The 71071-nt window shown below is 45.9% G+C and overlaps 1 protein-coding gene across 8 annotated transcripts; it reads left to right on the forward strand.

Annotated features, from left to right (window-relative positions):
- Window positions 1-8494: 8494 nt before the first annotated feature.
- On the forward strand, window positions 8495-42986 carry BCAS1 (brain enriched myelin associated protein 1). 8 transcript variants are annotated; one of them, XM_058814747.1, is made up of 13 exons: window positions 8515-8602; window positions 9083-9226; window positions 11341-11414; window positions 11504-11585; window positions 17334-17842; window positions 22582-22728; window positions 23229-23273; window positions 25961-26101; window positions 28439-28474; window positions 29107-29307; window positions 33147-33314; window positions 39424-39672; window positions 41921-42986. In XM_058814747.1, the coding sequence occupies exons 3-13, from the start codon at window positions 11346-11348 to the stop codon at window positions 41993-41995; spliced, it is 1722 nt and encodes a 573-aa protein (XP_058670730.1). In that variant the 5' UTR covers window positions 8515-8602; window positions 9083-9226; window positions 11341-11345; the 3' UTR covers window positions 41996-42986. The 8 variants fall into 8 exon arrangements, with proteins under 8 accessions (XP_058670733.1, XP_058670738.1, XP_058670737.1 ...); XM_058814753.1 differs by having other exon boundaries at window positions 17337-17842; XM_058814751.1 differs by having other exon boundaries at window positions 8527-8602; window positions 9198-9226.
- The last annotated feature ends 28085 nt before the right edge of the window (window positions 42987-71071 follow it).

Raw genomic sequence — 71071 nt, forward strand, 5'->3', positions numbered from 1 at the left:
ATGGATGGATGGATGGATGGATGATGGATGATGGATGAATGGATGGAAGGATGGATGATGGATGGATGGATGGATGGATGGATGGATGATGGATGGATGGATGATGGATGGATGATGGATGGATGGATGATGGATGGATGGATGGATGGATGGATGGATGGATGGATGGATGATGGATGGATGATGGATGGATGATGGATGGATGGATGATGGATGGATGATGGATGATGGATGGATGATGGATGATGGATGGATGGATGGATGGATGATGGATGGATGGATGGATGGATGGATGGATGATGGATGGATGATGGATGATGGATGGATGATGGATGATGGATGGATGATGGATGGATGATGGATGGATGGATGGATGGATGGATGATGGATGGATGGATGGATGGATGATGGATGGATGGATGGATGGATGGATGATGGATGGATGATGGATGGATGATGGATGGATGGATGGATGGATGGATGGATGGATGATGGATGGATGATGGATGGATGGATGGATGGATGGATGGATGGATGATGGATGGATGATGGACGGATGGATGGATGGATGGATGATGGATGGATGGATGAGGGATGGATGATGGATGGATGATGGATGGATGGATGGATGGATGGATGGATGGATGGATGGATGATGGATGGATGGATGGATGGATGGATGGATGATGGATGGATGGATGGATGGATGATAGATGGATGATGGATGGAGGGATGGATGGATGGATGATGGATGGATGATGGATGAGCTCCAATGTCCCTGCCAGCTCTGTGACTTTGCACAGCACTCTCATTAATCTCTGAGCACATTACAGGTGGTTCCCAGAGCTGACTGGATGGGTGGGTTCCTTCCCCAGGGTTTGGATGTGCTCAGGTGGGACCTGCAATGGTTCTGCTCCTGCACTCAGGCGCCCCAGCAGTGCCACACGTGCAGAGCTGTCCTGTCCTGTCCCTCAGGTGTCCCCTCTGCACTCACATGCCAGTGCAAGAATATTAACCACGGTGTCCTCTGTAAACCCAGCCCTGCAGCACCTGCTGCTCTCTGGGACTGTGGGCTGTCCCTGATAAGGGCTATCAATCTCCTCACAGAGCTACACACAGATAGTGGGAACACCAAAAAAACCCTGCTGAAATATCTGTTATTCCTCTTTCTTTTAGTATTCCGTGAGCACACATCATCCCAGCACAGTGATAAAAACCTTCCTGAGTCACTGCTGGGTTTGTTGTGAGGCCTCAGTGAGTGAGCCCTGACATATGAGTCACCTTAAATCATTAACCACGCCTGAAAACACCAGCACGGACTCCCTGACCCCAGGGAACAAATTTAACAACACAAAAACTTGATCTGAGACAAAAAAAAAATAAAGATAACTTTAGAATGAGCCTGGTTCAGAGCAAACAGTGGCAGCTGTGTGGTTTGAGTCATGTGCTGGCATTTACCCCCCTCCACCTCTGCCTGCACCAGAGGCATCTCCAGAAGGTTTCTCATGCCTAAATTGGGCTTTTTGTTCAGAATGGGAACAAAGGGATGAAGCTGGAGGAGGAGTCAGTCATAACAGCTGATTCATTAATGCCAGTGAAAGAAACTTGATCGTTAAAGGAATGTTTAAGTTACTCTGAATCACCCAAATATCAATGTTCAAATCAACTTCTCTTGGTTGTATTTTTTTATTTAAAAGACAATCACCACAAGAACCTAATTTTTTTAAGGATGTATGAGTATGTCCCTGACCTGTTGACACCCACATATTATTTTCACAGCTGGGACTTGGGATTTTACTCAAGATGCTAAAAACAAACCTGCCCATGAGTCTGTCATGACCAGAGCAGTTCTTGTGCAGCCAAACTCTCCCCTCAGTCACAACAGTCTATTTTATTTGTCCATTTTAACAGCACAGGACAGCAGTTGGTGTTGTAGCAGCATGGAGGAAACCCAGAGGGCTTGGAAAGATTATTTTTTTTCCAGAGTAGGCAATTAAAGAGTAGAAATCTCACTTCCAGTTCGAGCTGCACAAACGAGCACAGACAGGTGCAGTTCATCAGCCAGGATTGTCCTTGGCTGAAGGCAGCAGAGAACAGACAGAAAATTCCTTTGCAGGAGGAAGAAATGGCTGGAAGTACCTGGGAAAGGTTGGAAGGCACAAGGCTGCTTGAGAGTACCTCATTTTGAGTCCCAAATGCTCAGAGACTTAGAACTGAGGTTGATTATCTGGTGGCATCCTCTACCAGTGAGGAAAAGCATCAGGAACTCAGAACCGAGGTTGATTATCTTGTGGCACCTTCTCCCAGGGAGGAAAAGGGTCAGAAATTCAGAATTGAGGTTGATTATCTGGTGGCACCCTCTCCCAGGGAGGAAAAGGCAAGGCAGGGAGAGTTTTCCAGCCCTGAAGTTGCAGGACACAGATGCCAGAAGTTGCGTAAATAATGCCAGGAGTTGTGTAAATAATGCCAGAAGTTGGGTAAATAATGCCAGGAGTTGTGCCCAGATCCTCAGCCCCTGCTGAGCCTGGGATTTGAGGACAGGTGACGCAAAATCAGCTTCAGACTCCCCTGCAGCAGCTGCCGAGAGACTCGGGATCCTAAGGCAAGGAATGGAGCCCCAGAGGGATTTTGGACAGGCCAAAGCTGTGTTTCCAATAATCCCAAATGTGATGTTGCAGTTGGCCTTTGGTGTGGGACAGCACATGGGGGTTTCTGCTGGGGAAATGATGCAAATCCCACTTCCAGAGAAATCTGCTGGGTTTAACCAGACTTCCCTGGAGCTCCCTCTAATCCCAAATTAATAAACAGGACACAGAGCAATTGCACAAAGATAAACACAGGGACAGCTCTGAGCCAGGGGAAAGGAAAGGAAAGGAAAGGAAAGGAAAGGAAAGGAAAGGAAAGGAAAGGAAAGGAAAGGAAAGGAAAGGAAAGGAAAGGAAAGGAAAGGAAAGGAAAGGAAAGGAAAGGAAAGGAAAGGAAAGGAAAGGAAAGGAAAGGAAAGGAAAGGAAAGGAAAGGAAAGGAAAGGAAAGGAAAGGAAAGGAAAGGAAAGGGGAAAAGGAAAGAGGAAAAGGAAAGAGGAAAAGGAGAAGGAAAAGGAGAAGGAGAAGGAGTTTTGGGGTGAAACGCTGGGCTCAGCTGAGCACACTGAGCATCTCCTGCGGTTTAACGCTGCCACCTGCTGACGGGCTGCCGGGCATCCTGGAACTGCCTTGGGTATCCCTGAGCTTCCCGGAACTTCTGTGAGCATCCCGAAACTTCCCTGAGCATCCCGGAACTTCCTGAGCATCCCTGAATCTCCCTCCTGGCCATCTCTGCCAGCCGATGCTGAGAATGTGGTCTGATTTCAAGCTCCAATTGATTTTTACAAGTGGGTAAATTAAAGGGGACATGAGATGTTATGTGGGAAGTGTGACTGCCAAGCCTTGGCCGTGGGGCCAGGTCAGGTCCTGCTCAGGAGTGTCACTGCTCGCCAGGGAGCTGTGCTGGAGCACAGCGATGCTCTGGGAATTGTGGAGTGAAGCTCTGGCTCTCTGCAGTGCTGAGTGATCCGGTGGGTCATGGAGCTCACACGGGCTCAGAAAGGGGAAAGGGAAAAGGGAAAGGGAAAAGGGAAAGGGGAAAGGGAGAGCCCAGGGGCTGGCACAGCTCCTGCCTGATATCCCAGCAGCAGCAATAAAATAATATCAAATTCTTCTCCCTCACTAAGGTTAGTGTTTCCTCCCGTAACTTTAAAGATTTATCCTTTCAGTGGACTGCATCAGGGATATCCATCCTTGCAGTTCCACTCAGCAGAAGTTTAACAAATCATATTTTTCCAGGGAGAAAAATTGGCCGGAGCTGCCCTAATCCTGCAGTGACCTGAGGGGACCCTCCTGAGCTGAAGAGGAACTTTAACATCGAGGTCCAAGGCAGCTGCAGAATTCACAGCTGGGATTGCAGGGAGAGCTCTCCCAGGTGATCCTGGTGAGCAGGAAGCACCAGGACAAGGTGCCCGAGGCCATTGATGCCTTTTCTTGAGAGAAGTTCAAAGAAAACAGAAGGAAATTTGGACTTTTCCCTCAGCCAAACCCACCAGGGTGGGGAAACAAAGGTTTCCCATCAGCACCTGACAGAGGGGCAGGAGTGTGGCCATGGCCTCACCCGTGTCCAGCCGCAGCAGGAACTGGCCAGGACACAGCTGGCTGTGGCACTCTGCCATTGCCAGCTCTGCACATCCCACCAGAGCAGGCTCAGCCTCGTGCCAGCACAGGAGAACATCCCAGAACTGACCCACGTGGGCCAAACCCCCCCAAAATCCATCACTTCTCTGCCCCTGCTGCTTTCCTCATTAAAGGAAAAAATTAAATACAGGGTTTACAAGAAGAGTTTTTTTACTTCTTTTTCTTTTTTAGTAGCTTCAGCTCCTCAAATTGTCCATATTTCAGGCTTGGCAAGGGGAAGCACTGACAGGAAAGCAGAGCTAGGGTTCAAAGCAGAGCCTGCTGTGGAGGCCCAGGCTGTGCAGAAGGAAGTGAATATTTGACATAGTATTGTTATCATCACTGCATGTTTGATAGAGACCTCAAGTGCTCCTACAGGAGGGTAATTGTGGCTCAAATGCCTGTTCCACCCACTGAGGCACCACAGCTACAATAACTCTCTGTCTCAGCCCTGACACAGGAACATTTATCTGCTCTAGAAGCTCCCACGTGGAGAAATAGCTGGAGTAGAGTCTGTAATCCTCCTTCTTTAAAACCAGAACAGTGGCAGCAGGAACCTGGGGGATTTCTGTCATGGGGGAAGCAGAGACAATCAGATCAGCAGCTCCCTTCCTACACCAGCCTGTGACTCACAGTCTGCAGGAACTCCTGGCTGAAACATCATTGAAAACACTGCTCAGGCATCTCCGGGAGCAGAATGAGGAATGTTTCCCATTTCCCAGCTGGAGTGTGGGAGCAGAGTGGGGATCTGCAGGGGTTCCTCTGGGCTTGGGGCAGCTGCTGCAGAGCCAGAGCACAGGAGGGGCTGCAGCCTCACCCAGGGCATGCTGAGAGGAACAGGGAGCAGGGCAATAACTGGGGATGGTGCTGCTTCCCAGGGCTCCTGCACTGGACAAACCATCCTCTCCTTTTCACTGCCCACTCAGAGCACGGTGGGGAAACACAGACAGACCTGAGCATTAATGGAACTCTGTGAGAGACAGCAGGGAAGCACAACGGGCTGAAAACACCACTGGGACAACCCAGGAACCACCAGCTGTACAGGAACCAGGTCCAATCCAGGCTGGAACTCCAGCAGAAGCAGTTTTCCCTGGAGCTCTGAGCCAGGCTTTGCAGGAACACCAGTTCAGGTGTGTGGGATCTCAGCACCTCAGGACAGAGGTGCAGAGTGGCCGAGACCACCCTTGGGGGGCTTGGGAGTCCTGGAATGTTGCCAGAAGTGTCTGGTGGCTGCACTTTGATCCTGCATGGGAGACGAGACCTGTATGAGGATGGGAGGATTCCACTGGGTGAATGGTGAAGGGATGGGTTAATTAGAGTGTAAAACACAGGGTTTAGGATTTTGGTACAGGGGGGTCTAAAGAAGTAAGATGGAGGAATTGGGGCGTGTCCTGTCCTTCTTCTTCTTCTTCTTGGCCTCCATCTTCTGTGGTGATGGTGGCACTTTGGGATTGGTTATTACTAGAAGTGCACCGGTTAATAAGGGTAGAAGGTATTGGGGAGAAATGATAAATATTGTACACGTAACTTCGGGTATAAAGATAAGTGACCGCCCCGGGGGCTTGCAGAGTGTGCCCATGGCTGACTTGCTGTGCAGACCTCTGTCGGGCTGAAAGAAAATCTTTTAGATAAACAATTAATAAACACCGAGACCGAGACAAGATCAGAAGTCTCTCCTCGTCCTTTGAAGCGTCGGCTCTTCAAGGCCATCCCTGGGCCTTTCCAGGCCACCTAAACAGCCAAGAAAGCGATACAGGTGTGCTTTCCTTTTGCAGTTCAAATCTCTGCTCCCCCAGAGAGGAGGATGTGTGTGGTGATGGGCATGGGATGTCTGGGTGATGACATTCCACCTCATGTCTGTCCCCAGGATTATGGATTTTGTAATGGACATCAGGGATTTCAGAGTGCCAGCACCCTGTTTTGGGGTCTGTCAGGTGTGGAAGCCCCAGCTGGGTGACATCAGTCACTGCACTGCCTCAGGTTTTTGGAAACCTCCTCTAAGAAGGTTGAACTGACAGTGTGAGGTTCAGAGGGTCACAGAATGCAGGAATGCAGGCTGCAGGTGAAGAACCAAACCCTGTGGACCTCAGAGGGGCTGGACTGGGCTGGAATTCAGGCATCTCTCCCTGCTAGGATCCAGGATCCATCAATCCATGCAAATGCTGGGCTCTGCCATCTGAAAGAATCCATGATTCACTCCATCCATCCTCTTCTGAGAGAAACATCAAAGCTGAGTCAACACCCCATTTATATTTTGTTCCAAATGTCAGAATCCCACTGGAATTTTTCCCAATTTTGCTTTTTGCTCAGCTGCTCTGCTGCAGGTTCCCTGTGCCCTCCCTGCCAGGGGGGTTTTGCTGCTGGATAAACCCTGGCAGATGGAAACCCTCAGCTCCAACCCAGCACCAGCATCCCCAGAGCACGTGTGGCACGGGCAGGCACACACCAGGACTCATCTGCTCCTCCACTGTCAATATTTGAATGCTCCTGGCTCTGGCTCTGGCTCTGGACAGCCATAAAGAAGCTGGGTAATCATTGCTAATTGCTGGAGCTCTGTGCCATTGATGAGCAGGAAGTTTTATGCAGCTGTCAGATGCACGAGCTGAGCATTTCCTGCAGGGGAGGAAGATTTATTTGGTGACAGCTTCATTGGAGATTTTTAGAAAGAAAAAAAATAGCATTTTGAGGGATGGAAAATCAGGAAAGCAGCACAGCTTCCCGTGCTTTGCAGAAGATTTTATGTGGCTGTCACCCAGCTAAATAATTCCCAATTTGGCAAAATAAAACTCACTGTGTGCCCCTCTGTCCGTCCTTGATGAAAACATGGGATGGCTTTGAAATTACTCAGAAAGAATATTAAAGAGCTGAAAGACACCTCAAAGAATGGATGGTTCATTGTCCACACAACTGGGGAAAAGTAATCAGGATAAAGCTCACCGTGATGGCTCAGTTCAAGGAAAAGCCTTTTTTGGAGGAAAAGGAGCACTGCAATTCTCATATTCACAGGTGAAGCACATGATAATCTGAATTATTTCCTTCATGATGAATATTAAGGTTTTAAGGCTGAATTTGAAGGCATTTTAGGAGCAAATAGATCCATGGAAGGCAAAATATGGTGCAAATTTGTAGTGAATGTAATGAGTTTCTCCTACAGAAATGAAGCATTTCCAGAATTAAATATTTACATCTTGCATTTCAAAACCACTTCACAATAATATTTTAACCAAGGGAGAAAACCCAAAAAATAAAAATAAAAAGACAATTATTCCAGCATTATTGCACGGGGGAGTTGTTTCACAGCCAGGCTGGAGTTCTGTGCCTCAGCCCAGGGATAAGCTCTGCTCCAGGGACCATTCCTAAATCAGATCTGTCTGTGGATGGAACTTTGAGACTGGACTGGTGGGATGTCACCTGAGCTTGTAGCAGACAGGGATTTGCACCAAGATATAAATGAGAAAGATGCCTGACCCAGTGCTGGAGGGAAAGAGGGAATCAGGGTATCCCCTCCCTTCCCACGCCCTGCTGAGGGGCTGGGTGCAGATTCCTGCTCTGGTTCCATCCCTGCAGGTTCCTCATCACCCCTGAAACACCTGAACCCTCCCCACCCAGCACAGCCCTCCTGACAAACCCATTTTCCTCTTTTTGCCATGATTAATAACAGAATTATACCCAAACCCATAAAGAACTCTGAAATCAAAGTGCCAGCTGGATGATGCAAGCAACTCAATGGTGTTCCCTTCAAACCATACAATTGGAAATTCTTTCTTGCTATTTTGCTTGCCTGTGGAAACCTTTGTAAAGCCAGGTGTTATTGGCTGAGGTGCTGCGAAGACTGAGAGCAAAAAGCTCTCCCTGCTGCAGCCACCCCAATGTGATGTGGGCTCTGTGACTCACCCGAGGGAGCAGCAAATGGTGACAATGGCTTTAAACAGCAGCACTTGGTCAGTGTGCACACCGTGCAGGGGATTGGGAACCACCCAGCCTGCACACTCTGCGTTAGGAACCACACTGACAACAGCAGACAGTCCTGCCACTAAAAGAACTTTGGGATTTCCCTGCATTTTGGGGAAAGCCCGCGTCGGGAAGGGGTTTGTGGGTGTCACCGTGCCCAGAGCAGGCGGTGAGGGCTGCCCCAGGGTCAGGGATCCCCAAGGGCCTTGGAGCAGGTTTGGGTGGCCAGAGAGCTGGGAAAACACCTGGGGAGGGCTGGGAAAACACCTGGGGAGGGCTGGGAGGGGCACGGGGCTGCTCCACCCCGGCTGTGTTTGCACCCAGTGTTTGTGAGCACTCCCCGTGGGGACAGGGACAGTGGCACAGCACTCGGGGCTGGGTGAGCGGCACACCCATCACCTGGACCAGCTCCAGCTCCCAGAGGCTGTCCCAGCCCCTCTGCCCCAGGTAACTCCTTCAGATCCTTCCTATCCTTCATCTCCTTCCTTCCTCTGTGCAGCTCTGCTCTGATGGTTTGGCTTTTCCTTTTGCATTTGCTTTTTGCTGCTCTGCTCCAGCAGTCCTGCCTGTGCTCTCCTGCCCAAGGGTCCTGCAAGTCTCATTTTCTGTGTTTGTGTTTTAAAGCACCAGCTCTGCCTTTCCCCAAAAGCAGCGCCCTGGCTTTTCCTGCACAAAGGGAGCCCAGGTTTGTGGCAGAGCTTTCCTCATCCACTCTGGGACTGCTTGCTCACCTGGTGGCGTTGTCCCCTCCCCGAGAGCCCAGGGCGTGAATGTTTGAGCTATTTTGCTTTTCCCACTTGGAGTGGCTGAAGGAATTGTATAAAAGTGTCCCGGGAGCCTGAAGGGCTGCAAGGCAGCGTGTCCTGCATGCCCAGCCCCTGCCAGGCTGGCTCCCAGGCGCTGCTGGGTGTTCCTTGTTTGCCGTAGGTGACTCATCCCAGCTCCTGCTGTCCCTCCTGCTGTCCCACCCTGCTGTCCCTGTGTGCCCACTGCTGCTGCCAGGGCTTAGAGCCACCTGCTCTGTTCCCTATCCCCATCCCAGGTGCCTCTCCCTGCAGAGCTGCTCTCAAGGTAAGCGGAATTTCTGAACTCTGCACTGTTATCAGCCCTTTCTTCTCTCCATGTCAATAGAGCTGAAAATTCTGCTTTTCCACCTGGACGTGGCCGTGTCCTCAGGCTCAGCTGGGTTCCAAGGGCAGGGAAATTGATTGTTTTCTGTGATGTTTAAATGCAACATATGGTGGGTTTTAGGGAGGAGTTAGTTGTGGGCTTTTGGCATTTACAGACATGGGTGATATTCCCATGTCTATATTCCCATTGCAATATTCCAGGCTGGTCAATACATCAGGGAGGGGAGGCTTGGCTGCCTTTAGCAGCACACAGCGGATCATAGATTTTGCTATATGTCATATTTTCAAAGTTTTTACCATTCTGCCAGCACCAAACTAACGATTTTTGAGAGAGAGAGAGTGAAAAAGGAGGATTTTCCCAAGCCTTGAACTTGGCACGCTATGGTGCACGCAACATTAAAGCCAATTAAAAATGCATTTATTTTCCTTTGGAATTATTTTCTGCATTACAATGGAAGCAGCGAGGCATAATTGGGGAAAGGGATTGTTTCAGAGCTGTAGAAGCTGGTAGTTCATGTTCCTTTTGGAACCAGTCAGGCTGGATTCCAGCTGGCCTGAGGGAAGCCCACAGGGAGAATACCCTTGGAGCTGGGTGAAAAACCTGCACCTAGAAAGGAGCCTCAGGACAGGAATTACTGATGACTTATAGGGGCTTTCCTCTCATTTTGAAGAATGTTCTTGTATCAGGATCATCTCTTCTCCCCTCTCAGCCCTCCAAATTCATCTTCTCCCATAAATTTGTCACATTTTCTCTCACAAAGTGAGGAGGTCCTTTCTGCAAAGCCCTGGCACAGCTCCAGGGAGGAGGATCTCTTCACATCCCTCTACATAAAGGTGTAAGGTGGATCTCCCTCTCTGCAGACACCCAAACTCACCTGGCTGAGTTCTGTGGCCCTGCCTGGGCAGGGGCTGGGTGATCTCCAAGGGCCCTTCCAGCCAAACTCTGCTGCAATTCCCTGATTATCCACTCCAAAACCACATCATGAGAGCTCCTTTATTTGCCTTCACATTGGATAACTCCAACTTTAAGTCACGGTGTATCAAATGAGAGAAAAATGGATCTGAGCACATCAACAGAGGCCTGAGCACTCTGGGAAAAACAAAAACCCATTCCATGGGAATGCCAGGGCTGGGGCTGCTGTTTGTCAGCTCCGGAGCCACACGGGGACAGTCAGCTGCAGGAGCTGGCACAGGGCACAGCTGCGACATCAGCTGCCGCTCTGAGTCATTCTGTGTTTGGATCATCCCTGTGCTGCTCTCAGCTGTCTATAGGTGGCAGTGACCTGTCATTTTTCTTTAAAATAAGGCAGAAGCAGCACACATGGATGTTTTCTAAATCACACAGGGGTTTGGGGTGGAAGGGACCTTAAAGCTCATCCTGTCCCATCCCTTCCACTGCTCCAGCCTGGCCTTGGGCACTGCCAGGGATCCAGGGGCAGCCACAGCTCCATCCTCTCCATGAGCACAGCAGAGAACAGAGCTTGGTGCTTTGGGATCACATTTGGGATTGTGCAGCAAGTTTTCCCATTTTTAGCAAAAAGCCCCTCCTGTTCATCTCCATCTTTCCTTGAGAGAGTTCCTGTGAGGGAAAATGTTTTGAAATTCCACATGGCTGCTCCATGTTTTGAAATTCCACATGTGTGTGTTTTATTTCACTGAGAATAATAAACTGGATTTTAGGAAATGGCTGAGCGTCCCTGGAGCAAAGTCTGCCAGAGCTCAGAGCCTGTGGCCCCTGCTCTGCATCAGCTCCTGACAACTCACCTGGAGTGAGGAGCTCTGCATCAGCAGGAAGCTGCAGGGGCTGAGAATCAGAAATACTGTTAGAAATCTTTTTCAAACAGGAAAAGTTCGTTGGCTGGTGGCATTTTGGGAGCAGCTGTGAGCCCTGAGCACGATGGGCTTGGGGCAGGCTGAGGATGGGGCAGGTGCCCCGGGTGCGGTTTCAGGGATTTTAACACCTGCCCCCATTGGCTGTCTCTTAACTAGAATTGTGAATTCACATTAATGACACAGAAAGGGTTATTTGGGGTTTGTCTCTCCCCCACCTCGCAGCAGCCATGGGGAATAACCTGAGCGTGCCAGAGGAAGCTGAGGATGACAACACCTGCACGGTGAAGAGTTTCCAGGTGAGCAACCCCATCCCACACCCCCGGCTGCTGCCAGCGCAGTTTTCACCCCTTTGATGCCCTAAAAACCCCGTTCTTTGTTATTTCAGCCTCTCCCCGAGTCTCCCGATGGTATCGCGAACGGATCCGCGGTGTTTGCTCAGAGCCCTCCCCCGGCAGTGAATGGTGCAGGTACGGACTGGGAAAGGGTTGGAAATGCCCTGGGGGAGGTTGGGATTGAAGGAATAATGAATATTCATGAGAGGCTTTGAACTGGGGATGGACCCGTGCTCCAGCTCTGACTTGGAAACGTGGCTCTGCAGAAGCTGCAAAGTTTAAATACGGGAAAAAAAAAAAAAAAAAAAAAAAAAAAAAAAAAAAAAAAAAACCACCCAAAAACCCCAAAACCATTAAGGACTTCTTTCCAAAATTAAGGAATACTTGAAATTTCCGTGCTGAGAAAAATACTTTATGGTTTATTGTGAACCCTCTCAGTCTGTCACAGGCACTTGAAAAATCTAAATTTCGGTAAAAATAATCAAAGGCTGGTGTGGGGATATGCAGATGGATCTGATAGCAGCCCAGAATCTCTGCTCCGCGGCCCGAATTTCCCAGTGCCATCCCACCACAAGTCACTTTAAGCATTGCCTACCAGCAAAGCCTCTCTGTGCGGTTTTTTCGGGTGTAAACCAGCAGAGTTCTGAGGAGGAAATAAAAGCCAGATGATTTTCACTGCCTGAAGACCCAGAAAATACATGTACATTTTATTCCTCATATGTAAAATGAAGCATATGGGACTGCTTTGCTTAAATGGATTACCTAATTAATCAGTTTAAGTAGCAAGTTGAAAAATTAGACGTTCCTGTGTTGATATTTCTTGTATTTTAACTTTTTTCCTGTTTGAAAAGCAGTTTAAATCATTGAGATACCATTGAAATCTCCATGTTTGTGAAATGTAATCAAGATTTTGGAGAAATACAAGTGATAGAAGTTACTTCCAACTATGTTTTCATAGTATTTCTAAAATGAAATACTGCAATAAATAGCATTTTGGGGGCACAGAGTGAGGATTTTAGGAAAAAATAAGGGAACTTGGTTGTATTTTCAGTAACAAAAGCACTTGGTGAGCAACAGGTGGAGGGGCAAGGTTGGAACTGGAGGTTTCTGTCTCTGATTTGCATTACACAGAGCAGAAATGCAGCAGGAGGACAAAACAGCAAGAATTCCTGTGGGCTTGGCTGGTAATTCCATGCAGATTGAAACATCTACCTGCTCCTAGAAAGAATTACAGAAAGAAAGGAGTTAAAAAGATTACAAAGGAGAAAGGTTGAGTGGAGATGCAGCTCCTTTGTCCCAGAGGATAAATCCCATTCAGCAGATGCTGCTAGCAGCCAGAACCCAGCAGAAATCCTGAAATGTGAAATATTTCAGAGATGCTTTTAGAGAATGATCGTTCCTATTCTTGCTGCTGACTCCTCTGACCCTATTTCCATTAATTTCTGGAAATCTGCAGGTAAATAACAATGCAAGTTAAATTAGTGAAAAAAGATGATTCCCGGAGCAAAAATTTATTTGCATGGAATGATGGAGTAAGATGGCAAAAGGATTTTAGTGTGCTCCTTCTTTTTCAAGGAAGGAGGAGAGTTTTATTTGTTTTATTTTGGATTTGTATTTGCTGCAGAAATTCATTCAGGGCAGTTGTACCCTGTGCTGCCCTGCCCTGCTGGAATTCCTGTGCCAAATGTTCCCTTGTAGCCATTAATGGTTTCTTCATGGCCATTAAAATATTTTCTCCATGATTATCTGAACACCAGGGGAGAAAAAAAGTGCTGTGTGGCTCTAATTCCATGGCTAAGCAAAATATTTGTTTGTGGCTGGCTTGTAGTCAGAAGAGAGGAATGAGATGAGCTTTAGGGTCCCTTCCAACCCAAACCATTCCATGATTCTGTGATATTGCATTAACCATTGAGCTTCTCTATTTTTTACTAAATCATGGAAAATATGTTGGTCTAATTTGCCAAATTCCAGGGAAAAATGAGTTTTTACAGAAGAGGGACTTTGTGTAGCCACAAAATTTCCTTTTTGACACACCCTGATGAAGGGAAGGGGACAGAGAGACAAATCTTCTGGAGTGTGGCTGCCTTTTGTTAAGGAGTTGAAAGGCAAATGCTGGAGCAGGAGTAGTCTGAAAAGCAGTTTGTAAATTGTGTATTGATTTTCATCTCACAGCAGCTTTTAATCTCAGTCACAACGAGCAGCTTTGATCTGCTCAAAGACCTGGCCTAGAATTTGGGGTTTTTTGCTTATCTTTGCAATTCTGCCTCCGGATTGAGGAATAAATCTGGGGGGAAAATGGCACTTGTGTGTCTTTGAAAACAAAAATAACACATATTTTTCACCCAAATACTGGAATTTCAAGGCTTTTGTCCCTCAGTTTGCTGTGCCTGTTCAGTGCAGCCCGGCCCAGCTCTGGGATCTGCTCTGAGCAGAATTTCCTTGGAGCAGCTGGAGCTCTCCTGACACAGCACACACACACAGAGCCCATGGCAGTGACATTTTCCAGGGCTCCCATTCCTTCCATGATAATTTGAGATAAAAGGAGCTCCATGGGTTCCTGAGCTGCTGCTTGCTTAGCTGGTTTTCTTAGTGCTGAGCTTCTACCCCTAATTTTGAGCCCAAGCCAGTTTTCCTGTGGTTAATTCGTTATCTGTTACATAAAGCAGAAGTTCAGCATCTCTCACAATTATTTTCCTATGGATATTGTTTCTCCTTTCTTTAGCTGGGGAAAGGTTTTTGATTTTTGCTTCCTTCCCAAGTTTCCAACTATAATTAGAAGTTCTTTTTCAAACTTTACTACAGGAGGCTCAGGAAACTACAGCTGGTACTTGGTGGCCCCAGCTGAGTATCTCAATAGGTGCTGGAATAGCTGCAATTTGCACTTTTGCTGTGCCTGTCAGGGCATTGAAACTGAAACTGGTGCTCATGAAATATCACAGGAGGACATTGCTGCCCAAGGACTTCTGCCATGGAGCTGCTTCCTTAGAGGAATAGCAGAAGAAGAATGCAGGGAAAAAAATAAATTCATGTGTGCCCAGAAAGTGGAGATCTCTTTGCCTGCCAGAACGGGCTGTGCTGGGGAGCACTTGGCCCAAAACATCCAAAAAAGAGGGAGCAAAAGGCTCATTAAGAATGATCCAAGGGCAGCTGTGGCTGCTGTCACCACAGCCCTGAGGGTGCCACCTGTGCCCCTGCTGCTGGCAGGGGTCTGGGTGAACGTCCCTTGGGGTGATGCTGGCACGTTCCAGCACTGTCCCACTGCGCCCCAGCTCGGGCAGGAGCTGCTAGGGAGGGCCCAGAGGAGGCTCCAGCACGGGCAGAGGGATGGAGCAGAGCTGGCATTGCTCACCTGCACAGGAGAAGCTCTGGAGTGAGCTCAGTGTGGCCTGGACGAGCTAAGAGCAAAGGCGTAGAGAGGATTTGCAAGGGATGGAGGGACAGCACACAGGGAATGGCTTCAAAGGGACAGAGAATAGGTTTAGGTGGGATATTAGGGAAAAATCCTTCCCTGGGAGAGTAGGAAAGGCCCTGGATCCCTGGCAGTGCCCATGACCAGGTTGGACGTTGGGCTTGGAGCACCTGGGACAATGGGAGGTGTCCCTGCCATGGCAGGGTGGGGTGAGATGGTCCCCAAGGCCCCTTCTAACCCAAAGCACTCCATGATCCTGGGTTCATGGAAAACCCCATTCATGGAAAACCCCATTTCTGCTCGCCAGGAGCAGCCTGGGCTGTGGGGCAGGGTCCCATGGGGACACCCAGCCATGGGATCAAGGCTGTGGGCAAAGGAACCTCCAGGCTGGGCCCTGGGCTCTGCTCTGCTCCTGGGATGTGCCCAGGGTCCCTGGGTGCTGCCAGGCAGGACAGACACAGATTTCCACTTTCTGGGCATACATGAATTTATTTTTCCCTGCATTCTTCTTCTGCTGTTCCTGTAAGGAAGCAGCTCCACTGGAAGCAGCCCAGGGCCCAGCCTGGAGGTTCCTTTGCCCACAGCCTTGATCCCATGGCTGGGTGTCCCCATGGGACCCTGCCCCACAGCCCAGGCTGCTCCTGGCGAGCAGAAATGGGGTTTTCCATGAACCCCAGGATCATGGAGTGCTTTGGGTTAGAAGGGGCCTTGGGGACCATCTTACCCCACCCTGCCATGGCAGGGACACCTCCCATTGTCCCAGGTGCTCCAAGCCCAAGCACTCCCCAAGCAATATCTTCCTGTGATATTTCATGAGCACCAGCCCAGGACCTGCTGATGCTTTGTGGGATTGTCCAGAATCCCTGGCAAAGTGGGAAGCTTGGGGGAATTTTGCTGTGAAAAGCCAAGGGGTAGCTTTGAAAGCTGGGATCTAAAATTGTTCTGTTTTCCTAATCCCAAAGAATTTCACACTGAAGATCTGAAGATGTGTTTCAGTCAGTTATTTTTTGGTATCTGGGGTTTTCTTTCTCTTAAAGGAAAATGTGAAAGGCATAATATTGACTAGACTATTGCAATTATAATTTGAAATAATTTCAATTTTGCATTGAAACTGACAATTTCCCTATTCTAATTCAGCAAGTTGGTTTGAGCCTGTCAGTTTTCCACGGTTATAATTAAATACATCTAAATTCATCCTTGAAATGTGGTGATGAGTGACAGGGAAATCAGATCCATATTCCAGCCCAAGCAGGGAAGAGAAGCTGGAGCTCAGGGGAGCTGTAAGATTTGCCTCTCAACAAGACCCTTTTAAATTTTATTTTATTTTTATTTTATCACATCACATCATCTGTGCTTCCAGCCACAAAATAGATCCAAGCAAGATTATTTTTCTTTTGTCTCTTGTTTCTTTTGTCTTGTGCAAAGCAGGAGCTGCCTTTTCCTGCCTGTGAATCCCATACCAGGGATTTTCACCTCAGCTGTGTTATCAAAGCTCCATTGTTTTATAAAATCATAAAATACACTTTCAAATCAAAAGGGGTTTTGCATCTAAGGTGTGATGGCCACATGGAATGATTTGTGTGAGTTTTGGGAGAGGAAACGTGATTCTGAGCCACAGTTTGTGAGAGGAGAAATGTAAAATGTAAAGAGAAATGTAAGGCTAAGAAACCTGGCCGGGTTGTGATTTATCAGTGCTCAAATCAGGCTCAAAATAACCCACAGGCCAAGGAGAGGTGCAGGCAGGAGCTGCACTGAGGAGAGCAGGCAGCAGGGTGAGAAAAATGAATGAAATCAGTTGTGAGTGCACAGAACTCCTGCTGGGAGATTGGCCAACCAGGAAACGGGATCAGTCCTGGTGCTTTCCCTTATTTTTGTTTCTTTAGCTTTGACAGAGGAGCAGGGGATACACTGATATATAACTGTCTCAAGTTTTACCAGTTTTGGGGTTTTTTTTGAATATCACTGATTTTAATTTGCTGTCCACTGGGCTCAGTAGTGCCAAGCAGAGCTGAGATCTGACTTTGGCGCTGCAAGGGGGTTGTGCAGGGGGTAAATTCACACTGAAGTCAGGGGTGGCAAAAATCAACTCTGGGGATCAGCAGAGGGTAAAATGTGCACTGATATCAGGGTGCAGGGGTGGCAGGGGAGCAGAAATCAGCTCTGGGGGCTGAGAGCAGAGGGTAAAATGTGCACTGATGTCAGTGAGTGGCAGAGGAGCAAATATCAGCTCTGGGGATGAGCAGAGGAATAAAATTGACACTGATGTCAGGGGTGGCAAAAATCAGATCTGGGAATGAGCAAAAGGTTAAATTCACACTGATTTCAGTGAGGGCTGGCAGAAATCAGCTCTGGGGCTGAGCAGCAGCGCTAGGGTCCCCCGTGCGCCCTCAGACCCAGCTCACCCCACCACGGGTGCCTGTGCCCATGGTGCCCACAGTGCCCGTGGATAATTCGCTCTCTCTCCTGCGTTACAGCAGATCCCAGGGCAGCAGCAGCCCAGGATAACGCCGCCGTTTCTCCATCGGAGCCAGCGGAGCCAGGTCCCGGCGGTGCCCGGGCGGGCGGGCAGAGCGGCGGGAGCGCTGCCAGCAGGGCCCCGCCAGCTGCCAGGCCCCGCTCCCTGCTGCCCTTCCCCTGGGCCGTGCCAGCGCCTGCCCAGCAGCCAGCGGCAGCTCCAGCCCCCGCAGAGCCCACCCTGGGTGCCAGCAAAGGCCCGGGTGAGGGCACAGAGGGGCCCGGGGCAGCCCCCCAGCAGGGAAGCCATAAAAAGCCCGGGCAGGCCCCGCTGCAGGACGCGGAGCTCGCGGGGACAGCCGAGGGACGCGATGTGGCTGCCCCCAAGGGCAGAGCAGTGACACTCCTGGACAGGATCTTCAGGCTGGAGAAGGGCACGGCGAGGACAGCAGGGGACACTGAGCAGGGCAGGCAGGGCCTGGACGTCCCCAACGGGAGCATCGCGGCCCACGGGGAACCGCTGCGCAAGGCAAGTGCTCCATAAAATAACCTTTAATTCCATTGTCACCGACAATTTCATTGTCCCCACTGCCAGGGTGGGATAACTCCATGTGGGGTGGGAACGAGTCAGTGTTGCCCTGAAAATGGCCACAGGTAACGCCCCAGGACAGAGGTGTGGAGGATGAACCTGTGGCCAAGGAGTGAAGCTCCGTCTTGTGACTAAATCCTGACCTCCAGTTTAATTCAATTTATAATTCCCCAAAAGGTTTGGGCAACACGGCTCCAGCTGCCAGGAGGAGCAGCTGCCAGCTGCAAATGAAAGCAAAAATACCTGAAATTAAACCAGTTTCTTGGAGTTTGACTCTGGATGGGTTTCTAAAAGTTCTTTGGTGTGTTTAGTGCCATTTTTAAAATAGCTCTACTTCTCTAGCTAGGGTACCCTATTCAACAAAATAAGGAATATTACGCAGCAATGATTTTTATATTCCAGCTCATTGTGGTGTTTTAGTCAAGGAAAAGTGGTTCATTAGAAATGATTTTACAGGATGAGAATGTGATACAAGAAACTATGGATCTTAACTGAAAGAGCACTCTGGTCAAAGGAGTTGGAAGTTAATATGAGTTTAGATTTTGCACTTCCTGCCAGACCTGATGTATAGTATATACAAAAGGTATAATTTTCTGGGAATTAACCACAGAAAAGGCCCATCCTCTGAAAGGGAGTACAGGAATTGGTGATCAAACTGAAACTCTGTCTAATGTCAGGAACAGGAGGGAAAACCAATGTGTAAATACCACTTTAATAATTGCTTTTATTGGCTAATTCAGGCTTACAAATAAGATGGTGTTCACTGATGCTCTGGGTAGTGTTGAACTTAACTCAGGAGATACTCACTGCTTATGCTGCCAGCATTGCAAGTTGCCCCAAAATTCTTTTGTTTTTAATCTTTGTTTTCTCTACATTAGACTTTCTCAGATTCGAAGAGCACATTTCTTGTATAAATGTACACATTGTAATATTTTCCTCAGGGTTCATTTTTAAGAAGGAACAGTTGCATTTTCCATCCCTGCCCCTCAGGAGTGCTCCCATCACAGCTCGGGATGCACATTTAAAGAGCCCATTAAGGCATTCAGCACCTAAGCAGGACAGGGTGGATAATTTGCAATGAATCCTCTGTTCAGGGCACACTGGCACTTCTGTGTTCAGCCTCTTAGAATGGAGCTTTTCAACACCCCAAATTCCTGCAGATACTTTTGACTGCCACACACAACAAGTCCTCCCCGTGGCTTGCAGGAATTGTCTCTCTTCCCACCAAATGCCAAATTCTCATTTCCTACTTTGCTGTCACTGCAGTGCCACTGCTGTCATTTACAGAGTGGGCAGGGTCACAGCTGTGCTGCTGAAGGAATGCTGTGAAAGTCCAAGGAAAGAACACTTTGGAGCAGTTTTAACTAAAATTCAGAGTTAAACGCTGCTGGGAACAAACATTCCTGTTGAAAGCTCAGCTGAGGCAGTGCATGCTCAGGGACAGAAGGGAATCTAAATCATTCTCCCAGCTCAAGCAGGGAAGCACTGCTCATCCAGATCAAGCTTTATTATATCAAAACACCTGGACTTCTTATTAATTCCTGCAGTTCTGCCCCAGTCCCCTTGTGCCCATCCCCATCCTGGAGGTGCCTGGTGGGAACAACCTGGAAATCCCAGGCACAGCTGAGCCCTGTTTGGTGCTGGGGCTGGCTGGGAGTGCCTGCAGGATCCCTGCAGCTTTCTGGAACATTCCTAAGGACAGCTGTGGTTATCAAAAATGGCTCTACACCTCCCAGGTGTGTGCAAAAAGCTGCACCATAGATATCTTTGAGGAATCACCAAATTGGGGTTCACTGTGTAAGTAAATGACAGATCTGGATCACAGGGAGAGGAATTTTAAACTTATGCTTGAATTTTTAGGCTATAACTTTGTCTTTGGTTCTTTCAGATATGAAAAGGAATATATGGTGGGGGTAGAGAGGAGTTAAGCCCCTTTTTTGGGGAAAATACATCAGCTAAACACTGCAATGTGTTGCCAAATTCAACTCAATCCCTAAAACAAAGGCTGTGGCTCTGCCTTGCAGCACAGTTGCCTTCTGTTCCCTCTGAAGTTCCAATTCTCCTGCTGGATGGGAGAATGACCAAGCCTAATTTAATTACTGTTACTGTAGAAACTACAAACTGTTACCAAATAATCATACTAAAAATCAAGATATCGCTGCCAACAGCTCCTCTTTTCTCTCTCTCTTTTTTTTTCTTTGTGGATTATGACTTGTAGTATCTGTAAATGCTAAAAGCAAAGTTTCCCTGCACTGAGTGCCAAGACAAAACAAACAGCATTGCTGGTGAGTAAGAGAGAGGCTCCACAGTTGTAGCTTAAGAGCTGCACAAACATTCTGTGTTTGCTGAGCCACTCTTTATTTTTGTGGTCTACAAAACTACATTCAGAGCGCAGCATAATTAAAACAAGGGCAGAATTCATGAATTCATGAAGCATTTACTATGTAAGCCAAAGAAAAGATAAATTATATGCCTGAAATGTTTCACTGAGCCATGATTCATGCAAACAAAAGTGCTGGCAGGAATACATTCTTTTGATATGTTTGGGGTTTTTTTTTTTTCCTGATGACTGAACTGAAACTACAGTATATTTAAGGTGTTTATTACCCCCAAATTTAGCTTCTCAAAGACATGAATTGAACATTTACATAGCATCTATTAACTCCTAATACTGATCTTCTGTTATTCCTGGGGTTTCTTTCACGATTTACCCCCAGGGCTTTGAGCGGGGAGCTGCCACAGAGGCTTTTGTGGTGATTTTGTGATCCTGCAGGGCTGTGTGCTCTCTGCGCCTGATTTCTGCGCTGATGGCCCCAGCCTGGGCTCTTCCTGCAGGAGCATTCCCATGGGAGCACAGGATGGAGCTCAGCCCCTCTCCAAGGCCAGGCTGGAGGGATCCTCTCTGGCCAAGGGCAGCCTCAGCTTGGGCAGGGACATTTTTAGTGGGCAAAATTAGAATAAAATTGTTCTAAAGAACCTTTCCCCGTGCTGGGTGGTTAAAATAGCACAATAATTGTATAATATGGATTTCTTTATGTCACCAGTGGAAGGAATAAACTTTAAATGCTTTAAAACCTCAGAGGGATCAGGACAGCTGGGTGTGGGGTGGGCAGTGCCAGCAGAACACAGGGAGCTGAAATGGGCACATCCAACGGGGCCCATCTGAGCTGTGAGTGGAGTTCAGGGATTTTGGGATGGCCCCAATCCTCAGGATCTGCAGTGGCTTCAGTTCTGGATCAGCCAGGGGTGCTGGAAACAGCTGTGTGCAGCTCCCTCCTGAAGTGCACCCCAAGGGATGCATTGGGCTTTCTGTAATTCCAAAAACTTGTTAAATCTGTTTCTTTTCCTTGATAGCATCCAGCTCTAAAGAGTGTGATGGCACCAAGCACTTGTGCTGTGAAGCTGGTTTTGTTCAGCAGCACATCAGCCTCCTCCTCCTCCTCCTCCTCCTGCCTCAGTGTCCCCTGAGCCCCTGGAGCAGAGCCAGCGTTTTCCATGGCCCCAGAGCTGTGTGTGCCACCCTGGGCACGCGTGTCCTGCATGGGACAGATTGTTCTGGGGCCACGCTGGGGCTGGCAGCTGCACAGAGTGCTGTGTGAGACCCTTCAGTGCCTGGGAGCATTCCTGCCCTGCTCTGCTGCTCCTGGGCCAGCCTGCAGAGCTGGGTGGGTGGGGAATGGCACTGAAGTCCCCTCTGGCATTTCAATGGATGCTTTAACCCCCTGTGTTCTGCTGGCACTGCCACCCCACACCCAGCTGGCCTGATCCCTCTGAAGTCTTAAAGCATTTGAAGTCTGTTCCTTCCACTGGTGACATAAAGAAATCCATATTACACAATTATTGTGCTATTTTAATCACCCAGCATTCTTTAGAACACTTTAATTCTAATTTTTCCCACTAAAAAAAACACTGAGTATAATGGGCTGGTTAGGGAAAAATACCTTTGATGTCACTTAGGCATCTCCTGCACAACACTTTTGTTGAGTTTTCCTGTGCAGGCTCAAGGTAAAGGTGGCCAAAATGGAAGGTAAATTCAGTGTGAGAGGTGCCAAACTCTCCAAAACTGGTTCAAGAGTGTTTTTTTAGAAGCAGACCCTTGTCCAGGTGTCTAAAGAGAAAACAATTTCGTTAATATTACCTACTTGTGAGTGCTTGAGCACTGGAAAATGTTTTGGGGCTTTGGGAAGTGTAATTCCATGAAGAGAAGAGGCAGCTCCATCTGGCTAAGAGGAATTACTTTGATTTGTTACCTTTTTCCTTCATTTAATGTTTGACATGTTGGTGTTTGATAGATAAAACTGATTCCTGGCATGGCAAAATAGAGAATCAGAACCCATCTTTGTAAGGTGCACTCAGACATGGAGCTGGCAGGGCCAAAATCTCAGCATTTGCTGCCATTTTTCACAAGTTCAGCCCGGAAAAGCCAAAAGAGGAGTTTGGGGCTCGCGCTGTGCCTGCTGTGGCTGAGACCAGCGTCCCCCCAGCAGCAGCAGCAGCGCTGAGTGTCTGAGCAGAGAGGGAAGGAGAGGATAAATGCTGGATTGTTCTGCCCGTGGGCTGGGCAGGAATGGTTGGAATTGCTGCTGTGACTCCCAGCGAGTCACAAAAGCCACTTCTGCATTCCACGGGGAATCGGGCAAGCTGGCACTGAGCAATCTGTGCCCCCTTTTATGTTTCAGGAGATAGATGAGTGCAGCCAGAAGGAGCTTGGGCAGGACTCTGCAGGTGAACAAGACCTGGCTGCACCTGACAGGGCACAGGCAGAGCAGCACAATCCCCAGGCAGCTGCAGGACAGGGCTCAGTCATGAGCTTCCTCAAAACTCTGGTAAGTTCTGCCTTTCCTTTCCATCTCTTTGGGCTTCAATTGCTTCCAAAAAAAACCCTGTGGGACTGGAAAATTTATATAAATAATGTAAAAATGTATAAATAAATGTGAAATGTTCTCTGTCCTTGGGGGCATGAGGAGGGGGACACTGAAATGATCAAGTGAGTGCCACCTGCTCTGCAAACTTCCACTTCTGCACAGATTATACAGATCTGGAACTGTCTCAGAGACTTTCTGCTTGATATTCCTTTTGTACCACCTCTAAAAGTTCATTTTTATTAATTGATTAGGAGCTTGAAGAGTAAATATTCAATCCAGACATTTTTCATCATAGCCATTATGTGTTCTCAAGGAATATTTGCATTATCAATTTTCCCACTTGAGGCAAGTAATATTTGTATTTTCCCTTTGTGCAAATAAAACCTGCTGATTTCAAACTTATCTTTTTGACCCTTTGGAAGGCTGGGTTGAGTGACTGTTTTTTCTCAAATTCTTTTAAGGTCTCCCCAAGCAAAGCTGAAGCCAAAAGTGATTCTGAAGACAAGGTAGGCAGTTCCTTTTTCACTGCTCATTAGGTGTTTTTCACACAGGGATTTCCTCTTCATTTTGTTGGGCTTTTTCCCTAACTGATACAATCATTTGAAGTCATTTCAAATATTTTTCCCCTGGATAAATTGAAAAGGAAGAGACTGAACAGTGCCATTCTTAATGTCATCTGTTACAATCAAAATCTGTTGTGTTTTCTGCAAGCTTGGTGATGATTGGTGATGCTTTTGGTTGCTTCTCTGACTTGTCTTTGATCTAAAATTTCAGTGAAAACTTTGAGTCCACAAAAAATTCTGTTTGCTCATAGAACAGTTTTCCTTGTGACTTGAGAAAACTTTATTAAGAAACCAGGAATAAAACCTTAAAAATGGAACTGTTTTTTTTCCATGCAGATATTAGCCAAAATCACAACATTTTGGGGTTTTCTCCTATTTTTTTTAATTCTTTTGTCCTATTCAGTCTTTGCAGCAAGCTTGGTTAGTACGTAGGGGATTTAATTCTCAATAGCTCTGAAAATTATTCTCAATAATTTTGAGTAACTCTGAAAATCATCAGATAGGGTGAAGCTTTTCCAAACAATGTAGAAAAGGAGAGACTCAGGGAGGCTCAGGGAGACTTGCAGCTCTTCCCAGAGGTGGTGAACAATCTGGTTTGGATAGAAACAATCCAGTTTGGATGGAAACAATCCAGTAAAACCCCATTTCCTTCCCTGAGTGTGTCCCCTGTGCCAGGTGACTGCTGGTGCTGCTGTCATTTGGACAGGGATATTCTGGGTGGGTTTGGTTTGCTGGCACACCTGGCAGGGCAAACAAAGCCGGCTGACTTGCAGGATGTGCAAACTCCTTACAGGAGATTAAGTGGGAGTTCTCTTTTATTGGGAATTCCTTTATCTGATATGGCATTTATACTTCAATAAGGGGAAATATGTTGAGGACGTTCATTTATCAGCTCCCAGGTAGAAAAGCTGCAGATTTTTTGGCTGATAGGAAATAATGGTCTTTTTTTTTAATGCCCAAAAAACCAACTGAAGGGTGTTAAAGGTAAAGCTTTGCTAAGTGAAGTTTTCCTGAGTGCCATGGGGGTGTTGGGTGGCTGCTATGCCTTCAAATGATAGAATCATGGAATATCCTGGAGCTGGAAGGGATCCAAAGGTTCATCCAGCCCTGGCCCTGCACAGACCCCCAACAATCCCACCCAGAGCCCTGTCCAAGCCCTCCTGGAGCTCTGGAAGGTTTGGAGCAGGGAACGAGCCCTGGAGAGCCTGGGCAGTGCCCCAGCACCCTCTGGGTGGGGAAGAACTTTCTGTTTCTGTAGGGTCAGGCTCTTATCAGTGCTGATCAGCTCTAATCAGCTGTGGGCCACGTGTGCTGCCAGGCACACCCTTGGTGGTGTCTGTCCCTCTCATGCCTTGTGCAGGCTGAGCTAGAACAGAGACTGGACAGACCTATGAATAAAGCAGGGACTTATTCAAAGGATCCCCTCCATGGACCCACCTTGGGCAGCACCAGAGCCCAGCCAGGGCTGCACCCAAGATGAACCAAAATGGCCCCAAAATGCACGGCCGGGCACGGGCTCTGTCCCTGGGATCAGCTCTGCTCCATTTGCACCTTGCAGTTCATTGTCCCATTCCAGCTTTAGCCCTGCAGTCCCACCCTGCTTGTTTTTCTCTCTCCAGCCCACGGGGTTTGTGCTCCTGGGCTGAGATTTGGGCCATTTGTCCTTGGTGCCCAGCTGGAGCAGGAATTGTTTTGTCTCCCTGCTCTGTGCACAGAGCTCAGCATCCCCTGATGTGAACCCAGACCCACACACTAAAGCAGCACAGAATGTGAAAAATAGAAAAGCTCAAACCTGAGGCATCACCTCGGTGGCCATCCCTCAGTTCCTGTCCCTCAGTGCCCGTCCTTCCTCTGTGCCCACATGGGTTCAGAGCCCGCTCACACCTGCTCGGGCCGTTCCTACAAACCAGGAGGATGTTTGGACAAGGTCTGCCCCAATCGCTGACCTCACCCTCCTGTGACAGGCTCTGAGCTGATCCTGTGGCACTCTGTGTTCAGGAATTGTAAGAATTTTGCAGGAATAAGGGTCATTTTTGCTGTGAGAATTAGTAAGGAATAATCCTTCCTCCTCCTCTAGGCCAGGTAACCAAAGGCATCTTCCTGCTTTAAAGCCTGAGACCTTGAAGAATTAATTAATTAATTTCAAGGACATTAATGCAAGCTTGAAATATTTTAGGCAGTGTATATCATGAATATTCACACTGCCCTTTTCCTAAATAATGCATTATATAAAACATTTTAAAGTCCCTATTATGCCGCAATAAAAACACTGAATGTTCCTCCAAAGATTTATATATTTGCCTGTTTAAAAATTATAAATCCTAAATTGCTTCTTCATGACTTGGAAAGGCAGATGTTTGTGGAATTTAGGTTTCAGTTTAGTGGAGGTTTTAGAGGGAAGGTTGTGGTGTAATTTGGAATCAGGTGGATTGCCTTGGCTTTTATTTTGCTGCTCATGAGAAAGGAACTCTGAGGAGAGCTGAGAAGTCACTCAGGGAAAACCCCACAATTTATCCAGAGCTAAGAGGGAATACTTTCCTTTAATCCCACGTGTGTGATGATGGAATAACGTCTTTGCTAAAGCAAATATCTGCAGCAAACACTCACCTGCACCTGCTGTTGTGCACAAGGGCTCCAAGGCGGAGAAGGGCCCAGGGGGCCAGCCTGGCCCGAAGGCAGCACCAGGATCCCCCTCCAAAGGAGCCAAGAAAAAGAAGGCAGAGAGCCCCAAGCTGGGCCACGGCACCTTTAGCAAACTCTTTAGGCACAAGGTTGGTATGGAGCTCCAGGAGCAGCAGAACCCTGAGAATCACAGCTGGCTCCTGGCACCCACACACAGAGGAGTCCTTGCCAACATCTGGGCAGATGTGCAGAGCTCTGGAGGTCCCTGGGGGAGCATTTCTGTGCTGGGGGAATGGGGACATCCTGAGCTGCACCTTCCTTTCACTGGGCTCTCTGTGAGCTCGGGGTTCTGGAGCAATCCCTGGAGCAATAATTCCTGCGAGTTACTAACACTGACTAAACCCCCTGGCCACTAAAAACCAAATCAGAGGTGCTGACAAACAATGAGTTGTGTAGAGGTGGCCAAAGCCTGAGACCAGAGAGGTTTGGGAGCTCAGCCCAGCCCCAGGTCAGGTTTTATGTCATTAATGTACACCTGAAATTGGCATTTTGGGGCATCTGATACGGCAGAGAGCAGGCTGGAGCATGGAATTTCCTGCAGAAATAGGGATTTCTCCTTGCAAGCAAGAAAATTAATTTATTATAGTTCTGATTTAGTTTGGAGTAGAAAAAAATTCTGGGTTTGATGGCTACTTTAAAGAACTTAAAATGCACAGTCAAGCAAATGGCTGTTTCAGAGGGCACAAGCTTTTGTATTAAAACCCAGAAATCACCAAAAATGTTGGTCTCAACCTCTGTATTTAAAGATTTCTGCACTCTCTGAAGATAATCATGGCAGGCAAGCAGAGAATTGAAGCTTTTTAGCCCAGAGAATGCAGAAGCAGGGACCCTTTCAGTGGGGGAGGAACATAATTAATATTTAATTCTCCCTCCAGACACCCACGTGGAATTTCTGGTGAGTAGGGGGCTTTATAACCAAGGGCATAGGGCATTCTTTAATACATTTTAAAACCAAAAATGTTCTTTCCACTATCTCATTTTTGAGGAAAAAAAAAGTCATCTGCATATTACTGAAGGAATAATAGTATTCCAAGTGAATTCAAGTATGCAGTTCTTCCCAAAACCTTAAATTTGATATCTCAGCTTCTTTTTTTAATAAAATTAAAATATTAATTACTTGTTCATAATGAATTAAGGTTTTCTGGTAAAAACCGAACCTGACTGGCATTTTTTTTAAGATTCCATTCCAATAATTAATCTTGCAATAAATTGTAGTGAGAAGAGTGCCTGGAATATTTAATGGAAGTTGAAAGAGTTTGTGATTTAACAGAAACATTGTTTTTCAGGCTCCTGTGTTACAAAATCCTAACTCTAAGGCAGCTTGTGGTGCTCTTCCTATCCATGCACGTTTGTCCTTCATTCCATGCTAATTTTGCATATAACTGAGCTGATTTATGGAATTTTCCCTTGGAAGAGAAGGGTGAATCCCTCACTTGCAGCACTAATGCTGAAGCCAGCCTGTGCCATTCTCACCCTTGTTCTCACCTCTCGTTCTGGATGTTATTTGTCAGAGCTGACCATAAAAAAGAAGTTCTTGGCTCCTGCAAAATAACTCCCCAGAAAATATCTCACCTGCCCTGCAGAATGTCTCACCTGTTCTGTGGAGAGCTTCCCAAAGTCTGCCCCGGCTGCTGGAGCCTGGCCAGATGGTTGTGTGGGTTTTTGTGCAGCTCAGGTCATTGTTCAGTGTGAGGGGTAGGAGATGCAGCCAAAATCCCCGGCCAAGGAGGGATTTAACTGGCTCCTGATGAAATTTGTGTATCCTGATGGAATCAGGAGCCCCATCACTGAATGGTTGTGCTGAAGGAAATCCCACCTCATGCCCAAAAACATGAGAGGCTGGGTGGGACCAGCCTCCAGCCCCTGCAGAGCTGCTCTTTGGAGAGCTCCTGCCCGAGTTCCAGTTCAGGGCTCTTCCATGCCCTGGGTTATTTCCAGCATTTCGTGTGCTGCCTGTTTTGGATGCCAGGCATCCGAGCCTCCTGCTGGAAGGTGACGGGAGCACATCCCTGATGGTGGTGTGGGATTCCCATGGAAAACACCCAGCTCTGTGTCCCTGAGCACTGGAAGCTGCAGACACGGAAAAATCTGTTAATACTTTAAATTCTCTGTAGTGACTTACCTGACCTGAATGGGAATGTGAATATGGGAATACATATATAAATATACATATTTTTAAAGAACAAGTTGAGAACTACAAGCACAAAGAAAATAGCACCAAGCTCTGCAGGTACAAGGATGGGACCTGGCATTCCCTCCAGCCTCCACTCTTCCAGGGATCAGTTTCCATGGCTGCAGGAGCCAGGACTTGCACACACATTCACTAAAAATAAAATAATTGGTGCCACAGACAATTGCTGGCCTGTGGAATTGCAGTGCTGCCGTTGCCTCAGACAGACTCATCTTTGTGTTTTGTTTCCCTGCAGGCTGCGAAAGAAACCCAGCAGACAACCAGCACCAAAGTGAGTAGGAGGGGTTGAATTATCTGTGCAATGCAGGAAAAGGGGAATTCTCACTGGCATGTTTGGTCTTTAAGTGTTTTAATTTATTTTAATTTCTTTATCTGCGTTCTGGCTTTGCTGTGTGTGATGGTGTTCACAGGGGTTTTCAGGTGAGGGAAGAGATGAGAATGTTGACTCCATGTTCAGAAGGCTTGATTTATTATTTTATGATATATATTACATCAAAACTATACTAAAAAGAAAAGAAGGAAAAGTTTCATCTCAGAAGGCTGGCTAAGCTAAGAATAGAAAGGAATGAACAATCAAGGTGTGTGTCTCGGACAGAGTCCAAGCTAACTGGGCTGTGGTTGGCCATTAATTACAAACATCCAAGATGGGCCAATCCCAGATGCACCTGTTGCATTCCACAGCAGCAGATAATCATTGTTTGCATTTTGTTGCTGAAGCCTCTCAGCTTCTCAGCAGGAAAAAATCCTAATGAAAGGATTTTAATGAAAAGATGTCTGCGGCAGCTGTGTCAAGCAGGGATGGAAGGGCAGGGGAGAACGGGGAGAGGCGGTGCTCACCTGCCCAGGTGATGGCTGAGCGTGCTGGATTTGTTGCTCACAATCTTAATTTCCTTTTGTTCCCAGAGCCCTGAGCAGCCTCCTGTGAGCTGTGTGAAAGCAGACAGAAATGTCCCTGCCTGCCCAGAGCCGCTGCCCAAGCAGAACCCAAAAGCTCCAGAGGCCGCGGCCCCTCCGCAGAGCGTGAGCACAGAACCACCCCGGGAGGGCACCAAGGACAAGGGCTCAGCCACCCCTCTGCCCCTCAGCAAGCTCTTCTGGAAAAAGGTACTGGGGCTGCAGTCATTGCTGCCAAACCCACCACGGGCAGCAGCTCCCGCCTGTTCCACAGCAGGGACGTGAATTTATCTGTGGTGGTTCTCTGGCTCTCTGTGACGGTGTTCACAGGGATCCCAGGGTGAAGGAACAGATGAGGATCTGACTCCATGTTTCAGAAGGCTGATTTATTATTTTATGATATATATTACATCAAAACTATACTAAAATAATAGAAGAAAAAGTTTCATCAGAAGGCCAGCTAAGAATAGAATAGCAAAGAATGATAACAAAGGTTTGTGGCTCGGCTTTCTGTCCGAGCCAGCTGACTGTGATTGGCCATTAATTACAAACAACCACATGAGACCAATCCCAGATGCACCTGTTGCATTCCACAGCAGCAGATAATCAATGTTTACATTTTGTTCCTGAGGCCTCCCAGCTTCTCAGGAGGAAAAATCCTAAGGAAAGGATTTTCCATAAAAGATGGCTGCAACAGTTCTCTTGTTTTATGGAATCAGGAATGCTATCCCCTCTCAATTCAATGCTTCCGTTGAATATCCCTCAGAGTTCACAGAGTTCTTTACTAAAATTCATTATTAATAGAGATAAAGCTCTAAAACCTCATTTCATTTCTTTGCTATAAATGTCTGAAAAGCTGGGATCAGGGGAGCCTATTCTTACTCAGCAGAAAATGTTCTGTGACAGAGCAGACCAGGCTTTAATTTGGGGTCTCAATTGCTTAGGAAGACACATTGTTCCTCCGGTTAAATAATGATTTTAACTAAATTTAGGGCTAACTCTAAAAACACAGTTCCCGTTTCCACAATCCTTATGGTTTGTAAGCTGAAGTTTATTCATTCTTAATTTCATTTCCTAGATGGGCTGTCTGAAACTTTACTGAGTCACAGGATGTTAAATAACTGCTTTTCTGGCCTTCTGCTCAAGCTCAAATCCCAGAAATTTGCTGCTTCCAAACACCCAGATGCCCCTTACAGAGTAAACATGCTTGAAAATAATCAAAGCTTCAAACATTTGCCACTTGGGACTGAATTTCCAGGGGAACTGAGGGGATCAGGTGCTTGGAATGAGAGGAAAGCTGGGAAGAAGAGGGAGAGGGAGGTTTTTCTGTGGTTGTTATTGCTACAGAAACCTCCTCCTCTGTGTAATCCGGCTTATTTGAAAGCAGAGCTGGGAAGCAGGATGTGTGCTGAACATCAGGATGAAATAAGGGAAAGAAGAGACCTTCTGGCAGGCTGCTGTGTAAAACAGCAATAAATCCAGTCTGAGTTCAGTCATTTGTTAATGAAGTATCAAGGATTAAAAAAAAAAAAAAAAAAAGAAAGGAGAGATGTACAAAAAACCAAAAGAAAACAGGTTGGCCTCAAACTCAGCTTGGTTTGAAGACTCTGTGCGGTGTTCTGCAGTGAATTTATCTTTTTCTGGCACATTTAATTCGCTGGCCTTTTGCTAGGACAGAGAATCCAAGCTCAGATAGGTGGAGAATTCAGAGTCAGGAGTCGCTTTGCTTTTGAAGTCACAAACAGCAACCACAACACTCAATAGATGCAGGATTCAGCTCCAGCTTCTCTTTCCAGGCACTCTCTTAAATATCCATCTTCTGATGAGCTTTCACTTCAAAGTGCAGCTAATGAAGTGCCTGTCAACACGTGGCAGTTAATGCTGCTGCTCTGCCTGCAGATGAATAAATATGGAAAGGGAAAATGAAAAATTCCTTATTCAGCTTCTCAGCTGGGAGCCACTTTGTATTTGCCCCATTTCCTGATCAGTCTTCACAAGAATTTTCAGAACTGTTACTCAAATATTTGCTGTGCCAGCATTTCTCCTTTTTTTTTTCTTTTTTCAGAAGGAATACTAATAGGGAATTACAGTGGGCAATTTCCAATATTTGTGTTGGAAAGCTGCTTCCAAGGCCTCGTAGATATCTGATCAGGGCAGAGAAACATGATGCTTCACATTTATCTGATCAAAGCAGGCCAGGCCAAGGTGGAAGGTGATCAAGGCAGCATTATTTACACTGCTCTGGGACCTGTCTTTAAAAGCAGATGTGTTTGCTTTAAAAACTTGAATTTTAAGCGACTCTTGCCATGCAACTGCAGGAAAATCATGCTTGTTTTGCTGACGTGCAAACAGCAAACTGGTTAATTACTGGGTGAAGCAGAACATGGAATCCCAAGATGGTTTGGGTTGGAGGGACCTTAAAGTGACCCATGCAGTGCCACCCCTGCCATGGCAGGGACACCTTCCACTGTCCCAGGTGCTCCCAGCCCTTTCCAGCCTGGCCTTGGGCACTGCCAGGGATCCAGGGGCAGCCACAGCTGCTCTGGGCACCTGTGCCAGGGCTCAGCACCCTCACAGGGAGGAATTTCCTCTGTACATCCAACCTAAATTTCCCTTCTTTCAGTGAAGCCGTTCTGCCTTGTCCTGCAAAAGAATTTCCTGAAGAAATGTGCAAAAATCCCTGATACTGGAAACAGCTCAATCCCTGAGTAGCTGCCTAACCCTAATTTAACTGGGCACTGCTTTTTGGAGCTTGCCATTTGGTGCCAGGGTGCTTTTGTTTGTTGTGCCACCAATTCCAGTGCAGAGCCAGAGCTCAGAGACAAAACTGCTTTGGGGTGCAGCAGAGTGATCCCAACCTGCCCCCTTGGAGAGGAGAGATCCCAGGAGCTGAGCTCTGCCTTGCTGAGCCACTGCTTCCACTCTGCTCTGAGTCATTCCCTCCCAGCAAATAGATGGGGAATTGATGATATGGATGTGTGAATAGGCAGAGATCCAGAGTAAAATTATTATAGATTGATTATCTCCAAGCTGTTCATAAATATAAATTAAATGTACAATTCCACAGGAGAGTGGGATGTGCTGCAGCCATCTCAGGCAGCAGGGGATAAGGAATATTTATTCCCTCATCATTCTTCTCCCTGTTGCCCCACCCCCAAAATGTTGTTTCTTCCACAAAAGAGGAGTCAGGAACAAAGCAAAATCTTTCCTGCTGTGGTAGAAATCCATGGTGAATCCCCTTCTTGAATGTGGAATTCCCTGCAACTTAAAAATATGACAGAACTAAAAGGTGCGATGGAATACTGAGTAAATATATTGGATGGCTTCTGTAAGAAGGACTAAATAAACTGGGATTTTATTTGCTCGGAAATGGAGATGGAAAACTGCTGGAAAGGGGGACAGGAAATATAATTGTTCACAGTAAAAGTGGCAGAGTCCAAATAAAAGAATGTGGTGACAAATAAGAATAAACAAGTGACAGGACAGGGGGAATGGCTCTAAACTGGCACAGAGGAGGTTTAGATGGGATATTGGGAAGGAATTGTTCCCTGGGAGGGAGGAGAGGTCCTGACACAGATTCCCAGAGGAGCTGTGGCTGCCCCATCCCTGGGATTGTCCAAGGCCAGGTTTCAGCAGTTAATAGTGTCCATAGTGTGTTTCAAATAATCTTAATTCTGCTTTTGAGTGCAAATTCCTGAGTATGAATTTTCTCATATTTACTGGATTCACTTGACTCCCATCTCCTCAGGACATGCATTGCTGTGTGTGATTTCCTTTTCATTCTTCTTACATTGTAATCAAAGCTAGGTTCTCGTGATTGGGAACCAGCAACTCAAGGAAGGTTATTTCTTTCGTTTATATAAAGTGCTGGGATTTTAACACTTATTTACTTCTTTCATTTGGGATTAATCAAATTCCTGAAACAGCACAAAGAGAACAGTGAAACTGAGGATGTTTTTATGCCCTATTTGATTGTAAAATTTTAAGAAATCAACCAACTCCTCACAGATTGAGTCAGAATGTTTCTTCCACTTTATTCCCAATCCCAGAACTCCTCGGAAGAAGCAGAGGCCGTGAGCAATGAGAAGGCAGAGGTGGCTCTGGAGGCCGTGGCCCCCGACAGGGACGAGAGCAAGGGCACAGAGAGCACCGAGGTGAAACCGCGAGGGGTGGAGAGCAAAACGCCCAAGGCAAACCTGAGGAAGTTCTTCAAGCTGGTAAGAGCAGCTTTGTCCTTTGGGAGCTCAGAGGGCTGGGTCGAGGCTGGGAAAACACTTTGTCTTTGTCTGGGAGGGCACAGGGGTGCTCAGGGATGAGGGATGCTCAAGGATGCTCAAGGATGCTCAGGGATGCTCAGGGATGAGGGATGCTCAGAGATGCTCAGGGATGAGGGACACTCAGGGATGCTCAGGGATGAGGGATGCTCAGGGGTATGAGAGGTGCTCAGGGATGAGGGGAGATCAGGGATGAGGGACACTCAGGGATGCTCAGAGATGCTCAGGGATCAGGGATGCTCAGGGATGCTCAGGGATCAGGGATGCTCAGGGATGCTCAGGGATGAGGGATGCTCAGGGATGCTCAAGGATGAGGGATGCTCAGGGATGCTCAGGGATGAGGGATGCTCAGGGATGAGGGACGCTCAGGGATGCTCAGGGATGAGGAACACTCAGGGATGCTCAGGGACGCAGGCTGGGATTTCTCCTCGCATTCCCCGTCCTGCATCTCCCTCTCGCGGCTCCTCCCGGAACATCCCAAGGGCTCAGATGGCCCTTTCCCCACCAAGGTGGCCCAGGGAGCTCCATGGGTTGCGACACCGAGGATGCTCCGCTTCACAAAGCGCAGCATCCCCCTGTGGGAAGCTCCTGGAGGAGCCCACCTCCAACCCCGCCTCCAGCCCCATCTCCCGCTGGCCACGGCGCTGTCAGTCCCCCTGTGCCGTGCCCTGTTCTGCCCTGGCTTTGGGGAGCTGTATTTTTAGTGGCACGACCGTTTTTGGCAGTTTATGTAGGTTAGGTGAACTGGCACGTGAAAGGAAAGGAGGCAATCATTCCTGCAAAGTCCATCAGGTGGGAAAAAGGAAAGGCAGAAAGTAGAATCTGATCCTGCTTCCCAGAGGAAAAGTGCTCCCAAATCATCTGCAGTCCCTGTGCTGCCCTGCTTCCCCATATAACCAAACTTAGGCAGTAAATAGCATTTAGAATTGAGAATAACTCTGTTGTCACAGCTATTGATGAAAGTGTAGCAGGGTATTGGCTGTCCCCACCCTCCTCCATTTAAAAACATCCCAGCCCACCCTGCTCACTGCAGCAAACTTTGTGGGCAGCCTTGGCCAGCAGCAAGCCCAAGTGACCAGAGGCAAGGATGAGAGGTCAGCAGCGCTCTGCAGAGAAATCCTTGGCATTGTTTCATCCTCATCTCACTGGCAGCAAGAGGGAGCTTTGTCTAGACCTCAAGGCCTTTACTCTGGTTTTGGTTAAAAATAATCATAGCAATAAAAACACGAGGTGGATTAGGGAGGTTGGCTAAAGCAGGGCTGGTCTTATCTGGGTTTGGGGTGTTTATAAGGGGAAAGGTAACACTGATTGCTGTTAGAGCAGGGTTTTTTTTTTCCTAAAGGCACTTGAGGACTTGCTAAAACACAAATGCAGAGCAGATCTTATCACAGCCCATCCTCATGCACTCTGGAGGGGTTTGTCCCCAGCACAGACCACACTGTGCTTCCTCCCCTGCACAGATAAAGCTCCCGAGCACAAACCTGTGCCAGGCCCAGCATGGCACCTTCAGGGACAGGCTTTTCCCACAAAAGCCATGAATTGTCATGGGGTGGTTTCATTTTCCCTCCTGCTGCTGCCATGCATTGATTTCTGTGGTTTTGTAGGAAAGGCAGGTTGCAGTGAGCCCATCTGTGGGACCAGGCTGGTGCTGTGTGCTCCACGTTACAAACACAGAGCTGCAGCAAACCACAATTCCGCCCGAGATAAATTTAGAACAAAAGTCACATCCTTTCATTGTTTTCATTGAACTTCTGCAATGAAAAATGACATTTAAATTTGGGCACTCTGAAATCCTGCAGTTTGTTTTATGCTTTGCTGCTGAGCTCTGTGCGTTCTGTGGCACCCAGGAGAACACACTGAACCCTCCAACACATTTTTAAACACAAATACTCATTCCTGTTGTCCCTTTTGTAGCACTAATTGTAACTTAAGCTTAACCTAATTCTCACAAAGCTTGTCCTACTTACTCAGTCTGGTCAAATGGGGGTTTCTCACTTTTAAATCTAGATGGAAATGGGTTTTTACCTTAAAAAGATACTTCAGAGTCAAGGTTTGCTCTGAGTGACCTTCCAGTGCTGCAGCCTCAGGCTCTGCTCAGATTGTCCTGGCTGGGAAGTGTGGGAAGCAAGGAGGATTATTATTTAGAGGTTTAAAGACTGCAGGAATAAACTGCAAAGCAAAAATCAGGATTAAATGGATGCTGATGACAAAATATGGAAACATCCCTCCAAAGCTGAGTGGGCTTTAATTATTCACAGCACATGCACTTAGTAGGGTGGATAAATAGAGAGCAAGTCCCACTAGGTCTTGTAGGACAGATTTTGGTCTGGAAAGCAAAGAAAATCTCTTTCCTAGAAAATTCCAGAAAATCTCTTTCCCAGAAAATTCCAGGGCTGACAGCAGGTTCTTGTTTTGGGCTGAAATGATCCCTGCTCATTGGGATTGGAGGCAAACCTGACTGGCAAGCGACAATCCCACAGAGCAGAAGCAGCAAAAGCCACCCTGGAGATGGGGACATCTCCAAAGGGGAGCTGCTGAGGTGCCTTCGAGCCTCGATTGCTGGGAGTTTCCATCCTGGATGAAGGCTCAAGCAGGACCTTTGCTGTTTTAGTCAGGCAGGGGGGATGCAGGGACCCTCGTGCAGAAGAGGGACACGGTCCCAGCCCCAGACACCACCTAAGTGACTTTGTGTTTCTGGCCTGGGCTTCCTCATCCCCTGGTGATGGGCTCTTGTCACCTCCTCCCACCCAGCTCTGCCTCTTGAAGTGTAAAAGTCACTGAAAGGAAAGTGCTGCACTCACTGAGCTTCGTGTATTTACACTTCTCTGTTTCTTTTATCTGTTTGTAATATTAAACAAGATTTTAAAGAGTCGACATCATTTTTTTTTTAAGAAGCTTTTTCCGGGTGTGTTCCTTTTCTTAAAATAATCAGTGGGTTTGTGTTCAGTCTTCTTCCTCTCTCTTGCTGCTTTTTGACTTTCTGCAAGAACCTTGGCTGAGGCAGTGGAACTAAATACACACAGAATTATTTTTACTTTGTTGATTTACTTGTCTTCTGAGGAAAGAATCATTTAGGTGGAAACTCTACAAAAGAGAACTGAAAATGAGAATGAAAACTGTTCACTGCAATGTAACAAAAGCCATGATCAGATTTGTTTCTTGTTCTGTTTTTGTTTCTTTCATTATGTGTTCATAAAATCTAAACCTTTGGGTGTGGTATTTTCATTCTATTCTTCATAGCTTTCAAAATGCTTCATAAAAATAATATTTTCATTAGAAATACAAATTCTATTGAGCTTCAAACCCTCATCTGCTGCAAGTGAAGATATTCAGAAGAATTCATCTCTCAGTAATGAGAACTAAAACAAGGTTCTGTCTATAGACAGTTTCCTTTAAGAGGAAAACTGAAGTTGCATTCAAAACTGTCATTTCAGAATTTCCTTTTTTAAATAGCTGTAAAATTATATCTCTCTCTTCCTATTTTCACAGTGTCTGATGACACCAAGGTTAATTTTCATGAATTATGTCTCTAAAAGCATCCTAAATATAGAAGAGCCTTGTCTTGTGACACTTAATCCTTATTTGATACAAGAGCTTTGTGAAGTGATCTGAGTAAGACAGCAAATGTTTCAGCCCTGGATCTATTTTATTATTTGAATGAGCAGCCAGCTTCCTTCCATTTCTGTAAATCAGTTTATTGTTCTTCCTCCTTCTCTCCCTTGCCCTGGTGTAAAGTAGAACAGTTTTATTCCTCAGAGGAGCCCAAGGAAAACTGGATCTTGTTGACTTCTTCCTTTTTTGGGGATTTCTTTGAAAGGATTTCCTTAAATTATGCTGTAGTGTCTCTGGAATGCTGCGATTCTTCTCCCCTTCCCATCCCTGCCACTCTGCACCCTGCAGAAATTTCAGCACTGCTCCAAAACCACAGAAATCCTGGGCTTGAAAATCAGCCTTGGCCCAAGGTCTCCTGTAAGATAACGGGGAAAATGTGTCCATTTTTCATTTTTTATTTCATTGGCACTGCTAATGTTGAGGGAGGCAAAGCAAAGTGCCAGGAGCAGCTCCCCTTTGGAGTAAGGAGCATTAACATCTTTCATTATTCATTGGCCTCACACCACATTTCCTGAGCTGCTCCCATCAATATCAAATCTGCCAATTTCCTGCCTTTCAAGGTTAATATGAAACACCTCAAAGAGATTATCTGATAGGGTTTGAGTTGGGTATTTTTTGCCTGGAAAATGTATTATGAATATTTTTTAAGAAGTGTTTAGTCTGCCTGACATCAAAGGCCCCACCTGCTCTCAGCCATGGGGTTCTGCTGTGGCTGCAGCGCTGTCTCAGGCACGTGTGGGGAGGAAAACTCTGCTTTTACACCCACAGACAAAGCCACAGATTGCACAGAGTGTTTCTGAGGCTTCTCTGGCCCCTCTGTGTCTGGGCTCAGCCCAGAGCTGTTGTTGCTGCAGCGAAGGTGAACGTTGGCAATTTCACCAGAAAATCATTTTCTCACTTCCAGTGGGAAGGGTCTTGGGAAGCAACTGCTCAGAGCTCCCAGATTTAACTGAGCCAGAGACATTTTCAATTTGCTCTGTGCCCATCCTTGTGCTGGGGGAGCTCCTGCACCCCTGGGAACTGCAGTGTCACTTCCCAGGTGAGGTGACACAGGTGGGGTGTGAGCCTGCTTTAAACATTTATTAATCTGCTGATCTTCACCTTCTCCTGCACAAAGAATGGATTTTTTAAGCCTAAGAGCAAAGCAATCCAGGTGTGAGGAAATATTTACCACATATATCAATCTCTGGAAAAAGAAATCATTCCAAAAGCTCATATGCAGTAGAGGAGTTGTCTCCTGGTCAAGCCTGACTGTATTAAATGGGTTCTGTGATTTAAACATGCAACTTTTTTAAGATTATGTAGCAAGAAGAGCTGAATTGAGTGAAAAAGGCAAAGCAGCAGGATTGTTGTCCCCTCTCATCCTTGTTTCCCCAAAATTAGGCAGGCTTGAACATTTTTTATTTTTAAATGCAAGAGGTGCATTTGCATTCTGTTTCTCTAAAGTTTCTGCTTTCAGGGTTTTCTCTGAAATCACGATATCTAAAAATGTTTTTGTTTTGAATGAAAGCTAAGCCTGGCGTGTGAGCACATAACCCCAGGCCTTCAGAAGAACACCAAATATTTCAAGAGTAATGGTAAAATTCCCAAAGCTGGAAAAATACACAGCATTAAGCTTGGGCCATGGCCTGAGGGCAGATGTGAGATTTCCAGCTTTTCAACATGGCAAATTTGTGCTGTTTTAATGATGGCAATAAATAAAGCCATATGGGTTTGGGGTTCTTTTTACATTAAAAAAAAAATCCTATTTGCAAACAGATTTCCTGGCAAAACCACCCTCATTTACTGCTTTCCAAACAGTGACAATTTCATGGTCTGATCCTTTGTTTGCCAGATAGGATTTTTCTTGTGTGAACTTCAAATATATCCTGAACTTCTCTGAGTTCCAGAATCTTCCCCTTTACTCTAGGCAGGTGATTGTGTTTTTTGGACGATTTCCTGTCTCTTCTTTTGCACTTGTACGTGAAATTTTCTATGACATTCTGGCTTCCCTGAGTTGTTAATTTTTGGGTGAAGTGTTGTTCATTCACAGGGAATTTCTTTTCATCCCTTGCTTTATGGGGTCCTTTGATTTTTGTCCTTTCCCAGATCTTTTCCTTGCACTTTTTGGGGGTATTTCAGTGGGCAGTGACTGTCAGTGATGCCCCTGCCTCCTCGAGCAGCCCCAGCAGACACATCCATGAAGTTGTTCCAGGCAGGGATGGTTCAATCCCTCAGTCCTTGCTCGTGGAATTCCATCAGCTCCCTGTGATCCTTCCCTGAGCCAACACGGCAGGAGCTCATCCCAACCTCTGGCAATGCAAACCTGCTGGGCAGCAGGACTCCTCCTGCCAGGTGGCATTCCAATTTTTAAAATAATCTTATTTTTTCCCTAACATATTTATGGATCTCCTTCTGAACTCTTTCCGTTGCCCACTAAAATAACCCCTGTTGGCTGCAGACTTTGAACGCCACGGAGAAGCCTCTCGTCCCACCTGAGAGCGACCCTGGGGGCCCGAGGAGCAAAGAGGGCTCCAAAGACAAGAAGGCCACGCTGGAGCTGGGCAGGCAGAAGGGCAGGGAGCAGCCCGAGCCCCGGGAGCAGCCAGCAGCCGAGCCTGACTCCATCCACAACGGCGGCGACGCCAAGGAGCCCTCCCACAAGAAGGCAGAGAAGAGGCAGTCCCTGGGAGGGTTTTTCAAAGGCCTTGTACGTTCATTTCTCTTCCCTTTTTTGCTGTTTTCCGAATACTTTCCACGTGCTGAGCACTCCCAGCTCCTGACAACTGGACTGTGAGTTGTTCCAGCTCAGGAAACTATGTTATTAATCTTTTTTTCCCCTTTTTTTTTCCTTTCTAATCTAATCTTTCAAAGTCTCCCTAAATACATTTGCTACAGCTTGTAAATTAATCTCTTTTACCATAGGAACAACCTTATCTGTGCTCAAACCCTGCAGCCGGGCACTGATGCTGTTTGCTTGCATCAATGGCTCCAGTTGTAGCCAAAATTCCAGCATCTGTAGCCAAAATTTCAGCAATTTTAGCCCAGCTGGGAGCAGAGGCTGGAGCTGCAGTGTTTAATCCGCATTCCTGCACTGTGATATCCTCCTGCTCTGTGCCATTCCCAGCACGTGGAAAGTATTCGGATTTTTTCTCATCAGAGTATGTGTTGCACTAACCCAGGCTTCTCCCGAGCAAAATCTGGGGGAAAAAAATACTCCAGCACCACGATTTTGCTGTGTGTGCCCTCTAAAATGCTCTGCCCAAATGTTACATCCTCACTGTCACAAAGCCATGAGCTGGTGGTACCTGAGCTCCTCACTGCCACGGCAGAGCTGGAATTTGTCCCTTAAAAAAGGCAGAACAAAGTTCTTTCTTTCACGAGAAAGAAGGGCTTGGAAATTCCAGTTCAGCAGGAATCAGCAGCCAGTCTGATCTTCCTGCTTTAATCAGCAACCACCTTGAAAATGGGTGCAGCAGGAGACTGCAGTGAGCAAATAAGTGACCTCTGCAGAATGGGTGCTAAATGAGGCAAAATGGGGATTATCTCCAAGGAAAATCCTCCTCTTCTGTCTCCTCCCTCCAAGTCTTTTATAGGAAGAAAGGCAAATTGTGTCACCTTATTGCCTGATCAGTTTAGAAGTGACTTCATCATGCTCAGACAGGAGCTGGCACTGGCAGGGCCCATTACTCCTGTGATGTGGGAAATCTTCACCTGGTGGGGAGAGTTTTAGTGGTTTTGGTTAAATTTGGAATGAAGAGCTTACTTAGTATTGGCTGATGGTTAAATGATGGATTTGCTGCTACCTGTAAGTGGCCAAACCCTTTCATTCTGCTCTAGAGCATCCTCCAAACTCAACACCAGGGGAAGCAGAAGTGAAGCCACTGCAGCCAGCTCAGCTGCACAAGGCTACAATCAGCTTTAGATGGCATTTTTCAGTCCATTGTGATTTTTGGCTGCTCTTTTTCATAGTGAGATCCTCCAAGGTGAAACATTAAAGGAAGATCAGTGAGGTGGAGCCTTATCAGTGTAAAACCTTACTGGTTTAATTCCCTGAAGGGCATGAGGAAGTCGAGACCTTTCACTGCCCATGTGTAACACAGAATCCTCCTGAAGCAGAGACTCAGGTTTCCAGGAAGGAACAATTCCCACATTATTCTGCCTGTTTCCTATCCTAGGGAAAGCACAGAGGCACCTTCAGCTTTGTCACGCTGGATTTTCTGCTTATCAAGGCATGATTTGGGTTACAGACAGCACTGACACCCCACAGTAATAACAGTGACCTCAAACACTGTTTGTGGGTCCTTTTTGCTCAAGTTTTGGCAGCTTCAAGGCCAGCAAAATTAGGTCAAGCACCTTAAAGCAGAGCCAAGTTTTTATCAGTTAGTGAAAAATGTGGTTGGTATAGTTAGAGCTATACATTTCCTTCATCTAAGCTGGATTAGTGTCTTGGACTGGTTCCAAAGCCAGAATTATGTTTGCAGTGTAAAAAAAGCTTTATCACTCGAACATTGTCGAATACCTGTCATGCATAAAAGTATTTAATGTTCCTTTAACCTAGAGCAGAGCAGGGCTGGCTATAATACACCATTCATCATGCCTGAAGGACTCTTAGCAGGGCTGCACTGAAGCGTTCAGGGCAGGGAAATGTTACAGAAATTATGCCAAAACTTCAATGCTACAGACACACAGCAGCCTGGCTCTGGTGTGTGAGCCCAGGTCCTGACAACAATTGTTTCCATGCCAATTGAGAAAATTCTACTAAAATAACCCCCACATTTAGGCAGGAACTTTGTGTGGTTCTTGTGATGCACATGGTGCTCATATATTTGTGCATATTAAATGAAGAAAAGCAGGGAGATTAAATCAGTGGCAGCAAAAGTCCAGGGCACAGTTCCAGACTTGACCTTTCAGAAATACTTGGAAATGTTTCTAAAGGTGTCTCCCTTGTTCCACAGGGCTCCAAAAGGATGTCGGATGCAGAAGTGCAGACAGATCCCGTGTCCATCCTCCCTGCTGGCAAATCCAAGTAGTGCCCAGCCCTGGCTGCTCAGGAGGCTCAGCAGCTCTCTGGGAGCTCCAGGAATGACTCCTTTCCTTTCTGGCAGCAGGAATGACTGACTCCTTTTCCCTCCCACGGCTGTCACGAACACCCAGGGCTGAAGCAAACACTGGCTGCCATCGCAGGTTGTCACTGGCAGGGTTTGTTTGTTCCTCACCTGTAGAAAGCAGCTCCACAGATCCCCATGAAATGTGTGTAAGGTAAGGTGCTGTGGATGGTTTGAGGTGCGGGTAAGGCAGGCAGGAGGGTGGCAGAGAATTCAGTAAATGGCAGGAAAAGCAAGCAGGTGGCAGAGGAGGGCAGCGAGGCACGGGCAGAGAATCCTTCACTTCAGAGAGCTCGAGAGCAGCCAGGAAAGTACAAACCCCTGCAGAAATGTCCTGCTTTGGTGTAACCACGGCCCAGTCACTTCTGGGGTGGTTTGGGTGGAGCTGGGATTGGAGCTGAGCCCTTCAGCCCGGCAGAGCCCGCGGTGACCGAGTCCTGCTTGCTGCTGGTTATTAATGTAAATTAAAACGCTAAAATGCAAAGGCCTGGCGGGATCGGGGCAGCTCCTGTCTCGGCCGGGAGGGGTGGGATAACAAATTAAAAGCTATTTAAGGTTCTAATAGGACACAAGAGGGCAGCCACGTCCCCTAACGCCGGGCTGTGCCTGCCAGCCCGGAATTAATGTTCCTTAGATCATAGGAAACTTAGCTGTTCATCCTGATGTTTGTTTATATCCATATTTGTAATTAATCCTAATAAAAACCAAAATCAAAGCTGCCCAGGCAGCTCTCTGCTTCACGAGACTCCTGTAATAACTGTAGTTAATAAATTTTACAGAAAATAAAGATTTCTGTTCGTTCAAGCCTAGCCTGTACAGGGAACCAGGGGCCTGACATTTTAATCCACACTGATTTTAATGATGCAATGCTGTATATTTTGACATCCTTATCTTTAAATAAACTAATACTTATCATTTGAAACAAAAAACCAGTTGCTGTTTCAATTTCCAAACCAAGTTTGTTATTTACATCCCTGTGGTCTGATGATTGATGTGACATTAAGGCATAAACCAGCACAGACAAACCTTGTCTGTGGAGGGAACAGTTGTTATCCTCTCTTTATTTGAGGGAAGATTACACCTGGAAAGCAGGGGGGAATTCTGTACATTCTGCACAATTATGTTCCTAACTAATCAGAGAGGACAGAGGGATCCCTGCAGCTCAGTGGGATTTTGGCTCTGGGTTCTGCAGAGCTGCAGGTTTGGGGTGCCCAGCCCGAGCTTGCAGCTGGTTCCGTGCACAGAGAGCACAGACCAAGGGTTCTGTAGCTATAAAGGCACTTTCTGCTCCCTCCTGGCACTTTGATGCCATGCAAAGGGATATCAGTCCTCTGGTTTTGTTGGATTCCTCCTCTGGTTCTGTTGGATTCCTCCTCTGGTTCTGTTGGATTCTCCCCTGGTTCTGTTGGATTCCTCCTCTGGTTTTGATTCCTCTCTGGTTCTGTTGGATTCCTCCTCTTGTTCTGATTGATTCCTCCCCTGGTTCTGTTTGATTCCTCCCCTGGTTCTGTTTGATTCTCCTCCTGGTTCTATTTGATTCCTCCCCTGGTTCTGTTTGATTCCTCCCCTGGTTCTATTTCATTCCTCCCCTGGTTCTGTTTGATTCCTCCCCTGGTTCTGTTGGATTCCTGCTCTGGTTCTGTTTGATTCCTCCCCTGGTTCTGTTTGATTCCTCCCCTGGTTCTGTTGGATTCCTGCTCTGGTTCTGTTTGATTCCTCCCCTGGTTCTGTTTGATTCCTCCCCTGGTTCTGTTGGATTCCTGCTCTGGTTCTGTTTGATTCCTCCCCTGGTTCTGTTTGATTCCTCCCCTGGTTCTGTTGGATTCCTGCTCTGGTTCTGTTTGATTCCTCCCCTGGTTCTGTTTGATTCCTCCCCTGGTTCTGTTGGATTCCTGCTCTGGTTCTGTTTGATTCCTCCCCTGGTTCTATTTGATTCCTCACCTGGTTCTGTTGGATTCCTCCCCTGGTTCTGTTTGATTCCTCCCCTGGTTCTGTTGGATTCCTGCTCTGGTTCTGTTTGATTCCTCCCCTGGTTCTGTTGGATTCCTCCCCTGGTTCTGTTTGATTCTCCTCCTGGTTCTGTTTGATTCCTTGCCTGGTTCTGTTGGATCCCTCCGGCAGCAGCAGCTCTGCAGAACCCCTCCTCCTGCCCATACCGCAGCCACACGTGGAAGGAGAGGAAGAAAAGTCTTAGGAGAAGCATCCCCAGCTCGGGGAGTTTCCGCATTCCACACGGATATAAGGAACATTAAATGCAGCTTTCATGTCCAGGAAAGCTTAAGGAGTCATTTGGAAATCAAAGCTTTGCGAGGGCTGCAGCCCTGACAAAGGGAAAGAGCAGCCAAGGCAGTACATTGCATTTGGAGCCCGTTGTCAGCAAACAGGCTCTGGTTTGGTGCTGTGGGGCACAACTGGAGCAGGTCACACTCATCAAGGGTCTCAGGGTGTGTTTCGTGGGGCATTTTGGAAGGGTTTTAAGCATCTGATAAATATAAAAGGGAATGGATCAAAACTGCAGGCTTCCAGCACACAGGGGTGCATTTGCCCCTCAGCAGGAGCAGTTCCCTGTGGGGTTCTCAGTGTCCATCCCGGGAGGGCTGCAGAGCCATCAACTCCTCCACTCCCTCCCTGCTGACCATGCCAGACCCATCCACCCTCAGAGCAGGGAATCTCACCAGGATTTTGCCTTTGGAAGTTTAAGATCCTTTACTTTAGAAGCTGAGTCTGTTCCTGCTGAGCCAGACCCTGATTCAGGGTTTGTGTTTCACAGCTCTGCACCCACAACATGCTGTAAGAGCACCTGGATACCTTTAAGGATGGAAATGCCCACAGCTGGCTTTAAAGCCACTGATGCAACAAAAGCCATGGTTTTCTGCATGAAGGATGGCGTGACAGAGATAAACACAGAGGGGTCTGGCTGTGGCACTGAGCCCATGGCAGGCTGCAGGTGGAATGGCTCTGGATTCTGTACAAACAATCTCAGAATATCAGTGAGAAATCTGGATTTGTTAGAGACTCCACCTCTTCTGGATAACACACCCTGGGCTTTACTGGCAATTTCAGCAGCTCAGCAGTTCTGAGAACACAAAAACAGGAAATTCTGCAGCAGCCCTGACGAGGCTGAAGATGCTTACGAATTCCTTAAAGAAGTGTCATTTTCTGGAAACAAATTATCAAAAGCCTCGAAGAAGAACAAACCTCTTATCAGCAATCTTTGCTTTGACTTCATCATTTCCTATTAAATCTGTCACCTGCTGAAGGGCAGAGGAAAGAACCTCCTGCACAGGAAGCACCAGAGATTGGACTTGAAACCAGAAAGGGACAGAGTCCAAATTCCTCCTTTATCACATGCCAGAGTGAGTGAGCAGGTGATGCAGAGCCAGCAGTGCCCCTTCACCTGCCTTTGACACAGCAGGGGCCTTTATTCTGGTCACAAACCTTTATTCTGGTCACAAACCTTTATTCTGGTCACAGACCTTCATTCTGGTCACAGACCTTCATTCTGATCACAATTGTTTATGCTGATCACAATCCTTAATTCTGATCACAATCCATTCTGATCACAATCCTTTATTCTGATTCCAGTCCTTTATTCTGATCACAATCCTTCATTCTGATCACAGTCCCTCATTCTGGTCACAGGGGTGATAAGGACAGACCCTCACCAATGGCATCTAAACCACAACCAGAATTTTGCAGCCTCATCTTTGTGCCCCAGTTCCAGGGCTGTTTGTGACGACTTCACTGGAGAAGTGAAGTTTGGAGAGCAGAAGGGAAGTGTGGATTAAGCTGCAGAGGTTTCACTTTTTTTTGCTGTCAGCAGTTTTGAGTCCATTGCAGAAGCAGATTCTCAGCTGGTACAGGCTGAAATTTTATTGCTTTGGTAAATGGATCTGAAGTAACCCAGAATGTTGGGACTCCATCACAGGAGGATTTTCTCTCTGCAGCTTTTGAGCCCTGGCAGTGGCTGCCATGAGAGAAGGAAAATAATTGCTTGTGAAAAATTTGCTTGTAAAATTGAGCTGAAGCATTCCTTTCTTCCCTGGTTTTAAAAATTTTACTTTTTTTTTTTTTTTTTAACCACTGCTTTACATACTGAAAAGCCACATAATTATCAAATGCCCTGTTCAGGAACCCTTCATCAAATGCAGTAATCAGGGCTAGATAACTTTATTACTCCCTGTTTATTGCCACAAAATGCTCTATCAACATTCACAACCCCAGCCACGGAGCAGAACCAGTCTTAAACATTATAGAAAAAATTCTCTTTACCCCAAGAACCCAGGACTGGGCCACACCAGAAGGATTTTGGTGTGGAGCAGCCCTGCCAGACACAACCACACCAATTTCATTCCAGTGAGACTAAATCCATGCAAAGGCTTTTATTGCCATTGTGACTACACTCAAAAATGATTTTTTTGCTCTCATCTCCCACATTGTTGCCTCCACACAGTCCTACCACAGTAAAACTGCCGAGTAAAAATCAGATTTTGCTGAGGGGATCTGCAGGTGCCACGGGGCACAGAAAGGGTTAAGGGCTGCGCTGGGGTCAGCCCAGCTGGGTCCATTTGGGAGGTGGTGAGGAGCTTTAATCCCCTGAAAGGGATGGGCAGGGGAGGAAGAGCTGCAGGAGGAAGGGCTGGCTGCTCCAGAGCAGGTAAGGCTGTGCCCAGCCAGGCTGGGGTGCCTTTGTGGGTTCTGGTGCCTTTCCAGTGTTTTTGTGGCTTCCCAAGGAGACAGCAGGGCTTGATAAGGTTTTATGGTTCCAGCTTTTTGTGGGGTGCTTCTCCCGTGGTTTGCGCTGATTCCCCTGGAGTTTGTGAGGTTGTTGTCCTGTGATTTGGGGTGGTTTCCTCGTGGTTTTTGGGGTGATTCCCCTGGGCTGATTCCCCCATGGTTTTTGGGGTGATTCCCATGGATTGTTTGGGGTGGTTCCTCTGTGGTTTGGGGTGGTTCTCCTGGAGTTTGTGGGCTGATTCCCCTGGACTGATTCCCTGTGGTTTGTGGGGTGGTTCCCCTGGGCTGATTCCCCTGGATGTTTTGGGGTGGTTCCCCTGGATTTTGTGGGGTGTTTCGCCCATAGTTTGGGGTGTTTTCCCCCATGGTTTGCGGCATGGCTCTCCTGGACTGATTCCCTGTGGTTTGTGGGGTGGTTCTCCCATGGTTTGGGCTGAATCTCCTGGAGTTTGTGGGGCGATTGCCCTGAACTGACTCCCTGTGGTTTGTGGGGTTGTTTCCCCGTGGTTTGGATTGATTCTCCTGGATTTTGTGGGGTGGCTCCCTCATGGTTTGTGGGTTGGTTCCCCTGGATTTTATGGGTTGGTTCCCCTGGATTTTGTGGGGCGTCTCCCCTGGCAGCGCTGTGCAGCTCCATCCCCACCGAGCCCCACTGTTTGGGAGGTGCTGCCCACCTGCAGCCCAGCCCATCCCTCTGCTCTCCCACCTTTCTGCTGGAAGCCAAAATGTGGCCTTGGCCACCTCATCCAACCCTGAGAGCATAAATAACTCTGATCTCCTTAAATACCTATTTAAAGGTGAATGGCAATGCTAAAATGTGAATCTAGTGGGGCCTGGAAGTACAGGGGAGCATTTATCACAGAAATAACAAGTTTTTAAAGTTGCTTTACCCTGTAAAATGTGCTGGGAAGGAGGGGATGTGACACTAAAGCCTCTGAGAGACCCAAACAGGGCTGGTATTGAGAGTTTGATGTGAAAAAATGATGGATTTTGGTGCATCAGAAAAGCTTTTTAGGTGAAGGAAATTGTGAAATGCTCTTCCTTGAGTTAATCTTGGTGGGGGATTTTTTTCTGTTTTATTAATTCTCAACAATCAAAATTCTCTGCATCACTTAAGTTTGTAACTTGATTAGTGCAGGGAAATTAAAAATGGTGTAAAAGGAGCCTGAATTCATCAGAAAAGGTTTCTTGGTGAAGGAAATTGTGAAATGCTCTTCCTTGGGTTAATCTTGGTGGGAAATCGTGTCTGTTGCATTCATTCTCAACAAAAAAAAATTCTCAGCATCTCTTAAGTTTGTAACAGCCTTGATTAGAGCAGGGAGATTGAGGAATTGTGTGAAAGGAACCTGAATTCTGCCTTCAGAGCCCCCAGGGGCTGTGGCAAGGGGAGGGTTAAGGGAAATCTCCTTTTCCCCTGTCCTGTGTGTCAGTCAGAGCTGACCTGCAGTGATGTAACACAATATGGACACGAGGCTTTTACCAAATGTCACTTTGAAACAGAGCATGTGCTTTTAGGGAAAGTTGTTTGTTTTAACTGAGCCCAAAATGAAGCATTCATCATCTTGTCTCCTGTACAGCACATTGTTCTAGCTCGGAAAAAACTGAAACTAAACCATATGCTGAAAGGGGAAGAACTCAGAAAAATTTCCTCACTTTCCATCCAGTCTGTGCCTCGTTTTTTGAGCTTCAAGGGGAGCAAAAATGTGATTGCTGCAGACAGGGTAAAGATGGGAGTTGCTATTCCCAGTCCTTTACACAGAGTAGGTGCTTTCAAGAGCTTGGAAACAAACATTGCACTAAAATTGCTGCTGGTTCCTGGCAGAATTGCTTGTGAATGTCTGCATTGGAGGCTGGAAATAGAATTTGGGGCTTTGCAGAACGTGTTCCTCAGGCTTGTTGTTCACAGATGTAGCTTTGTTCTCACGGGCACTCGGCTGCCAAGAATTCCCTAAGCAACTGCTGATTATGCAGGCTTGAATTTGGGGGTTCTGCTTGGAATTTCTCCAAGAAATGAAGATTTTATAAATGCTGATTGCTTGGCAGTGAGATGTTGTGGAGGTCACCCCAAATTGGCATTGTCAGCTCATTTGAAACTTCTCCTTTACCTTGAATCTACTCCTAATTGACTCTTCATAAGTTGTACTGTTAGTTCCTATGAAAGGTGAAAAATATGATGTCAGTTTGGAAGTGGATTTGGAAGTCTGGGGACAAATCACTGTTTTTGTGGAGTATTGTCTATTTTCAATGTATTTTTGGACTCCACATATCAACCACATTTATCTGAGTACTTCTTTATATCTGACTTCTTAACACATTTAGTTGATCTCTGCCCTGCCAGCACAAGAACACAAAGTACTCCTGAAAGATCTCAATTTGCAATCTGAGATAGTTAAACTAATGTAGCAGCCTAGTTGTTATCACCAACAGCCATCTCAGATATTTAAAGTGAGATTTTTATTCCAGCTGTTAGCCTGAATTTAGATTTTGCTGTTAACTGTCTGTAGAAAAAAAAAATCAAAATTAACCATCAGTTTTTGCAAGTTAATGCAGTGCTGACTTCAAATCAGGCACCTCCAGGAGGAGAATGCTTTATTCTGCCTACCTTTGTTTGCACTCCTTGGGCGTCTTTGGGGTTTTTTACATCCAAGGCAGAGATGCAGAGCACCCACAGTAAGAGAGCTCCATCCACTGTTTAATTTCCCTTTTCCCAGGGTTTATTGCACCTGAGCTGTTTCTGCACAGGGTTTGCTACCAGAGATGGCCACACTCGGGCAAGACAGACTTTTCTTTTTTGCCCTTTCTCTATTTTTCCTTGCTGCACACCTAACTTCCATGAGCAGGAGCAGCCCTGAGCTGTTTCTGATTTAAGGTCCAGGCTGGGCCCAGGTGAGGAGCAATGGAAAGGTGAAGGTGCTGCCCTGCAAAAAGCTCGGCTCAGGTGGGAGGTGCGCAAACTGCTGCAGGACCTTCTGCAGGACCTGCTGAAACATTCAGGGCTGAGCAGAGCGAACCACGCTGGCTGCTGAAAATCAGATTATTGTCATGTGTGTGCTTGGCAGGGCAGCCCTGCCACAGATGGACACTATTAAAGCAGAAATCAAACACCAGCACGTGCTCCAGGCACAAAGGGAGCCTGATCTGAGCACGGGAGCTCCTGCATTTATCTTTATATCAGAGGGGTGGGCAAGATTTGAAGCTTTTTTGGGCTGTTTCAGTGCTGGTTACCTGGAATTCTGTGTGCAAAATATTTACCTGGAATTCTGTGTGACTCCCACAAATCCCACTCTAATAAATGTAGAAGATTTATCTTGAATTCTGTGTGATTCTCACAAATCTCAATCTAATCGTTGTAAAAGATTTACCTAAAATTCTGTGTGATTCTCACCAATTCCAATCTAAAAAGTACAAAATATTTACCTGGAATTCCCTGTGATTCTGACAAATCTCAGTCTAACAAATGCAAAATATTTACCTGGAATTCTGTGTAATTCCCACAAATCCCAATCTGACAAATGCAAAAGATTTACCTGGAATTCTGTGTGATTCCCACAAATCCCAATCTAAAAAATACAAAATATTTACCTGGAATTCTGTGTGATTCTCACAATTTCCAGTCTCACAAATGCAAAATACAGTTGTCTTTTTTTCTTTTTTTTTCATGAAAAAGTCTGATGCATGAGCCTGGGCTCACACAGGGCCTGGTCACCCTTTCAGGCATGTTTCAATGTGTGCCAGGACAATTTAGATGTCAAAAAGTGCCTTGCATTTACATTTAAATGGGTGTACCTGAGAATTCCTGAGCTGGATTCTGCAGAATAATCCCAGAGTGCAGAACAGAACAGTGCTGCAGATGCTGATAAATACTGCAGATATTCCCCGGATTACCTGGGATATGACAATTCTGGGCACAAACTCTCAAAAACATCACTGCTGTTATTACACACTTGGGAAATTATTCCCCTAGAACTATAGTTATTTTTAACCACCAGTTTGTCAAAGTTTGCTGCTTTATTTTCTTTTTTAATTTTAATTCTTTTTTTAATTCATTTTTTATTTTTTTTTTCTTGCCATAGCCCTGCTGTTGGCACTGCAGTTAACCCATAGTGATGTTGGTTTGGTTCAAGTTTTATGAAGGCAGTTGAGAGCATCCTGTGGGTTCCTGAGCTCAGTGAAATCTCCGAGCCCCACAATCCTGTTTGTCACAGAACTTCCCCATCCTGCAAACTCAGCGTCAGCAATAAAACCATAGATGCTGCTTTTCTGCCAGGGCAGGGATGAGCTGCTCTGTGCAGAAATCTGCCTGAAGCAGATTTTCCATGAAGTGTTGGGTCAGTGTGTGCACACACTCACCGCCCAGCACTCCTGGGAATCAGGGTTCCCATAAGCATGGATGAAATAATTCCTTCCAGCACCAGATTCGTGTGCTAATGGCATTGTTACACAACTCGGCTTTAAAACAGCAACATGAGGTGCTAAATGATCAAAAAGCTGTCTTCTTCCTTGCTTCGCCACTAATTTTTCCAATGAGAAACTGAAAATGTGGTTTATTTTTTTTTTAATGTAAAAATACAGTGATATTCTGTCATAACACAGACTTTACATCAAAAAGAGTTTTGTCATCTCCCTTCCCCAACCCTGAACCAGAAGCAATTTCCTCACCCTGCCTGGCCCTGCTCTCACACAGAAAAATGTTCTTTCCCATGTTCTGTGCCATGTTCTCTAATATGTTCTTTCCCATGTTCTTTCCCGTGTTCTCTAATAGGTTCTTTCCCATGTTCTTTGCCATGTTCTCTAATAGGTTCTTTCCCATGTTCTTTGCCATGTTCTCTAATATGTTCTTTCCCATGTTCTGTGCCATGTTCTCTAATATGTTCTTTCCCATGTTCTCTAATATGTTCTTTCCCATGTTCTCTAATATGTTCTTTCCCATGTTCTCTAATATGTTCTTTCCCATGTTCTGTGCCATGTTCTCTAATATGTTCTTTCCCATGTTCTGTGCCATGTTCTCTAATATGTTCTGTGCCATGTTCTCTAATATGTTCTTTCCCATGTTCTCTAATATGTTCTTTCCCATGTTCTCTAATATGTTCTTTCCCATGTTCTCTAATATGTTCTTTCCCATGTTCTCTAATATGTTCTTTCCCATGTTCTGTGCCATGTCCCGAGCCGGCAGTCTCAGCCCAGCCCTCACAGCCCCGCTGGGTTTTCCCATCCCCTCGTTCCTGCCCGAGTTTGCTTTGAGCGCTGCCTCCCGTCGCTTCCCTGCCCTGCTCAGCCCCATCTCTCTCTCCAGCGCCGGTAGAGGGCACTTGGATTTAATTTCTTGCGTGCTTCAGCCTCTAAAACTGTTCAGCAGTAGCATTTTCCTCACCAAACCAGCCCATAATCCCAGTTTAGGACCCCAAACCCGCCCATAATCCCAGTTTAGGATCCCAAATCCCAAACCAGCCCATAATCCCAATTTAGGACCCTGGATCCCAAATCCCAAACCAGCCCATAATCCCAGTTTAGGATTCTGGATCCCAAACCAGCCCATAATCCCAGTTTAGGATTCTGGATCCCAAATCCCAAACCAGCCCACAATCCCAGTTTAGGATTCTGGATCCCAAATCCCAAACCAGCCCATAATCCCAGTTTAGGATCTCAAACCCCAAACCAGCCCATAATCCCAGTTTAGGACCCTGGATCCCAAATCCCAAACCAGCCCACAATCCCAGTTTAGGACCCTGGATCCCAAATCCCAAACCAGCCCACAATCCCAGTTTAGGACCCCAAACCAGCCCATAATCCCAGTTTGGGATCCCAGATCCCATCTGGAGCCCAGGCAGGAGCTGGGGTGGCACTGAGGGTCCCCCCGTGCTGATCCCAGCTCTGCTCCTCAGGAGGGTTTCTCCCCTCTGTGGGAGGACCATGAGCAGCTCCTGAGATGTTTTCAGAGCGGTTTCTGCCCAGCTCTGGGTCAATAAACTCCTGCAGCCTCAGCAGAACCAGGCAGATCCCAGCCGGGCTCAGCACCCCTGAACTCCCTGCTCATCTCTCTTTGCCCTTTTGGGGTGTTCGATGTTTTCCAGGATTTGCAGCTCAGGCTGGAGGTTGTGTCTGGTGATCTCTGCTCAGGTTTCCTGTATCCTCCCCTCCCTCATGCAGAATAAAGCAATGCCCCTGTGTGCTTTAATCCCAATGCCTTTAAAGCAGGCAATGCCCCTGCGTGGTTTAATCCCAATTCCTTTAAAGCAGGCAATGCCCCTGCATCTTTAATCCCAATTCCTTTAAAGCAGGCAATGTCCCTGCGTGGTTTAATCCCAATTCCTTTAAAGCAGGCAATGCCCCTGCATCTTTAATCCCAATTCCTCCCTCATGCAGAATAAAGCAATGTCCCTGCCTGCTTTAATCCCAATTCCTGCCTGGCCCTGCTGGGGCCTCACTGGGGATCCTTTGCTGCCTCTGTTGGTTAAAAGCTGATGTGGGTCAAACAAAAGCCAAGGATGATAAAGGGCAAATGAGAGACTGATACTTGCAAAAACTGATGTGCTTAGGGCAGAAAAAAAATAATGCAACTAAAACTAAAAATGTAACTGCACAGTGTGATGGGAATGCAAAGCTAGCACCACAGAAATGCATTTATATTAAAAAGAGAGAGGATACATGAGAATAAGTGCCTGATGTATATGAAAAGATACATATTCCCTGCTCCGTTCTCCCTTTGTCTTTCAAATGCAGAAGAAACAAAAAGGTCAGGAGAGATTTGGTGGTGCCATAACACGGAAGCCACTCTTTGTGCTGCTGTGAATGTGGCATTGTTCTTCTCTTGGTGTCCCCTTCAGAGTCAGAATGAAATTAAAACAATGCTGCTGAGGGAGGGACAAACCTGTGCTGGGGAGGAAGCTGAGCTCACCTGAGAGCTCAGAACAGGCTTTGAGGGAAAGCTGCAGCTGGTTCTCAGCGGAAGCTGTATTTGATTTATAAATGTGAGGATAACTGGGGTAAACTGGGAGCCTCGAGTTGTTAATTTGGGGTACCTGGGAGCCTTGAGCTATAAATGTGGGGTACACTGAGGTAAACTGGGATCCTTGAGTCATTAATGAGGGGTAATTGGAATCCTTGAGTTGTTAATTTGGAGTACACTGGGGTAGCTTGGAGCCTTGAGTTATTCGTTATGGGTAACTGGGAGCATTGAGTTATTAATCTGGGGTACACACACTCTTTTTTTTGCTTACAAAATACCTGTTCTTGGAGAGAGCTCTGAGAAATCACTTCTTTTAGGGTGCAGATGAAACTCTTGGGGGACAGAGATAAAAAGGAGAATTTCAGCCCCAGTTTGTAGGGGTTTGTTGGAACCAAACAATCCATCCTGTGCAGGGTGATTTATTCTGTGAAGCAAGAGCAGCACTTCCTTCCCCACAGCCTGTCAGGAGACAACAGAATTGAGGCGCAAACCTCAATTCTGGAATTTGACCCAGAATATTTGGGATCTCTCCCCAGCCTGTGTGCAGGGATTGATCATCTGTGAGTTCTGGGCCAGAGGCTGCTGGTGTTGTCTGTGCCAGAGGGAGTTACAGAGACAGAAATTGCTGATTTTGGTTCCACACAGGGGATGTTTGGAGATTGCTGTGCTCAAAAAGGGAAAAAACAAACCAAAAACAAACAAAACAAAAAAAAGATAAAAAAAAAAAAAAAAAAAAAAAAAAAACAAAAGAAAACACACAAAACCCAACCAACAAAATAAAAAAGAAAACAAACAAACAAAAAACCCCTCACAGTATTGGAGTAGGGAAGTGACATTATTAATGTCAGTGAGAGTCGTGTTTGGGTTTGCAATGAGCAGAGTGGGCTGAGTAAAATAAGTGACCCAAATCTGAACTGCAAGAGGCTCAAAACTTTGTTGTTCTTCACTTAAAATCTCACTCAGTGTGTCTCACTTCGCTATTTAATACTTTAAAGAGTTTAACTTAGGCACTGGGTAGTTTAGATGAAAAATAGTGTTTTGTGAGTAAGACAAGGTAAAGCACTTGGAATTGAGCACAGACAAAATGAGTAATCTAATTTAACCCTTTTTCCATCAAAAATCACCTGAATCAAGTTGATTTACTCACAATGGTTTGTCAGATATTGGTGCAATCGAGGCCTGTCCTGTGATTTTTCCGTAGATGCTCCAGGAGCAGCCTCACATTGTTCAGTTTTGTCACATGAGTGGCCACAAGTCACAGTCTGTTATTTCTGTTTCCTGTTTGATGACAGAAATAAGAGATTTGCGGGTCCTGCATATTATCTGATCTATTATGGAAATAAACCCCAGCTGCTGAGAACTGACCCAGGAGCACTTTCCCTGCCCCTCTTGCACCCCAAAAAAACCAGTTTGATTTAGGAGCTCCTGCTGGAGCTGCTTCTCCTCAGTGTGCTGGAGATCAGCGATGCACAAATCCTCCTTTTTTGTATTTATACAAAGTATTTATATACCTTTGGTCTTTTGTATTTATATACCTATATTTATATTTAAATATAGATATTTATAATAGTTAAAATAAAAATAAAATTAAAACATATATAAATATATATTTTTATATTAATATATAAATGTATATTTTATATATGTTTTATCTATTATATATGTATATATGATTATATCTATATTCTATATATATTTATAAATATATATTTATGTATATAAATATATATTTATATATATTTAAATATATAATTTAAATATCTATAAATTTGTAAATAATTTATATATATATGGGGCTTCAAACCAAATTTATATATATATGGGGCTTCAAACCAAATTTATATATATATTAATTTATATATATAAATTTGGTTTGAAGCCCCATCAGAGCAGAGGTTAATTTGATTTATCACCTTTATTTCACGTACCATGGGCCAGTTGTCTCCCTGAGCAGAAGCAATTTGAGGAGTCGATGGGAAGTAGCTCCATGAACATTTGGGGGTGTTTTGCCACTGATTTCACTCACCAGAGCGGAACCATGGAATGGTTTGAGTTGGGAGGGACCTTGAGGATCTTCTCAGGGACACCTCCCACCATCCCAGGCTGCTCCAGTTCCTGCCCAGCCCGGCCTTGGGCAGTGCCAGGGATCCAGAACAGCCCCAGCTGCTCTGGGAATGCCATCCCAGCCCTGCCCACCATCCCGGCACAGGTTGGGTGCAGGATTCCAGCTGGGGCAGTTCCAGCTGTTGGCGCCCAGCCCCAGGAGCATCTCACCCCAACCTGGCGCCTTTCACTCACCGGGGCCCTGCCGTGGCCAGCCATCAGTGACTGAGCCAAAACGGGACAAAAGTAGCACAAGAGGGAGAAATTCATCCCCTGGAGCTCACAGGAGCCTGCTGTGATGAGCTCAGCCACAGCATTTCCCATCTCCTCAAACTGAGGTGAAAGAGCAGAGATCACACTAAAAAGGAAGGGCACTAAACTAACTCGGTGCCAGCTCCTAAAAGGCATTTTTATAAAGGATGTTTAGCAAAAAAACAATGTTCAAGCAGGGTCTGACATCTCATAGATCATTGCCCACGTTCAGGAAACTCTGGAAATTCAGGGGGAGGGGGAGAGAGGCAGCAAAACCCACCATGGGGAGCAGATGTCAGTGATGAGAATAATCCCCAACACCCATCCCAGTCCTGCTCTGAACCCTTCAGCAGGGAATGAGGACAGGCAGGGGCTGCCCCTGGGACCCCACACTGGGTCATCCACCCCAGGAAAGCAGGAGCTCAATCTCCGCCGGGCTCCTGGAGGTGAATTATTATTATTATAAATGCTTTGTGAAATCACACCGCTGTAACCAGAGTTCTGCTCAAACCCACAAGGCTCTGGCAAGGTTACATTAAAGAGAATTTTCGCAATTCTAAAATTGCTAAATGCTATTTAGTTTTGTCTAATTTTTATTGTAGTTTAGACTACAGTGCTATCAATTCTGAAAAGAAAAATAGAGTTTTCAAGTCTAGGTGTGTGAGACTTCTTTAACCTTTGGAATAGATCCAGCAATTCAATATCTTAATCCAAAGTCAAACTTTTTGCAGAACTGCAGTTTTATTTTTGTGGTTTAGGTGTATCTGGGAAGGGGAGGAAAAACAAACTGAATTTCTTTGTATTTCAGTTAGAACAAAATACAACCCCTTAAAACTGCAGTGCCTAAAATAAATGTGACTAGATATAGAATATCTGGATTTATGCAACGTAAATATAACAAAGCAGTGCCAGCAAACTTTGATTTTGTGACATAAACACAGACTTGGTGTCAATCAGTACATGCCTCAGTTCATGTTCATTCAGTACCCTGATTTTAAGCAGCATTTTTAAACAGAATGTAGGTACAATTTTAAAATTTTGTTTTTAAATTTTAAATGAGCTAAGTTAGGAATATGATCTGCTTGGTCCCCTGATTCTTCTGTGCTCTGAACCTGTGGCATTATTTATATGTAAAAACTTGACTCCTAGAAATTATTTATTTAATAATTCTGGAATAACTCCTCTTTTGGGGTGAGGAGTTTTGCTCTGAGGTCAGAGTGTGCAGGAGCAGAGCTGCAGAGGATTTCCCAGAGCTTTGGATGATTTCTGCATTTCGGGATCAAAGCTGGGGTGAGATCTCTGCCTCTGTGGTGTGCTGGGTGTTGGTTCTTTATTCCCTCCCTCTTTGGTTGCACTTTGAGAGCAGAGGGAACTGCCAGCATCTCCCTCATCCCCTCCTGGAGGATTTAGGAACTTTTGGAAGCTGTGTTTTTACCCAGCCTTATTTCATTGTGTGCCAGTCTCTAAAGCTGACACACATCAAATATTTTATGTTGGTGTCATATCCTCCCTTAGTCATAATTTGGTCAAATCGCACTCATTCAACCTGTATCTTGTTGTCTTCCTTTTGCTTTTTAATAGATTCATTTATTTCATTTACTTTCTATTCCCTGAGTTAGCAATAGAGCTCTATAAACAGATGGGCATTAAGGGGAGGAAAGGGGGAATTAAAATATTAGATTGAGTTCATATAGAACTATTAGAAGTATTTTAAATTGAAAGTGTTAAGAGTGAGGGTTTAAACTCTAAAATGTGCAAATTAATCCTGGAGGGGTTTTTTTGTGTGATTTTTTTTTTTTTTTTTGGTTAAAAAGCCACAAAACAAACAATTCTCTCCCTGCCACTTCAGAGCTCCTGAACTGTTCTAAAATTACTCAGTGCTTTGTGTTAACTTTTTTCCCCTTGTTTAATTTTCCCTTGTGTTAAAATTTTTCCCCTCTCTGATGGTGATTTAATTTGAGCACACCTGTGATTGATGTGAGACAATAAATTGCCCCTTCCAAACAATATCCTGGCTTTGGGAGAGGAGCTGGGGCTGGCAGAGGAGGGGGTAGATGATGCTGGAGGTGAAATCCAGAGGTGAAAACACATCAGGTGTAAGCACAAGGACCTCAGATTACATTTAGGGATTTTTTTCCTAAATTTGCTGGAATTTTCCCTGATGTTGGGATGGTTTTGGGGCGGGCAGGGAGGCTGCCCTGCGTTTCCTCCACGTGGAACAAGCACCGAGCGTGGGGGCAGCGATGGGGATTCCTGTCACTGGGGATGGTTCGGCAGCTGATGGCTCCAGAAAAAGCCGGGAATAGGAAATTCCTGCCCCGGGGAGAGGCAAAGCCCTCGGAGGCCTCCAGGAGAGGGAGATGGAGATGGAGGAGATGGAGTGAGCTGCTCCTGTCCCTGCAGGGTTTGGGTCCCTGGGAGGGATGCGGGTTCTGCTCCCATCACTTGTCCAGCAACACAAAAAACACAAAAAGCCCCCAAAAACCCCTTAAAATCTGCCTTCCTTCCCATTCTTTTTCCATCATCTAGTTGTCCATTACAGCCAGCAGGTTTCTCCCAGTGCTCGGGGAAATGCTGTTTTCCAGGGGGATGCAGAGGCAAACTTTGCAGGCTGGGGGAAGGGAGAAAAACAAAGCATTTATTTATCTATTTATTTATCTATTTATTTTTCTATTTATTTATTTATCCTTCCCCTCCCCCTGGACAGGGAGGAAGCAGAGGGGTGGTGGTGGCAGAAGTAGGAAGAAGAAAGGTATTAAAAAAGTAAAGACAACTGGAAAGCGGAGCAAGGAGAGGAATTTAAAGGGGAACTGTGCAGTTTTAGCGAGAGGGCTGGATTCCAGGAGGCAGACAGTTCTGCCTTCAGCGAGCCAGTTACTTTAATTGGAATTGACTGTAATTGAATGAGCGCGGTCCTGCTGACAGCAGCATCCATTCCCAGCGAGGTGTGGCCCCGGGTTTGGGATGGAGCAGGGATGGTTTGTGTAACATCCCTGCTGCTCACACACACAGAGTTTCACCGGGTTTCATAACCTTTAAGCTGGGTGTGTGCTGATTGCAGGGGCAGAGCCAGCCTGCCTTTGTGTGCTGTGCTGAGGATTAACCCAACCACCTGTCACTAAAACGTGAAACTCGGCACCAAAACACCCCCAGCCTTTCCTGAGGCACCCCGAGCAGGGATGGAGGAATGGTTCTGTCAGGGAGCAAAACTTTGCTTTTCAAACTCTTCCATTGCTGTCCCCAGGTGCCAGCTCTGTGTCTCTGTGATTTTTGTGCCCTGCCTTGGTGCACACACGTGTGAGGACACGTGAGCACACACACACTTGGGCTGAGCACAACCTTGCCTGCTCTGCATCCTCTGAGCACATTTGGGGCGCTCATTTGTTCTCACTGTATCCGCTGTCTGAGCACATTTGGGCTGTTGATAAGCAAAGTTTACATCCCACACTTGTAATCATGTGCTGCTCCACTTGTGGACGTAAGTGCAGCTTAAGAAAAATATATATTGTATTGACCAGCATGCTGACCTGGGGCAGAATCTCTCCTGATTTTCCCCTTAAATCCTGTTTTAAACACAGAGCTCTTGTTTCATTTGGTTGTAATTACTCCTGAGCGCAGCTGTCTTGGAAAGCAGGGTTTGTAATTCACAAGGTTTCCTTTTCCTTTTTCTGTTTGCTTGCTCACTTCCAGCTTGCTTTGGGGAAGATGCCGTTTGTTAATTTGGCTGCAGAGCAGCTCCACAGCCCTGCAGGAATATTGACAAGGACAGCAGGGAAATGCAGGGCCTGCAGTGGCCCAGCAGCTGCCCCAGCCCTGGCTGGGCCTGCGCAGCCTCGTCAAACCCAGCGTGTTTTAAATAACCCATCCCAGCCTTGGCCAATTGTGGCTGCCCAACAAACCCTGGCTTTGTCAGAAACTCTGTGCCCAGCTTCACTTTGAGTAACGTGCTCCGTCTGACCCAGCAGAGTAAAATCCTCTCTCCTGGGGCAGGGAGTGCGTGAATAACTGATAATGCACGCCCAAAGTTCTCCCACTGGATCAACATAAATGTTTCCCCGAATTAGATCTGAGACAATCATTCAGTTTTGAATAGGATCAAACCTGCTTCTGCCACTTTTGTGTTTGGGCCTGAATTTCTGTTCTGGGGAGGCTCAGTGAGGGCCCTGCTGGAAACCCAAACCAGGAGGGTTCCTCATTCCTGGCTCCTCCCTGCAGGGCACAACTCCTCCTTTTTGACAATGCCAGCCTGTTTACTAGCTGTTGGAAACTGGTTGTAGAACCTTTGTACTTGGAGTTAGTAGCTGTAATGAGAGCTGGGGGTGTGTGGAAGCTCAGCCTCCTCTTCCTCATTCCCTGGCAAAGCTGCGCCAGGACACATTGGCAGCCCTGGGTTGTGCAGCCTTTCAGGTTGGCTTTTCCCCATTTCCTTAGTTTGGGGTTAAAAGAGGAAATAAAAATGTGCAGCTATTCCTATCTGACAGCCAGACCTTAGCTCCCGGTGGTTCTATTCCTTTCAAAACACGAGCAAGATTAAAAATAAAGAAGTGTCAGTGTGCTAATGTTTCAGTTTCTAATCAGTTCACAAATGGCAGGAAATTAACTGGCTTTTCATGAACATCTGTTCCACTTCTGGCTTGAAAGGTTGGAGGCAAATGCTATCTGTCAAATCTCATAGTGAGAATCAGCAATAAATCCACTTTTCATTTTCCTCCCCCATTTCTCTATTAGCCATTCAAAGCAGGACTTTGTAGCCAAATGCACTGGTTGCTTTTGCTCTGGTATTTTTTGGTGATGGAGAGGATGATGAGCTGCCTCAGAGTAAGGATCAGGAGGAAGGTGGGGATTGCAGCCCTGCAGTGCTGTACACCTGCTGGATGTGTGCAGCACTCATCCTGAGTCCTTCTCAGGTGAAATGTGCTTTTTTTTTGAATATTTCACAAGGGCTTGGGGAGCAGAATCTCCTTTTCCTGGCATTATTTATCTTTAAGTGACTTGAGGAGCTAAAGGTCTTGTTGCTGCAGCAACAGTCTCTATGGGGATGTCGCATAAAGTGACTTTATTTCATCACCTTCCCATGCCTGTGTGCCCAGGTTCTCCAGGCTCCACAGGACAGGTGTAACTCACCTTGTGCTGAGCTCATTTTCTTCAGCTTCAGGGGAATTCATGAATGTCCAACCCCTCTGGGAGCGGTTTTGTCCCTCAGCAGAGACTCTGCTGCCTCACCCTAGTTCTGGAATTGTGTTTTTTCTGTGCTCTGTACTGGGTGCTGCCTCCTCTAACAAACATTTGAGATTTACTGTTCCCTGCTACGAGGCTGACAGGGAATTCACAAGCGCAGATTATCTGGAGTTTGTAACAGCTGTGCTTTTCTTGGTTCCCTGCACACACAGGGATTGAAATCCTTGGCTGAAGGGACGCTGGGATGTCTCCATTAAACTCCTGTAACAGCTGATTATTCCTGAAATTGGTTTCAGTGGCAATTCAAAGAAAAGCTGCTCTGGAGAACAGAGAAGCTGAGCAAAACCTTAAGCAATGCACACACCACTGGGTTTTGAGCAATCCGGAGCTGAAATAGAGAATGACAGCCCAGATAATGCAACAAATGGCCTAAAAAGCACCAAAAGCTTCCCAGATTCCCTCGTGGGGTCCAGAGAGGAGGACATTAATCAGGCCAGACAGAGGAATCTGTAACCAAACAGGTTTGGCCATTACACAAGAACAGCCGGCAAACATGAAACTGGAGGAAAAGGTCTTTATCATTCCCTGCATGCAGAACCATAGAGGGGAAACTCGGAGTGTTCTGGGCTCTGAGCAGCTGCTCAGGGAGGTGGGACCTTGTTTTCCTCCTTCCTGGCAGCAAATCCTGCTCCCACAGGGAACACTCAGCAGAAATTCCCCTGTTTTCCTGCCCAGCACCAGCTCTGCTCTTCCCACCATTCTGGTTGCTTGAATTGAAAAAGGACTGGGGCTTTGTGGGGCAGACAGGCTCAAAGGGCTTCAGAGCTGTACATTTGTATTAAATAGAATGATAAGGTGTCAGGACATAAGGTTTTAGAGAAGCTGGTGCACGCAGTGTTTAATCACAGGATGAAGTTCCTGCAGATCTGCAGAGCTCAGGCCGGTTTGGTATTTCGGGGCGCAGCTGAGCTCCCTCTGTGGCTGATGCTGTGCCTGTTTCCCACAGCAGCACCTGCCTGATTTGCCCTTTCCCTTTTTCTGGGCATGGCTCTCCTTGTCCAGAGCTGGCCTCACCCAGCAGTGTGGCTGCAGGGCGGTGAGACATTGCCCTGGTGCCTCCATCCCCCCAAACCCCGCAGGAGCTGCTGCTCTCCAGCTTCTCAGGGCAGTCCTTGCTCATGTTTAGTAACAGGAGGATTAGGAGTCTCAAAGAGTGATGGAAAGGGCAGAATACACCCCAAAATGTGGTCAGTGCCACAGCTTGTCCCCTCCTGGTACCAAAAACCTCTGGGACTGCAGAGGCACCCATCCCTCTGGCCTTATCATGGTGTCTTATCACTGCTCCTGCTGCCTGGCAGGGGTTTACAGAGAGTATTAGTAATTTATTATATAAAAGAGTATTAGTAATTTATTACTCTTTAGTAAAAACAGTATTGGTAATTTATTATATAAAAGAGTATTAGTAATTTATTACTCTTTAGTAAAAACAGTATTGGTAATTTATTATATAAAAGAGTATTAGTAATTTATTACTCTTTAGTAAAAACAGTATTGGTAATTTATTATATAAAAGAGTAATTTATTACTCTTTAGTAAAAAGAGTATCGGTAATTTATTATTGCTCACTCTGAGCTCTCAGAGCTCCCTGCAAGGCTGGGGAATGATTGTCCTTGCCTGGCTGGTGGGAAAGTGAAGTGGAGCAGATGTGCTCAGAGATAGAGAATTGCTCAGGCACCAGGGTCAGCTTTCCTCAATTCACTCAAGTGCCAGGCTCACATTGTTCCTTCTCACCAGTCAAATAATAATAATGTACACTTTGTGCAAATCTGCATGGCTGCTGGTTTCTATATTCTTATTCAAACAGATGCACAGATCTGGTTTAATGAAAGGACAAGAAATATTGTCTGTTAATGAACTCTGAATAATTATGTCATGCTCTAAGCATTGAGTACAACAGCGCTCACAAGGGGAGGAAGGATCATTGGGCAAGGAAAATAATTGTCTCACTAGCAATTACCATTAAAGTATTAAAGAAACTGATGTACTTCTCATTAAATAATCTCTCTGGAAGCTTTTGTTCCCTAATAAAGTGCTCATCTCATGAAGTGCCATCAGGAGCTCAGTAATTTGATTTGATGATGAGCCTTTACCTGCTTACAGGAGAATTGCTTGTAAATATTAATAATGGATTCTCACCAGGGGAAAAGAGGGTACAAGAGACATTCTGAAATTAGGAAAATAAATCATTAGGTGCCCTCCTCATCCTGTGTTCTTGATGTCTTCATGACATTAGAATCACAGTTGTTACAACACAGTTTTTCCTTTGTTGCACAGTTTATCCCTCTGAAATGGTGAATTTTTGATTTGCTTTTTCTAATCAAGATGGGTTTTCTGCAGCTCAGTGCTTACACTGCGTTTTTCCACCCACCCATTACCCAGAGCCTCCCAGACACACTGGGTGGATGGAAAAAAAGGGGTTTGCTCTGCCCAAAAATGCATCACAACTCTGCCATTTCCACCACTTCAGAAATGCTGCAGCGCTCTGAGCCAGAGAACAAACACACTGATGCAAACCCAAATGCCAGGAGGTTTCTGCAGCCCCTCTCCAAAATGCCAAGGCACCTGCTCCACTTTCTGGAGGCAGCACAACCTGAGACTCTCAGGGCTCCGCAGGTCTGCTCTGTGAGTTCTTGAAAAACAGCCCCAAAAATAGCACGAATCTTGCAGTTTCATTTTGCAGCGTTGTAGATCTGTCTTGACAGGAAGCCTCAGAAGGAGAATTAAAGGCTTCTCTTGTTTTGTTTTTTTTTTTTTTAATATTAAGTGGTTGTAATATATTAAGAGCTTTGTCTAGAAGGCAGTGACACATCCCTGTCCCTGCACACCCTGGCTGAGCTTCCTTTGGACTCTGCTTTCCTTGGACTCTATCTGATAAACACTCAGGTGTTGATATGATCAGCTCCACCAGGAGCCTTTCATTCCTCCCATTTATCTCTATTTTATTGCAGCGGGTGGCAATAAATGTGGGATAAGATGCTGCATTTGTCCCTAAATGATATCAATTTATGATTTCATGCTGTGGGGTCAAAGTTTCCCGCCTGGCTCTGTGCTGAGTGTGGGGCCCTGAATGGCCCCTTTGTGCTGCCCTGGGGAAACCTCACCTGGGACCTCATGGAACAGCAGTCAAAGAGAAAAGAGACACTCCTGGGTGCTGCTGCTGATTATTCTTATTTCAGCCATTTAAACAGCTCTTTACAGAGAAAACAAAAAAAAAAAAACAAAACCCCCCCCCCAAAAAAAAAAAAAAAAAACCAAAAAAAAAAAGAGAGAGGCTTATTGAAAAAATAGGCAAACCCCAGGAATGTTTGTCTGGTTTTGTGTGGGTGAGGATTTCTAATGAAAGTTCCAGGAATTTTTTATGTCTCTTTTCAGTCCATTTTATTTCCCCATCTCTCACAGGTATTTTCTGACTGTTGACACTAACCTTTGTGTCACCCACATCCTGGTACGCATCACCACGTTCTGTGTGTGAAACACAAGAGAATCTTTATTATTATCAGGAACGCACAGGGCAATCATTTCTATTTGCTTCATTTATTTCCACTGAAAAGGGAGACCCGTCCTGGAAAAGTCCTGCACAAAACTTCTCTGACAGGAGCACTTGGGGCGTTCCTCTGCCCTTTCAGTGTGGGGGGATTTTCAGATCAAATTCTGCTTTAAACTCTGCCTTTCTCAGCAGGGTCGGTGCTCTCTGCACTCACCTCAGCTGGAAGATTTTGGGAATATTGGGAATTATGGAATGGTTTGGGTTGGCGGGACCTTAAGGCCCATCCAGTGCCACCCCTGCCATGGGCAGGGACACCTTGCACTGTGCCAATGTCCAGCCTGGCTTGGGCACTGCCAGGGGTCCAGGGGCATCCTCAGCTGCTCTGGGAATCCATCCCAGCCAGGAATTCCTTCCCAAATCCCACCTCAAACTCCCTCTTTTGGTCTGAGACCGTTCCCCCTTTCCCTGCCACCACACCCCCCTGGAAACGGGAACAGTTCATTTCTTCAGGTGTCTTCATTGACCTCTGGGCTTTGTCCTGTTTGGATCACTTTGGGCCCAGATAATTAGGATTTTAACGATAAAATTAATTAATTTAATTAATTAAATTAAATTAATTATTAGATAATTAATTTAATTAATTATTAATTTAATTATTAAATTTAATTAAAATAAAATTAATCCGCATTTACACCAGAATAAGGGAATACTATTATGGGATGTGGCAGCTGCAGCTGGGTTTAGTTCAGGTAACGCAGGTGAAATGAAATCAATGAGAAGAGTCAGCAGGAAGGAAACCCTCAGTGTTCAGGGTGTCCCGAGGCTTTGTTCCTTCTCCTTCACTCCTCTTCCTCCACCTGTGTCCCTGCAGTTCTGAGAGCCAGGTGAGCCCAGCAGGATGGGCTGAGCCAGGGAGGCTCTGCTGACCCCGGGGTGCAGTGGGAACACAAATGTCCCTGCAGGGTCTGTGCTGAGTTTTCCTGCCGTGAAATGAAGGCTGTGGCACTCATTTAGCACTGACCCTTATGCAGAAGAGGTGTGAAATCACTTCACGGAATTCCACTTCTGTAATTACAGCTACTCTGTAAAATGCATTAAAAAAAAATTAAATATGTAAAAACCCGAGGTTACTAAACATGAGCGTTCTACAGAATGTTACAACCCACCATCGAATTTCAGAAATTTCATTTTCTCCAGAAGACAAACAGAGGAGGGAGTGGAGCAAAAAGCACACAAGTTTTATCTCCTCGTTTCTGCAGGGGGAGGTGTGCAGCAAAAACAGAGCCAGGCCCTTCACCTTCAGAAATGAGAACCTTAAACTCTCATTTGTATAATTAAATATATTTCTATTTATTCTATATTAATTATATATATTCCTATTTATTCTATATTAATTATATATATTTCCATTTATTCTAAATTAATTATATATATTTCTATTTATTCTGTATTTCTGAATGTGTTGGGAAGGGTGTCCCAGCAGTGTTTTCACACTGAATCCTGGGTCTGACCACACCAAGAGCACCCATATTTAATATTATATATATTTAATGCAGTCACTCTGTCTGGAGCTGGAGAAATCCCTGGGGTGCTGCAGCTCTGAGAACCCCAAAGCTTTTTGTCAGTAATTCAGCACATACCTGACCCCAAAAAAAAAAAAAAAAAAGAAGAAAAAGAAAAGTTGCCTGACTGGTTTTGTTGTTTCAGCTGTGCTGAAGGGGGAAGCAAACAAAGCTGCAGCATTTCAATTTCAATTAGCTTTCTACTCTGACTAATATTTCCAAGTAAATATTTCTCAGCATTGATGTAGCTCAGCCTCAGCATTTTGTATTTTACAAACTCTTTGCCGCCATCAGAGATGAGGATTTCTCTCAAGGAGGAGGAAATCTGTCACTCCATCCTCCCCAGCCCTGGTTTCTGGTCTCCTGTGCTGGAATTTGTCTCACATCTCTTTTGTGGCCCTTGAATGAGTGGGGACATCAGAGCTGCCCCGTCTCAGCACAACCTGCAGAAAATGTGGGTTATTTATTCTGCTCTCAGGAAGCGCCTGCCAGGCCCTGAGCTCCTCTCAGAGCTCCTTTCTGCCCCAGTGCTGCCAACAAACACCAGAGCATCTCAAACTCTCCCCTCTCCCTTTCTGCTCCACGCTGCCATTAAGAACAAAGTTTTGCTTTGCTGTTTCCAGCTGATTTTAGCAGAAATCTGTCCCAGCGCATCTCAGTGCTTTCAGTATTTTCAAAGGATCTCCCAATTAAGTGGCAATAATCCCAAATGCAGCTCTCAGAGCTGGGGGGTTTATTGGGACTGGGCAACTTCAAAGCAGCAGCAGCAGCCCCGAGATTATCCAATTGCAGCTCCTGGCAGCAGCTGTTAAATCTTAAATTGCTGAAACATTATCTGCCGTGCAGGATGATGGAGCCGGGCAAAACCGTCTGCAAATGCACAGGGACAAATCTGAAACTTGCATCCTTTCAAACTTCAGGAAAATAAAAGTAAAGGGGGGAAAGGCCTTAGGAAAGTGATCAGCAGACAGTGTGGAGACAGCTTATCTCTTTGATCAGAAGATACTGGTTTTAAATCACAGGTAAACAGGCTTTTGAAGTATTGCAGACTATTTAATCTCTAACCACCTACATAAATTATTTTTTTTGTACCCGTTTCAATCAGGAAAAGTGACTATTTCAGCTTGGAGGGAAAGTGTCTTTAGCAGGGTGACCGGGTTATGCTGCAGGGTGAGTGTTTCACCCCATTGAGCTGGGAAATAACTCCAAAAACACTGGAGAAGAGCTTTTATAGATGTGCCTGCAAGAGCTAGGAGTGCCTTTATTGGTGTTTATTCAGCCCAGCTATTCAGTTGCTATGATTAAAACACATGCTGGTATTTCTGCATTTCCCTGCACCAGTTTAAAATCTGCATTTCCCGTGGTGAAAGGCTGGCCTTGCACAATTAGGGGTCAATGTGTGATCTCTCCTTGCTCTTGGTGTGAATTTGCCTCCTGATATCCCTCCCTTGCATTCTTTTCCAGAGTGTGATTGTTAAAATCAGGGAGCAATCGCTGGAGGAAAGAAAAGCTAAATGAGATTAAAGTTTGAACTGGCCTTTGATTTGCATGCAGGTAGCGCCATTGAAACCTCTCCTTCTTACAGATTTTTTTTTGTTTCCTGCTCTAAATCTGTGTCTATCGAAGTTCTAACAGCTCAAGGGAGGTGAGGTTGATTTATTGGAGGTTTAGGGCTGTTACAAATGCACTTCTGTCATTCAGTCACTCGGGCTTGAGGTCAGGTTGGATGGGCTGCAGTTACAATTTGTCTGCAGTGATGAACTTTCATTATCTTAATATCCCAAGCAAGGTGCCTGCTAGCAGCAAAACCACTTCCTTTGTATCTCTGGGTAAAAAAACAACCCTGGGTCTGGGTATTATTATCTGCCAGAGCTTAAAATCTGCACTTCCTGAAGAAAATGTGCAGAAACTGAGTTCAGTGCTCAGCTGGGCAAGGGGTTGAATGTTTGACAGGTTAATCTCACATTCTATTTGGTAAGACTCTCAAAACTTAAATAATTTCCTTCCTTTTGTGTGGCTTTGGTGGGCAAAACTTCAGCAGGTGGAGGGAAAGAGCAAAAAAGAATAAAACAAATTGTCAGGCAGCAGCTCGAGCTGGAGATTGCTCTGATGTGAGAAGTTCTTTGGGGAAGAGCTGCAGGTCTGTGTAATCATTGCAAAACTTTATTTTTCACAGTGAATTGAAATAATTTGATCCAAACCTTCTAAATTCAAAAAGTTTTTTTGTCTCAGGACATTTTTGCATCCCTATAAACACTCTGTGATTAGTTTGAGGATATTTTATGGCTTAGATGTTAAGAGGAGGAACAACAGCCATTCTTTTGGCTCTGGGTTAAGATCTTCGTGGTTCTGTTTTGACTACAGCGATCAAATACAGCAGTGCTCTGACTGAAAATGTTATTTAGGATAAGAACTGGGGAGAAAGTGAGAGATGTTTTCAAGGTTAACCGTAAAAGCTCTATCTAAAGGCACAACATAGCAAAATTCTTCTGCCCAGCCTGTCTGGAATATCTGATTCCTGCTCAGTTCTGCAGGGCCCGAGCAGCAGAAGGCGAATTTGGGGGTGAAAAACAAGATCTGAGCGCTTCAGGTGTCTGTGGGAACAGAAACCAGCGCAGGGCTGTGGGTGCAGCAGGGCTTTGTCTGCCCACACGTGTGGTGTGCGCTGTCAACTCATCTGTGAAGCAATTAAAAGCTTTTTGTTGTAGCTCAGAGCGAGGAAGTTTCCCCATGTATTTTTAATGTGGGAATGGATCCATTACAGCCCCGATGTGGACGGGCACTAACATGCAGGGCTGTCTCTGTATTGATTAAATATCACAGCAGTTATTATTTGTGGCTGATCTCACTCGAGGAGCACAGGACGGTTTGGTGAGGCAGCGCTGCAGAGTGAGGGTTTAATGGACAAAAAATGCCAGTACAAGCTGTGTGCCATGAGATGTTGTAACACACACGTCTCCCGAGGATTTAAATCCAAATTATAAACTCCAGCCCCTAGAGCTGCACCGCTCCTTCATTTCTGAGCTCTACAAATACAGAAGTAAAGAACAGCTTGGGAAACACGTGCCTGCACTTCTGCAAACACTGCAGCTCAGGAAATATGTGCGCAGGGGTGTTTGATGCACTTTTATTGAATTTATGTGGATCTCATGGAGCTGCAGGAGCTGTGATTTAAATGTGCTGCGTTGGGGGAAAAGAGTGGAAATCTTCAGACGGGGCCGTGGGTGGTGTCTGAAAGGAGTCAGTGTCTTGTGAGGTTCCATCGTGCAGTCACTCATCCCTTTCACGGCATGTTTTGGATTATTTTGACTAGATTAGCTCGCACAGTCTCATGAAAAGCACCTGGCCAAGTGTTGTTTTCCTGCTGTTCCCTCCTCCTCCTCCCCTGGCCCCGTGTGTCCCAGCCAGGGGAGGAAGCAAGGGGGCATGGCAGAGCTTCATCAGGCTGCTGCAATTACACCCTGGCAACACTTTTAGAGAAGAAAAAAAAAAAAATTTAAAACTAGTATATCTGTGTGTATATACATATATATATATATATATATATATATATATATATATATATATATACACACACATATATATAATATATATGTGTGTATATATATGTATATGTATGTGTATATATGTATATGCATATATATGTATATATACATATGTATACATGTTTAAATGTGTATATGTATATAAATACAAACATGAAATTATATAAATGTATGTATGTATATAAATACAAATATTTCTTTATATAGATATAAAGAAATATTTAAATAATATAAATATGAAAATACATACATTTTTATTTCTATAAAATCAATTGTATATATTTACATGAAAATATGTATAGATTTTATTTATATAGGTAATCAATTATATATATAATATATATTTTTAAATTATATATATATATATATATAAGCAGGATCTTATTTTTGGGTCCATTTCATACTGGGGATTCTCACTTTATCCTTCTAGGAGATGCTCAGCATCTCCCCTTGTCATATTTAAGCATTTCAAGGGTATGGAAAAATAGGGAATTTCTAAATCCCCCACTCAGGGCCTGTCTGCATTTGTAGTGCAGGTTGTAAGGATTGCATTCAGAACCCCACAGTCCCAAGGGAGGTCAGAGAATGGATCCCAAATGGATCCCAGGGTGGTTTGGGATGGAAGGGAGCTCATCCCACCCCACCCCATGCAGGGACACCTTTCACTACCTCAGCTCAGAGAGAGAAGTGCCAAAGACCTCTGGCCCACAGTGAAAGTCCAGACGTTTCTTATTGGAATTTTTTTTTTTTTATTATAAACTCTCCTTGCTAATAACAAGAAGATTTTATGAAGGGCTGTCCCTGAAGTCACTCAGAAGTGACTCGTTAGCTGAGTAATTTCCAATCAAATCATTGTTTTTCTCATGAAACAAGGCTTTCACTCGGGTCTAAATGTCAAATTTTTAAATCTAAAAGCAGAACTGGGGAAAAGGGGCAGAGTTTCTCTTTCTTGGCAACACCAGCTCAGTCTGAAATGCTCAGGAAAAGGAGAATAAAGCAGCTGGCCCAACTCACCTGTACCCTGAAGGGGAATTGCTTAAGTGCGGGCAGGTCCTGGGGTCTCACTTGTAGGAAAACAAGAAATGAACCCAAAATTGAGCTGTGGGCAGTTTTGCACCTGGACAATTTGAT

This window comes from Ammospiza caudacuta, chromosome 15 (genome assembly GCF_027887145.1).
Source record: "Ammospiza caudacuta isolate bAmmCau1 chromosome 15, bAmmCau1.pri, whole genome shotgun sequence".
NCBI classification, from domain to species: Eukaryota; Metazoa; Chordata; class Aves; order Passeriformes; family Passerellidae; genus Ammospiza; species Ammospiza caudacuta.

Coding starts and splice junctions, on each gene's coding strand:
- BCAS1 (XM_058814750.1), top strand. CDS start 11,346: ATGGGGAATAACCTGAGCGTGCCAGAGGAAGCTGAGGATGACAACACC. Junction 26,102..28,438: donor GCAAACTCTTTAGGCACAAG/GTTGGTATGGAG, acceptor GTTTCCCTGCAG/GCTGCGAAAGAAACCCAGCA. Junction 29,308..33,146: donor GCAAGCTCTTCTGGAAAAAG/GTACTGGGGCTG, acceptor TCCCAATCCCAG/AACTCCTCGGAAGAAGCAGA.